Below are 72,089 nucleotides of genomic sequence, written 5' to 3'. Positions count from 1 at the left end.
GTTATTCCCTTCTTGAGCTGTGCCCAACTAACTGTATAATAATTATACGTTTCAGTAAACTATCACTACACATATCGCCTTTCTAGTTTAATTATTACCCTCAACGAACGGGGTCCGGGGGCAGCACCCCTGGCAGCGGGGTTCTAGGGGCGGCAGCCCCTAGCGGGGTCCAAGGGGCAGAGCCCCTGGCTGGGGTTAAGCTGCCAGGTCAACTTGGAAAAATTTTATTTTCATTAACTGCCTTAACACATTTTCCATTAGGGTTTTGAATCCTTAAATAATTTGCTACTTAAAGTCCAAGGGCTTATTTGTAATTAAATCGTTCTTTTCTAAGTCCAGGGACTGTTATTGTCATTCAGTTAAACTTCTAATTCGTTATTGGTTCATAGCGAATTGGATTATCCTAGCGAACTGGTTCTTATAACGAATTGAACCCTTAACGAACTGGACTCCTTAACGAATCAGTCCATATAGCGAATTGGACCTTCTAATTCGTTATTTCTTTTAACGAACTAATCATAACGAATCAAGGGTAATTCGTTACCCTTTTCCCTTAACGAATCAGAGACGAATCATAGACGAACTAGAGCTAGTTCGCTGTGCTCCCTTAAGCGAATCAACTAACGAATCACCTTCAATTCGTTAAGTCCCCATAGCGAACTAGGGTTAGGTCAGGGAATGTCAGAACATTCCCTGACATTCCTTATCCTCGTACCACTATTCCGGCGCCGCCTTTGCCGGAAAGCCGCCAGAACACGTCGGAAAAACGAGTTTTAATTCATTTTTCACCGTTTTTCGTCCCGTTCGATCCAGATCTGAGCTAGGGTGACCCCTAAGCTCATCATAGGTTCGGTTTATACCCGATTCCACCCGGATCTCGTGACTTAAACGGTTTAACGGTGTCAGCTCGTCGTTTAGGAACCATAACTAATGGATTTAAGCTCATACAACAAAATACTATCATACCTTGGGTCGGGATCCGATTCTTCTTCTATATTGCGGCTAGAGAGGCTAGAGAGAGAGAGAGCTTAAATGTGTGTGTTTGAGAGGTGTAAGGGATATGTGTAAATGAATTAAATGGAGGATTAAGGGTATATATATTTTTTTGATCATGGGCTTAAGCCCATGGTCTTTCCTTCATTCCTCCATAACCCAAGTCCATAACCCATATCCATTTACCCAACACAAGTCCATCTCGTATTCTATTCAACTAAACCGATAACGACCCGCTATAAAATAAACGAACTTTATTTTATTAATATAACCGAAAGTAGGATGTTACAAAGATACTGAAATCAATATGTTCATACACGGTCTATTATATACACATAATATTTTGAATCAAAAAGAGGAATGGATATCACATGAATAAAACATTTTGAGAAACCCTAAATCTACAAATCAAAGATAATATTTTGACTATCTATTACCTTCACAAGATTCAAGGTCGATGGAACCTATGACCCGCAGATGGTTAGACCTAAGATTGCAGAATTAATCAGATGATTATTGGAAAAGTGATTGTTATTCATAAGAAGGAAAGCTAAGAATCCGCGTCTATGATTTGAAAATGATTGGTGTCGCATCATCCGCTTCTGAATAATAGGGTAAAGGTTTAGGTGGGATTTTGATAGTGTAGATAATGGATGAGCAAAATGCTATGGGTACCGGTACCGAAATAGATACCGATTTGGTACCGTCGGTAACGAATCGGTCCAAAGTTTAAAGTATCGGGATCGGTACGTACCGGTATTTCCCGATTTTTTACTTTCGGTACTGGTATAAAACGGTACCGGTACCAAGAATTTGATATTTTCGGAATTGGTATTTTCGGTACCGGTACGGTACCATGCTCATCCCTAGTGTAGATGCTCTAATAAGGTGACATGTGGCAAGGGAAAGTTTTATTTATTAAATAGTATAGATTAGAAAACAATTAGATAGCATATATTATATTATGTTATATACAATAATTTATCAAAATTAGATTACCAAAATGGTTAGACGTCATGTAAATGTTAAAATTATAAGACCCATGTGTCAAGTGTCATATTAAGTTATGTTATAATAAAACTCTAGCGAATAAGCGTACTATAAAACTGATGTTTTATAACTCATATATCAAGTTTCCAGTTACTGTGTATTAAAATAACACCAAAATGGTTAGACGTCATGTAAATGTTAAAATTATAAGACCCAAGTGTCAAGTGTCATATTAAGTTATGTTATAATAAAACTCTAGCGAAAATGCGTACTATAAAACTGATGTTTTATAACTCATATATCAAGTTTCCAGTTACGGTGTATTACAATAACACCAAAATGGTTAGACGTCATGTAAATGTTAAAATTATAAGACCCATGTGTCAAGTGTCATATTAAGTTATGTTATAATAAAACTCTAGCGAATAAGCGTAGTATAAAACTGATGTTTTATAACTCATATATCAAGTTTCCAGTTACTGTGTATTACAATAACACCAAAATGGTTAGACGTCATGTAAATGTTAAAATTATAAGACCCAATTGTCAAGTGTCATATTAAGTTATGTTATAATAAAACTCTAGTGAATAAGCGAACTATAAAAATGATGTTTTATAACTCATATATCAAGTTTCCAGTTACGGTGTATTACAATAACACCAAAATGGTTAGACGTCTTGTAAATGTTAAAATTATAAGACCCAAGTGTCAAGTGTCATATTAAGTTGTGTTATAATAAAACTCTAGCGAATAAGCGTCCTATAAACCAGATGTTTTATGACTAAAATATCAAATGTCCTATTACGATATATTATAATAACACCACAATGGTTATGCATATTATAAAGGTTAAAGTTATATGACCATATTGTAAAATGTCCTATTAAGTTATGTTCTTATATGACTTCGACTAGAAATTGTCATATAACACCGAACATTATGACTTAACTACAAAGTGTCCTATTAAGTTATGTTATAATAAGACCTCTAGTGATAAAGTGTCTTATTACATTACCACATAATGGGACACCAACAACTGCATGTCTTATAGATTACTTTATTAGAATTTATATTTTAAGTGTCTTATTAAGTTATATGATAATACGACCCCAAAGAATCATCCATCCTATTAAATAACTTTTTAGGACACCGGTTCCGTAGCGTATATTGTAAAAGGACCCAAAATGTTCATTTGTCCTATTAAATAGATTTTAGGACCCTATTTTACAAGCGTCCCGCACAAAAGGTCCTAAAAAGTCCTTTTTGTTGTAGTGAGATTAGTGTTGGATATACGTAACAGATAATTGTTGCATATATGTAATACAACATACTATATTTTAGATATAGATCGGGTGAAAGATACAGGGAATAATGGATTGAGAGAAAAGATAATTACATGTTTAGATTTTAGCCCTCATTAAAAACCCAACCTTTTTTTTTTCCTATTTCCCCCTTCCTTATTTTCAACCATTGATCATGTAAAATCAATGGTTTTAATGGAGTTCTCTAGTTCTCTCTTTAAGATGAGTTATATATATATATAGGGGAAGGATCATGAGAGAACTCCATGTTAGGGAGAGAACTAGAGAACTCCTAATTAGAGGGTTATTTTTGTAAATATACATTCTAAATGCATCTCAAACACACATAACTTCTCTTGAGCCACATCTTCCCTAATTGGCTTCCATGTCTTCCAAGCGGCATCTGGTGAAGATGTTATCTGAACCTTAATTGTTGATTATGAGCCCTAATCAACGATAGCTATTGAAGATTGATTCTCTATGTGCGTATCATTATGCCTATATAACCGTTGAAGATCGATTCTCAATCTTCAATTTTAGTCATTGAATATGTCAATTAAAGGTATTTCAATTGATTTACTAGTAAAATTGATTTAATATTGAGATTCTAGGTTAGAAACGACTTTTACTCAAGTAAAATACCATATATGTGCTTAAATGAGTTCATCTATTTGTTTTTGCTTCATATTCTTGCAAGTCCACAGATATTCCATTTAGTTTATTGGTGTTAAGTAACTAGGTAACATTCTATTCATATATTACATATATGTAATACTCGATTTCAGTCATTGAACATGTAAATTGAAGGTATTCCAATCGTCTTACTGTAAAATTGATTTGGCATTGGCGATTATGGGTCATAAACGACTAATACTCAAGGGAAAAACTGCATTATGTTTTATTGAAGTGCTTAAATGAGTTCATTTTCTGATTTTGCTTCAAATTATGGCAATTCAACTAGTACTCGTTGCATTTTAATGGTTTTGATAAATTAGGTAACATTTTATTTATATATTACATATTTATAATATTCATTTGCGAGTACTAGGATTGCATCGACAAAAATATTAAAAAATTTTGAACATATATTACACGCATGTAATACAATTACAAACTTATATTACACATATGCAATATAAATATAATTACCTCGTTACTAAGTTATTTTCTTATATATATGCAGCAGCTTGAACATTATCATTTTTTAACATATTACAAATATGTAGTATAAATAAACAATTGCAAGAACATTAACTCTACCCATTTTCAACCTATATTAAACATATGCAATATAACTACAACTGCCTCATCATTAATTATTTTCTTTTTAATGTGTTTTTTAATTATTTTATTTTTAATGTGTTTTGTTTTGCCGTTATGTTTCTAATAGTTTATATATGTTAATACGTTTTAATATGTTATATGTTGTGTGTACGCCAACCTTGACGTGCGTGATAAATCAAATTTATGTTTGTGCATGAATTTCATGTGTATCGGCTCTAGATGCAGACATCTAACTATTCATACTCAACTCATAACCCCATTTAACCATAAATGTTTGTCATACATATATGCATTTCATGGTTTAAATACTTGTATATATTGTGTATGTGCAATGTATGTTTTACTCTTATTTTTATACATTATAACTTTTTACTTCATTCTAGGGGTGAACAGTTTGAATAGCCAGGCCTGACCTGGACAAAACCTGACAAAGTCAAAATAAAAGGACCAAGAACTGGCAATTGGTGTGTATTTTAGGCATTGTTTAGCGCCGGGCTTTTCAATTCTGCTATGAAGATTAGAGATCAATTCATCTCTTACAATCTCTTCAACAACTAAGACATCAAAGTTATTATACTGGATTTTGAATCATAACTTCGCCACACGATCACAATCATCATCTTCTTCACACATGTATTTCTTTAGTTTTACTTCGCAAGCCTTTTATTTTACCATGAATGAATAATTAATGAACATTCTTGTTGGAAATTGTGATTTTGGGGTTAATTGAACAAAGATGGATATTTTTGTATTATAATAACCGTATGCATAAAAGCTACTCGATGAAATGCATGAATATAATTGGCTGACTATCTCAATACTAACTTTTTATTTAAGCTGACTAGAAAAGCAGTAACCAGTTATGTCAAAAATTTGTCAATTGTTGATATACAACCCTAGTCAAGTAGATTTCTGTGTGTTGGGTTTAGTCGGTTTCTAGGCATTTTTCATATACATGGGTCATGATCATAACACAACAGGTAATGAATTGGGCCCAACCTTTCTTGAAGGTGATTCTATTTTTGAGATTACTTGGGTTCAGTTCTTTGTCGGGCTATCATGTGTAAAAACCCGAGACAAAACTTCCTGGAAGTTAAGAACCGAAAGCATACATCACAATATAGGGTGTCGGTCCCGTATTATCACTCAATATTAATGTCGCAACCCACACAATAATGTGTCGACAAGAGGGTTAACGACTTGCTATTTAGAGTAAGAACAAATGTATGTTCACGCCGGAATCACTAACATACAATATTGTTGCTAAAGATTGTTAAATGTAACAGAAACAAACATTAACTCAAAATATTTTCATTTATAGAAAGATTCATACAAATTCAAATCAATTAGGGTTTCTGTAAGGAATGTTTATCCATACAAATCTTAGGACAACCGTCACACTCAAATCATGAATATTCAGTAGGTCTGAAAAGTGTAAAGGATTATCCGTTGTCGTTAGGAGGAGTGCCCTAGATCATTCTATTTATAGGTCTGAGTCCTGACAGCTGTCCTGGCTTCTAGAAACCCTAATGATTGGTACATATCCATAAAACATATTACAAAAGATTCTAAGTGTAAAAACAGGTCTTACGGGTACACTTTGTGTTTTTTGTCTTCTTCGAGTAGACACGGTAACCTTGAAGTGTGCTAGTAAATAGTTCTCCGGGTAGACTTTACTTAGAGTATTTTTCCTTAGAAAATACTCACCTAGAAGACTTTAATCTTCTTGACCATAGCAAACTATGCTCGATATGGTCCTACGAGCAAACTGTTCTTCATGAATCCCTTCAACCCTTTGTTAAAAGATAACTTATTAAGCAAACACAAGTGTGCTGGTAACACTGTTTGACTTGTGCTGGTAGCACTGTAGCTTGCTCGGGGCTGAACCTTTCTAGAGAAAGTCCTTAGAATTATTTCTTGAATAACTTTCCTCAAGCATGCTCGGACTACTGTTTATTGATGAAACCTTGCTAGATCTTCCAAAATACTTGGCTTTATCAGCTTGGTTTAGTTATGGGTTTACTGGTAAGCAAACTATGCTCGACTTGAAGAACACCTTTGCTAGACAAAGTGAACCTTGCTTGGATTATCACTTAAGAAGTCTTCAAGAAGATAACCTTGCCCGAAAGGCAAAATACCTTGCTAGGACAAGTAAAACCTTGCTAGGAGATCCAAGTGTGCTCGGTTTCCATACTTAGCCATATTAGAGGAGTGTTGAGAAGATTCCAATCTCCTTTAAGTCATATCATGTCAAATCTTTGACCCAACATAGGGTCGGTCCATATATGTTGAAATCGGTCCAAGTCTTCAGCTTTTGTGAGCCGACCCTAATTCTGCTCACCCCTACTTCACTCTTAAATTTTAGTTTACATATACTACACACACCACATAAATTACATTTTACATGCGTTCCAACTGTAATATATTTGTACCATGTACATACTTTAAAATAATTTATTATATATTCAACACCGTGTATCATACAACAATTAACACCAACACGTAAAAGTACTTTAGTATTCATATTCGTGTCATCATAACACGTCTTATTCTAACAACCCATACACAAACTCGAAGGATTATTCCATCCAAATGGCATAGACTTCGAAACACAAAACACACGCATATAAGAAATAACAAAATAATTACAACTAACTAGTGTACACAAACTTCAAAAAATATATTATTTTGTACCCTAATTCTTTCGTGTCCTAAACCATGTATCATTTTTCCACCGTTGATTTTCTTTTTCTCCAGTTTCCTTTTTTTCTAGCACATTTTTTTTACTTTTTCTTTTATTTATACCTTATTTTCTTTATGATCTTCATCGCCTGTTTATAAATTAAATCCAACAATTAATATTTATGAGTAATACAGTAATACTACATATATGTAATAGATAATCACTATGTATATGTATTACATATCAACATATAAATGTAATAGATAATCAATGCGTATATGTAATACATCATACTGCATATGCATGTATAGATAGGTAATGCATATATGTAATACAATACACTGTATATGCATGTAATAGATAAGCATTGCGTATATATAATATAACAAACTGCATTTGCATTTAATGGATAAGCATTGCATATGTGTAATACAACAGTTTACATATGAATATAATATACAAGCACTCATGTAATAGACAATCATCGCACATATGTAATACATCAAACTGCGCATACATGTAATAAGTAAACAATTTAGATACGTAATACAGTAGCTGTGTGCATTAAATAGGTAAGTGTCGCATATATGTAATACATGACAATGCATGATACGATATCAATATGCGAATCGTTCTTAGCTTTCATCTACAATCTGTGTACAAATTAACATTCGTCAACACAATTTTCTTTGATTAAACATATACCAACACACACAATTGGTGTAATGTGTCTAATCTATGTTGATTGTGTGAAATTGACTAATACAACCAGCTACTTAATATTGTTCTTCTGATCTGTGCTTGATTCCGCATCGGATTGAACTTTTTTTCTAGCAAGATGTTTTTCTTGACACTAATGATTCAAGCTCTAAAGCTTTGGATAACATCTCGATGTCGTTGGTTTTTGTAATTCCTGATTTTTACTGGCACCACATTTTTTTCTTGTTACCTTCTTTGCTTTATGCGCATGCTCTTCATCCACCTGGTTAAAATTAAAGTTGAAAGTTAATTTATTTATGTAATATAATAGTAATATATATATTTAATGTAATAACATTGCATATATATGTCGTACGTAAGCAGTACATGTATGTAATGCATCAGAACTGCACATACATACAGTACATCAACATTGCATATATATGTAGGACATAAACACTACATAAATGTAAAGTATCAGCACTGCGTATATGTTATACAGGTAATATAGTTTAAGGTGTAACGATTCCAGCAAATTCAGGTATACCCTAGCCGGAATATACCATTTATGTGTTATTTAATACTGAATATATGAATTATAATATGTTTATACGAGTATATAAGATTCACAGTACGAATTATACTCGAATGTACAGCTAGTCGTATTGGAATTACTATTAACCGACGAACGGTTATTGAAACCCGAACGAATCGGGGATTACATTATAGACGAAATATATGATGTTTAGTAAGGTTTACGAAGTATTAAAGCTTCGGGATAAGTAAATTATAGCACAGAAAAAGGATTTCGATTTAATGGTACGTCGGTACGTTAAACGAAACCTTTAATATCAAACCAAGCAAGAGACGATCGATCAAGCCGAAAAAGATGCACAATTACCGACAATTTGATGTGTTACGTCAATAAATGTCATAGTTTAAGTTTTTTAAAGTTTTTAAATCGGTTTTATATAAATTTTATTTTTAAGCCGAAAAACGACCGTTTTGGCCTCGTTTTGAGCGGAATTAAACGTTTAACCGAAAAACGAACTGAACCAGATTATCCAGAACATTATCCGGATTACGCAATCCGAATGTGTGGCCAAGATTTGAGATATGGGCCCCACCCCACACCACTACATGGACCGATCGGTCCATTTCCCACACATTAACATTCCATTTTTCTTTTTTCTATCACCACACTCCCAAAATCCTCTCAACCCTTTACACATTCAACCAAAAACCTTTGATTTTTAAGAAGATCCACAAGGTATAAACATGTTGTTATGGTTTAATCTTGGTTTTTAATTCCAAAATCTTGAGAAAATGAGGTTTCAAGTGAAAAATGGGTGAAAACCCGAGATGAAACCGATTCTTGCATGATCAAGGGATGTATACAAGGGATCTTGGTCCAAGAAAGGAGTTAAAAGAGTCAAAAACGAATTTTTACGGTTAAAATCTTTGTTTTGATGTCTTAACCGAAACCATGAAAGAAATGGCTTGATTGTGGGTATAACTTGCTTGGTGTGGTGTTGTTGTGCTTGTAGGTGTTGTATCTAGTTTCTAGCAAAGGCTAGAAAGCAAGATCTTTGCGATCTAAAGCTAGAAACACAAGGTAGTTCGGTTTTTCGTATGATTTGTATGATTTGGACAGATTGTGGTAGACTTAGAGTTGGGTCATGAAATTTTACAGAGATGATCTACACATGAAAATATGAGATCTGTGAAATTTTGGTAATATTTGGATAAAGGATGAATATTTGGTGAATTTAATGCTCGGTTTTGGCTAAAAATGGTGAAAAATAGCTAAACATCATGAAAAATTCTGGAAAATTTCAGATAAGCTTTTTATAACATATAAAAGTCACACACAAAATTTCAGGTCCATTGGAGAAGTCTAAGTAGGCTTTTCGGTAAAACGAGTTCTAGGGTTTTCTAGCTCGGTTTTGGTGAAAATGGCATGAAAAATGAGATTTTGGTTCTGGAAAAATTACAGGGAACTATGTGGATGGCAGGGGTCATCCCAGAAAAATTTGGGATTTTTCTAAGGTCGTTTGGTATTTTCGACATATTTGGTGTTTAAATGACGTTTAAAAATAGATAAATAAATGTTAAATATAGAAATTAATTCTGGAAATATTTTTATAAAATTCCTTACTGTCAAAAACTGATTTGTGCAAAATTTCAAGATCCGAGACTAAACGGATAATTATTTGTGCTAAACAGAACATAAAAACAAACTTTTAAAGCTTAAAACGTGTAAACCGGCAAAGTTCGCCTAAGCGAGCTGACTGGTGTATAAAAACCCTAAAAATGGACTATTTTCATGAAACTAAGTTAATCAAGTAAAAATAAATCATCCGAAAGTAATTCGGATGATTTGGGTAATTTTACCCGATTTAGCAGTTTCCGGTATATTAAAGACGGAAACGGGCCCCGCGGCCAAACGGGGTGTCTAAACCGAGCTCTAATTTCACCACTTTAATTAAATTATCAGTAACAACTATTTTCGGGTCGTATGTGACCAAACTCATTTTTGAAAACATAAAGACAAATAACCGTGCTAGGCACGCAAAACGAGAAAAACAAACTAATGGTAGTTTTGACTAAAGAACTCTAAGTGATATCACAATCTAAGTCCTGAGAAGTGTTTCGGGGTTAACATTGTCCCCGGATCGTGTACGGTACTGGGTTAACAGTGTCCCCAGACGTACCGGTTAACACGAATTTAAGTTATATTAATAGAAATTGTGTAGTAACGACTTAGGGATCGTATTACAGATCCGGACCGGTAGCCGCGCACAGTATTACATCTTTACTCACGAAAAGGTGAGTTTCACGAGCCCCTTTTTACTGAACTGTTTTAAATATTTTCCCGGGGCGGAAAGCATGTTTTTATCAAAGTGTTTAAGTACATGCCGATCGCATGGAAATGAATGTATTTATATAATGTTTATTGTACGGGAATCGTACGGTAATGTATTAAGATGGTATTTGTCTGAGTTGTTAATATTGTAAGGCCCGAAACAGTGTTCTGGGTTAACAGTGTCCCCAGAGGTTATTAAATGTATTTCTGGGTTAATAGTGTCCCCAGAGGTTATTAAATGTATTTCTGGGTTAACAGTGTCCCCAGAGGTTATTAAATGTGTTTCTGGGTTAACAGGCCCCCAGAGGTTATTTAATGTGTTTCTGGGTTAACAGTGTCCCCAGAGGTTATTAAATGTGTTTCTGGGTTAACAGTGTCCCCAGAGGTTATTAGATGTGTTTCTGGGTTAACAGAGGTTTCACTTGTAGGCTCAGCATAATTACATCGCTAATTTATGATTATTATAATGATTTGTCATGGTTTATTTAAATTAGTGAATTTCACCAACTATTCGTAGTTGACCCGTTTTCTTTACATGCTTTCTAGGTACACCCAAATTGGAATGAGTGATACGTGCTTGATGATGTGTGCTATTTTGTGGAAGCTTAAGGGTCTATATTTTGTATTAAACATGTTAACGTACTATCGGTAAAACTTATGTGATAACGCCTAGACGGTAACGAAACTCGGAACAATGTAATACATTTAAATTAATGTAGTGGTGTTTTCTTTATAAGCAATGCTGTTGATATCAGATGTGTCTGTTGCATCCCGTTTACGTTTCCGCTGCGGTTACGGGGTGTTACAGAACTTGGTATCAGAGCCATTGGTTATAAAGAATTAGGATGTCTTTAAAAGATACCTAAAATATAACCAGTAGCTCAAGTGTTATAGGATCTGAATATCAACTAATAATTTATTGTGACAAGGTCTGGATGAACTTGGATGGACAAGTGAGTTATAATGGTCCGGAACATAATAACAGACTTGTCCGCACGAGGGAATTCAGGGAAGTCACGGGGGACTTTAATAGGTAAAATTGGCAACATATGTGCAAATATATGATAATATTGTTATGTGGTCAAGTTGTATAAGTAAGTGCATATTAATTTGATTATGATTTACACTATGGAAAGAACTATATGTTTGTTAACTTGTGTGCAGGTAAGAATGTCGAGAACTCCTAGTTTGTCGGTGGAGGAGGACCCGGAGGAAGTCAGCTCCGGGAACTCTGGGAGCCTACGCGTATCATCCAGCTCTGAGCCTAGCGAGGCTAGTCGTAGGAGCTCTGGCCAGTCCTCCCCAGTCAGGATTGTCAGATCCCCTACCCCACCCGCACCACAGGCCATCCCTGTCCCTCCCGGATTCGGACCCCGCCTCACGGCGCGGATCAGTGTCCCTCATGTCCCACCTACCTCGCCTCCACCCAGACCTGCTACCCGCAGGGGCGAGTCCTCCCGCTCCCAGCCCGAGCCTGTGACTCCACCTGTGTGGGGTCTCCCTAGGCAGGAAAGGGACGCGGCGGCATGGCTTCGAGTGCTCACCGAGCAGGTGAATGAGCACTCCGCCGCCTTGACAGTGGGAGTGCAAAGGCGGATGTATCTGGGGGACTGCATACTGGACCACCAGTATGCGATTGCGCAGCTGAAGAGGGAGTGCTCATACTCCCAGTGGATGATCGGCCGGATGGAGACGCGGATCCGGGTTATGCTGGCTGTGATGGTGGTGTTGGTGGCTGTATTGTGGGGTTGGTATACCACCGTGTTTAGTGATGTTAGGATGGTAGAAGTCATGGACCGCTTTTTGATACTCTGTGTAAGCAGTTAAGTGGTGATGCTAACATAGAGTGAATCTTGTGTAGTTATAATACAACCACTGGCCCTTAGGGGGTCTCTTTTGGGGTATATCATTATAGATACTTTTGGGTATCATTCAAGCACTGACCCATTGCGGGTTATGTCGAGATGATGCCGACATAGGCCCTATGTATGAAAACTTAACTTATGTAATGATGACAGGAAAGTATGTGAACTGACATGGATGTAATATGTACTAATGTTTGTTAATGAATGGAATGTTTGTTGTGTTTTATGATTGGAACTTGTATTAATTATATGTATTTTCTTGATGTTGTGTAGAATGGCACCAAAACGATCAGCTCAAATGTCGGAAGTAGATGTGAGCCGTTTGATTGCTCAACAGTTAGAGGCGGCGATTCCGGATATAGTATCGCGCATCGCCGCCAGTATTAACAATTCGACCAATCCAACCCCTCCGAGCAATCAAATGACCACCAATAATGACGGGGAACAAAATGTTAATCCTCCACAGAATGATAACACGATTCCGAGTAATGACGCACCGCCTAGGGTGGTCGTTACGGACAGTAATGGCCCTATACCAACTGTAGAGACGAACCGTACTGAACCGATTCCTGCATCCAGGGTATGTTCGATCAAAGACTTTATGTTGTGCAAACCTCTAGAGTTTAGCGGGTCTGAAGGACCAAATGGGTTGGTTAAGTGGATCCAGAAAATAGAATCAGTTGTGAACATCAGCAACTGCCCCGAGGACTGTGTTGTAAAGTACGCCACCTGCACATTCACGGACCATGCCTTGACATGGTGGAACACGATAGTGCAGACCCGGGGTCAGGCGGCGACAAACCGCATGACCTGGACAGAGCTTAAGGCTCTTGTACTGGAACATTTCTGCCCGAAAAACGAATTGCAGAAATTAGAAATGAATTGTGGAACCTGGAGATGCAGGGGGCAGACCATTTGGGTTATACGAACCGGTTTAATGAGTTGTCGCGATTGGTACCATGGTTGGTCACCCCAGAGTCGAAGAGGGTTGAGCGTTATATTTGGGGGCTAACTCTAGTTGTAAGGAGTATAGTCAATTCTGGGGGACACCAGACGTATGAGGGTGCGGTGACGCAAGCTGGTATCGTTACGTATGATTTCGTAAGGAGCGGGTCACTGAAGGTGGCGGGAGAATCCGCTGGGGGAAAGCGGGGTACACATGACCATAGGATCCAGGAAAAGCAGCAAGGTAAACGTGCTAGGCCCGCTGCCCAGAACTACGCCATGACTAGTTCGGGCGGAAGGCAGGAACCGCAGACAAGGACGTTTCCCAGGTGTGGGAAATGCGGTTACCAACATGGAGGCGAGTGCAGGGTGGTAGTGTGCCATCGGTGTGGCAGGGAAGGGCACTCCGCACCGAGATGTAGGACAAACCTGAACAACCTGAACCGACAACCGCAACCTATCCGTGCTTAACCATTTAGGACCCAACCAGCCCGACAACAAAACCCACAAGGAAATCAAGTGATGACCACCAGCCGTGCTTGCTTTGAATGCGGCAGCACAGAGCACTTCAAGAGAAACTGTCCGAAACTGAACCAGGGAAGAAATGGGCGGCAAACCGCGGGTCCGGCATCGTCGTCCAACCCGGCGCGAGGCCGAGCATTCGTGATGGGGGCGAACGAAGCACGCCAGGACCCCAGCGTAGTGACAGGTACATTCCTCGTCTCTGATCATTACGCTTCTGTATTATTTGATACAGGCGCCGATAGAAGTTTTGTTTCTGTTAAATTCCTATCGATTGCAAACTTTCCAATTAGTGAAACCATAGAACCTTACACCGTAGAAGTCGCTAACGGTAAAACCATGATAGTTAATCAGATAGTTCGGAATTGCCCTTTTATTCTGAACGAACAATCCTTTCTGATTGACTTGTTACCGGTAGAATTGGGTAGTTTTGACGTGATAGTGGGAATGGATTGGTTAGCACGTAACAAGGTAGAAATAAACTGTGAAAAGAAAATCGTCAAGATCCGGGTGTCAGATGACGAAGAGGTATTAGTGCAGGGTGAGAAGTCGGGCAATATGATACCGTTTATATCTCACCTCAAGGTGTTAAAGTATATACGCCAGGGATGTGTGGCGTATCTAGCGAGCTTGACGGCCACGGATCCTGAGGAAAAACGGGTGGACGATATCCAAGTGGTACGCAAATTTTCACAAGTTTTCCCAGAGGAACTTCCTGGATTACCGCCAACCCGACATGTCGAATTCAGAATCGATCTATTACCTCAAGTTGGCCCTGTTGCTAAGGCACCCACCGACTTGCACCATCAGAGATGCAAGAATTATCCAACCAGTTGCAAGAATTGTTGGATAAAGGATTTATACGTCCTAGTTATTCCCCGTGGGGTGCACCTGTACTATTCGTGAAAAAGAAGGACGGGAGCCTTAGAATGTGCATTGATTACAGGGAGTTGAACAAGTTAACAATCAAAAATAGGTATCCTCTTCCCCGAATTGATGACCTGTTCGACCAACTGCAAGGTGCGAACTACTTCTCAAAAATTGATCTTAGATCGGGATACCATCAGGTTAGAATTCAGGAGGAAGATATCCCAAAAACCGCATTCCGGACTCGCTACGGCCATTACGAGTTCTTAGTTATGCCTTTTGGGCTAACAAATGCACCACCAGTGTTCATGGATCTCATGAATCGAGTCTGTAAACCCTACCTCAATAAATTCGTCATCGTGTTTATTGACGATATTTTGATATACTCGAAGAGTAAAGAAGAGCACGAGCAACACTTAAGATTAATTTTAGAGCTTCTAAATCAGGAGAAGTTGTATGCAAAATTCTCCAAGTGTAACTTTTGGTTACAAGAAGTGCAATTCCTTGGTCACGTTATAAACCATCAAGGAATACACGTTGATCCAAGTAAGGTTGAAGCAGTTAAGAATTGGCAAGCGCCTAAATCGCCAAAGGAAATCCGCCAATTCTTAGGCTTAGCTGGATATTATCGTCGATTTATAGAGAACTTTTCCAGCATCGCCCAACCTTTAACCCTTCTGACCCAAAAGGATCGAAAGTATGAATGGGGTAAAGAGCAGGAAACGGCGTTTCAAACGCTAAAACAAAGATTGTGCCAAGCGCCGATCTTAAGTCTCCCCGACGGAGACGATGGTTTTGTCGTGTATTGTGACGCATCCCGGAGAGGGTTAGGATGCGTGTTGATGCAAAATAATAAGGTTATAGCCTATGCTTCTCGACAGTTAAAAATACACGAGAAAAATTACACTACTCATGACTTAGAACTGGGAGCAGTTATCTTCGCACTTAAAATCTAGAGACATTATCTCTACGGTACAAAGTGCACCATCTTCACCGATCATAAAAGTTTGCAACACATATTCGATCAGAAAGAACTGAATATGAGGCAACGAAGATGGGTCGAGTTGTTAAGCGACTATGACTGTGACATCCGTTATCACCCCGGCAAGGCTAACGTCGTAGCCGATGCCTTGAGTAGGAAGGATCGGGTTAAGCCAGTGCGAGTGCGAGCACTGGAAATGATAGTCCAGTCGAACCTTTCGGACCTGGTTCGAGTCGCTCAACGCGAGGCGTTGAAAGAGGAACAATTGGAAAAAGAGGGACTTTACGATAACGAGAAGAATTTCGAACAGCGCGTGGACGAAATTCTCTATTTCAAAAATCGGATTTGGATCCCGACCCTCCATGACCTTCGAGAATTAATCATGGACGAAGCGCATAAATCGAAATATTCCATACATCCGGGATCGGATAAGATGTACAAGGATGTGAAGGAATTCTACTGATGGCCGGGTATGAAAAAGGATATAGCCACATACGTCGGCAAGTGTACGACATGTGCGAGGGTTAAGGCGGAGCACCAGAAATCCTCGGGGATGTTACAACAACCGGAAATTCCCGAATGGAAATGGGAGCAAATCACGATGGATTTTGTGACACATCTCCCTAAGACGTCCCGTGGACACGATGCAATTTGGGTAATCGTGGAATGACTAACCAAGTCGGCACATTTTATTCCGATTAGAAATAATTATAACACCTAAAGACTTGCGCAGATTTATATAAATGAAATTGTGTCTCGTCATGGGATACCCATCTCAATCATCTCCGATCGAGATAGCCATTTCACCTCCAATCTTTGGCAAGCTGTACAAGAAGCGCTGGGAACGCGTATTGATCTAAGCACAGCTTACCACCCTCAGACCGACGGTCAGTCTGAGAGGACCATCCAAACACTGGAGGATTTGCTTCGTGCATGCGTACTGGATTTTAAGGGAAATTGGGATCAACATCTCCCACTCGTTGAATTTTCCTATAATAACAGTTACCATAGCAGTATAAAGGCAGCACCTTACGAAGCATTGTATGGACGGAAGTGCCGATCACCACTCTGCTGGACTGAAGTGGGCGACACACAGGTTATTAGATCAGATCTGGTCCAGGAAACGACCAGCAAAATCCTTGAAATTAAGAACAATCTGAAGGCCGCACGGGATCGGCAGAAGAGTTATGCCGATACCCGTAGAAAACCGTTATCATTTGAGAAAGGTGATAAAGTGTATTTGAAAGTATCACCTTGGAAAGGAGTAGTCAGATTTGGAAAGGCGGGGAAGTTAGCCCCTAGATACATTGGACCATTCGACATTACTGCAAAAATCGGTCATGTAGCATACCGATTAGAACTGCCTGATGAATTAAGTGCAGTTCACAACGTGTTTCACGTGTCGAACTTGAAAAGGTGTCTGTCGGATGAGACATCGGTGTTACCACTAGAGGGTGTCCAATTAAACGATAAGCTTAATTTCGTAGAGGAACCCATAGAAATAGTGGACGGGAAAATCAAGCAACTTAGACACAATAAGATCTCGTTGGTCAAAGTTAGATGGAACTCGCAACGAGGCCCAGAATATACATGGGAACGAAAGGACGAATTTCGGAAGAAATAGCCCCACCTATTTCCTCAAAAGGAAGTAGTTGACGCGTAAAATTTCGAGGACGAAATTTTTGTAACGGGGGGAGAATGTAACGATTCCGGCAAATTCAGGTATACCCTAGCCGGAATATACCATTTATGTGTTATTTAATACTGAATATATGAATTATAATATGTTTATACGAGTATATAAGATTCACAGTACGAATTATACTCGAATGTACAGCTAGTCGTATTGGAATTACGATTAACCGATGAACGGTTATTGAAACCCGAACGAATCGGGGATTACATTATAGACGAAATATATGATGTTTAGTAAGGTTTACGAAGTATTAAAGCTTCGGGATAAGTGAATTATAGCACAGAAAAAGGATTTCGATTTAATGGTACGTCGGTACGTTAAACAAAACCTTTTATATCAAACCAAGCAAGAGACGATCGATCAAGCCGAAAAAGATGCACAATTACCGACAATATGATGTGTTAAGTCAATAAATGTCATAGTTTAAGTTTTTTAAAGTTTTTAAATCGGTTTTAAATAAATTTTATTTTTAAGCCGAAAAACGACCGTTTTGGCCTCGTTTTGAGCGGAATTAAACGTTTAACCGAAAAACGAACTGAACCAGATTATCCACAACATTATCCGGATTACACAATCCGAATGTGTGGCCAAGATTTGAGATGTGGGCCCCACCCCACACCACTACATGGACCGATCGGTCCATTTCCCACACATTAACATTCCATTTTTCTTTTTTCTATCACCACACTCCCAAAATCCTCTCAACCCTTTACACATTAAACCAAAAACCTTTGATTTTTAAGAAAATCCACAAGGTATAACCATGTTGTTATGGTTTAATCTTGGTTTTTAATTCCAAAATCTTGAGAAAATGAGGTTTCAAGTGAAAAATGGGTGAAAACCCGAGATGAAACCGATTCTTGCATGATCAAGGGATGTATACAAGGGATCTTGGTCCAAGAAAGGAGTTAAAAGAGTCAAAAACGAATTTTTACGGTTAAAATCTTTGTTTTGATATCTTAACCGAAACCATGAAAGAAATGGCTTGATTGTGGGTATAACTTGCTTGGTGTGGTGTTGTTGTGCTTGTAGGTGTTGTATCTAGTTGCTAGCAAAGGCTAGAAAGCAAGATCTTTGCGATCTAAAGCTAGAAACACAAGGTAGTTCGGTTTTTCGTATGATTTGTATGATTTGGACAGATTGTGGTAGACTTAGAGTTGGGTCATGAAATTTCACAGAGATGATCTACACATGAAAATATGAGATCTGTGAAATTTTGGTAATTTTTGGATAAAGGATGAATATTTGGTGAATTTAATGCTCGGTTTTGGCTAAAAATGGTGAAAAATAGCTAAACATCATGAAAAATTCTGGAAAATTTCAGATAAGCTTTTTATAAGATATAAAAGTCACACACAAAATTTCAGGTCCATTGGAGAAGTCTAAGTAGGCTTTTCGGTAAAACGAGTTCTAGGGTTTTCTAGCTCGGTTTTGGTGAAAATGGCATGAAAAATGAGATTTTGGTTCTGTAAAAATTACAGAGAACTATGTGGATGGCAGGGGTCATCCCAGAAAAATTTGGGATTTTTCTAAGGTCGTTTGGTATTTTCGACATATTTGGTGTTTAAATGACGTTTAAAAATAGATAAATAAATGTTAAATATAGAAATTAATTCTGGAAATATTTTTATAAAATTCCTTACTGTCAAAAACTGATTTGTGCAAAATTTCAAGATCCGAGACTAAACGGATAATTATTTGTGCTAAACAGAACATAAAAACAAACTTTTAAAGCTTAAAACGTGTAAACCGGCAAAGTTCGCCTAAGCGAGCTGACTGGTGTATAAAAACCCTAAAAATGGACTATTTTCATGAAACTAAGTTAATCAAGTAAAAATAAATCATCCGAAAGTAATTCGGATGATTTGGGTAATTTTACCCGATTTAGCAGTTTCCGGTATATTAAAGACGGAAACGGGCCCCGCGGCCAAACGGGGTGTCTAAACCGAGCTCTAATTTCACCACTTTAATTAAAATATCAGTAACAACTATTTTCGGGTCGTATGTGACCAAACTCATTTTTGAAAACATAAAGACGAATAACCGTGCTAGGCACGCAAAACGAGAAAAACAAACTAATGGTAGTTTTGACTAAAGAACTCTAAGTGATATCACAATCTAAGTCCTGAGAAGTGTTTCGGGGTTAACATTGTCCCCGGATCGTGTACGGTACTGGTTAACAGTGTCCCCAGACGTACCGGTTAACACGAATTTAAGTTATATTAATAGAAATTGTGTAGTAACGACTTAGGGATCGTATTACAGATCCGGACCGGTAGCCGCGCACAGTATTACATCTTTACTCATGAAAAGGTGAGTTTCACGAGCCCCTTTTTACTGAACTGTTTTAAATATTTTCCCGGGGCGGAAAGCATGTTTTTATCAAAGTGTTTAAGTACATGCCGATCGCATGGAAATGAATGTATTTATATAATGTTTATTGTACGGGAATCGTACGATAATGTATTAAGATGGTAATTGTCTGAGTTGTTAATATTGTAAGGCCCGAAACAGTGTTCTGGGTTAACAGTGTCCCCAGAGGTTATTAAATGTATTTCTGGGTTAACAGTGTCCCCAGAGGTTATTAAATGTGTTTCTGGGTTAACAGTGTCCCCAGAGGTTATTAAATGTGTTTCTGGGTTAACAGTGTCCCCAGAGGTTATAGATGTGTTTCTGGGTTAACAGAGGTTTCACTTGTAGGCTCAGCATAATTACATCGCTAATTTATGATTATTATAATGATTTGTCATGGTTTATTTAAATTAGTGAAACTCACCAACTATTCGTAGTTGACCCGTTTTCTTTACATGCTTTCTAGGTATACCCAAATTGGAATGAGTGATACGTGCTTGATGATGTGTGCTATTTTGTGGAAGCTTAAGGGTCTATATTTTGTATTAAACATGTTAACGTACTATCGGTAAAACTTATGTGATAACGCCTAGACGGTAACGAAACTCGGAACAATGTAATACGTTTAAATTAATGTAGTGGTGTTTTCTTTATAAGCAATGCTGTTGATATCAGATGTGTCTGTTGCATCCCGTTTACGTTTCCGCTGCGGTTACGGGGTGTTACATAAGGTCATGCCATCTTCTTCCTCGTGTGACTCGTAATCTTAATTATGTGCAAAACAAGATGCTGAAAACATGATTAATGGAAAGACATACATAATCTCCCATGCTTCAATTATATTCGTTTTCTTTTAACATTATCATTAAAATATACAGTTGGTAGGTTCAATAACACATTAAAACTTGGATACATTAAATACCACATACGAAAATTACATACCACATACATGCACTATAACTAGAAATGTACAATAACTAAAAAGATGCAGTAAAATACATGTGCATACATTTACATTGTTAATTTCAAACATATTACACATATGCAATACAACTAAACATTTAGAATTACATTAACATTACTACTTTCAGCGCTACATATAAGCAACGTAATCTAAATCTGCAGTAAAATAAATACTTTATGTACTGTATTAATCTAACGCATCATTATTGCATATACGTAACACATCAACACTGCATATATATAATGCATCAGAACTGCATAAACACATAGGACATAAGCAATACACATGTATAATACTAGGAAAAAAATGTAGAATACAATAATTGATCAATTTATGCATCATTCATAGTTTTCATTTATAATCAATGTACAACTCAATGTTTGAGGACGCTATATTATTATCCGATTAGACAAAATCAGCAAAAAAAACAGAGCATATCGAAAACAGTAGCCTCCTCTTGTGCTTGATACGCCTAATAGACATCGATAATATGTGAAATTAACAACTATAATCGTTTACATGCTACTGTTCTTCGGATTCATACTTGATTTTGCAGTTGATTTGGACGATCTAGACTGCCGATTGACATGAATCGAAACCCCAGATTACTTCTGATGGTGGGTCGACGTGAGTGAGAGAGAGATAGAGAAGGGGAAAAAGAACGATTATGTTTTGGTCAATTCCAAAATTACCCTCCCACATTAAAAAAAACTAGCACTTTTATTTCTCTCATTCCTTTCTTTTTTATTAAAATCAACTATATTTGTAACAACTTAGTATTTATTAATCATAACCCGACCCACTTTTATGGTCGGGAAATGCTACCTATAAAATACCACGTTATTCGAGTTTATATTATGTTATTAGTATTTGTTATTTATATTTAATAAATATATATAAAACTACTTTGACATATATACATTTTAACGTGAAACCAAACTTTAACCTCAAAGTGATCCCAACCTTAATCTCCAAGGACCATATTCCAATTTCCGTTATTATTATTATTATTATATTACAACCCATCCTGGACCAACCCATTTACCTAAGATCCGACCTAGATCCTAACCCGTATTGAGAACCCGTTTATACATGGTGTAGCTTGGACCTCAATTCTCGCATTCATCATGGAAATTGAATCCATATACGTATTATACTTTCTTAATTCGGCCTAACTGACATAATCGATTAGGAAATTAGGATAAAACGTTATACGTATTAACAATTACACGATCCGTCATCTGCTTAACTGAAGAACACATCATAGAGATCGAAGTAACCAAATTGCATTCGTCTGCTCAATCTCTAAACCATCGCTTGCATAACGCCATCCTTAATTGAATTATCTTGATATGCAAGTAGTGATTTCAGTCTCGTCTACGCTGTCAGCTATATCTGCCATTTAAACCATCTTTCTAACTATGTATAAGGTAATTATTGTTCGTGTCTGGCTCATTTTTTATTCACAAACATAAACCCTAAGTCGATTTAACTTGAAACATAACCGGTTAATCGATTTGAATACTTAGGGTTTATCTGATTTGGGGTTTTGGGTCCCGTTATATTTAATTTTTAGTTAATGATATTCCAACATGTTAGTCACCAGCCCTAATGGCTGGTGCACCTAAGGTTAAGGCACACATATTGCTGGGGCGCGGGTTCGAGCCACCCCTACCCCTTTTGTTTTAGTTTCTATTACACCTTTTTATTAATTCATTTTAATGATTAAATATATATTAAATATTATAAAACTCATAACTAATTGGCATATTCTTAAATCGACATGTTAACTAGCATGTTTCCAAATCTTGGTTAAAACTATATATATATATATATATATATATATATATATATATATATATATATATATATATATATATGAAAATTGGTTAAAATGTTATTATTTAAAATATTTTAAAACGAAAATATATATTTATCTTGTTAATTAACGTATTAAAAGTATAAGTTTAGGTATTTTATGAAAGGTTATATTTTATATAAATATTATTATTTATTAATTATACTTTATTATTTACAATATTCATTTAACAAAAATATTTATTAATAATAAAAATACGTATGTAAAGTATTTTATTTTAAAATAAATCTCTTTATATAATTTATCAGAAATTATAAATATTATTTAATCAAGTATTATACTTATATTGATGATTTTATATATAATTAACAAACTAGTAATTTTACATATAGTATCTTTGTATATAATTATATTAATTATGATTAAAAAGGATATAATATTAACTTAATAATAATTATAATCATCGAGCTTTCTTAATCGATCTAGTTCATTAACGTATCCATATTCTATCTTCCTTTATAGGCTTTATCGGCAACGCGTGATTTTCGAGAATCGTCATTCTTATTGTTATCTATTTCCCTTGTTCGTCTATTGAGGTGAGTACCACATTCTCCTCTTTTTACTCGTTTTCTCACGTTTTGGGGGCATATGCGTAAATTGTATTACTCATATATACTTTATACACAAAACTGCAACTATTGTCTTATGTGTAACAATTTATACCTTACTTGGTTTTGTGCTTATATGCTTTACGTGAACCACATTCGGAAAGGTCCAACATAATCTCATAATAGTATGATTATATGCCAGTCGTTATAGCTTTGTGCTTCTCGACATCTCAGTTATACTTGCTCATTGGTTAATTTGTTATTCTCATATGACTTTTGCAATTACTTATATATATATATATATATATATATATATATATATATATATACTATATGTACATCTAAACTGGTGTGCTGCTCACTCAACCTTGTGTTGACAAAACTATTATATTTTTAACGCATATGCAGGTCATCGTTTGATGTGAAGTAAGAGAAGTTAGAAGATCACTTAAGGATTTATGCTAAAAGAGAATTTAACGAGACAATATTATGATTTTTGATTGTTTGATACATTATTGTTTTGTTTGGATGTTGTATGAATATTTGTTTTTATTTGAAATTATTAAATAGATATTGAAACTTATAATGTTGCATGATAGTAACTGTGAGAGCTGTGACAATCAGTTCAAGCCCCGACATTTCCACTGTAGGTTGCGGTGTGACAATATTAATAGGAGTTCTATAGTTCTCTCTTTAGTAGGAGTTCTCTCTTAATCTCACCCCTATACACACACACACACATATCTATATGGTTTTAACCAAACGTGGGCAATTAATATGCCGGTTTTTGATGAAATATCAATTAATTATTATATGTATTATATTTAAAATGTGTTTTAAATGAATTAGATTAACAATATAAAACAAAAGAATTAATTTCCAAAAATAAAACCCCAAAACGGGTCTGGAGGGGCTCGAACCTGCGCCCTCCAGCCCACAACCATGAACGCACGCACACCCTAGCCATCTAGGCTAGGGTGCTAGTTGATAATATCAATAAACTGGAACTTTATAAACACAGTTTCACAACAACCAGATTGTACATAAACCCTAGATAATCAAATCGGCCAAATCGTTCGGCATTTGGTCGATTAACTATAGGTTAATGGTACAGACCATGAAACGAACTAAAACACATAAACAATTACCTCTTATGATGCTAAATGAATGGTTAATTTGATCAAAATCAAGCCGACCAAGAAATGTGATTAAGAACAGTACAAGACAACGACAATAGCGTAATTAACCCTGGGTGTTTGAATCGCGATGTGAATCCGATCGTCCAGACGAGTTTAATTGAATTATGGTGAACAGAAAATGTCATGAGGAACAATACCCACAAATCATTCCTTGTTTAGAACGAAGATTAAGGTTCAGGCAATCAAAACGGTCATGGGTTTGGGTATACGGGTAATTGAGGTTACTGATATAATATTTCCAGATTTTGCAAATCAGTCCCTCAAGTATAGAGATGGAAATAAAACAAGATTAAAGTATAGCTTAGGATTAAAAATGTATTTAGTTCAAAGTTGTTTAATAGTTAAATAAATATTTAAACAATAATATTAAAATAATAATAATAACTCGATAAACATGATATTTTATTGACAAAGATAACCCGAATATAAAAACGGTTCGGGTAACGGATAAAATATTAAATGAGAAAAATTCGAATTGTTGCAGGATTTGAAATTCGAAATAAATTATGGAATAGTGGATTATTATTGATTGACTAATAATCTAATTAGAGGCGTGGCTCGTGAGGTACATCGACAGTCGAGGGGCCAAAGTAGCTAACCAACTAATTGGTTTTTTAACCGTATTTAAATTTTAAGATTTTATTTAATTAATATTTAGGTTTTATATGCTAATTGTGTTATTGAGCTACTTTAATTGGGTAATTTCTAGTAATATGCGTTTCTCTTTAATATAGTTTTTGGGTCAATTTACTTGGGTTTGATTATTTATATGGTTTTTAATAGATTTAGTATGAAAAATGTTAATTACTAAAATCTTTTTAACTAAAATCTCCTCAAACAACGGTTCAAATATTTTTTATTTGATAATGGGTTCACTTATTGAAAAAATGGGTTCGTTCTCTAATATAATAACTACACACGTTCTATGTAAAACCAAAATCAAATTGGATTCGGGCAAACACGAACCTTAATAAGAAGCTCCTCCACTGGTCGTCTACACATGCAATTGTGAAGCAAACTAAACCATAACATTCGTGTGCACATATAACTAAGAAGAAAATTATTGTGTCATGATCATGAAAGCATATCACATGTAATTTAACATATAAGGGGGGAGGGGTAGGGGGAGGGGTGGTGGATGTGGTGGCATCACTCATCACACACCCTACCCAATCAAATGGTGCCACATCACCAACCCTAAATTCATCACATGTGATGGTTTTTACTAGGGGTGGTGATGTGGTGTGGTGTGGTGGAATTTTTTTGTTTTTTTATGTCCGATGTCTCGTGTTTATCGTGTTTACCTTTAGCCTTCAACACTCACACACACATATACATATATACACCCACATATATATATATATATATATATATATATATATATACATATACATACACTCACCGTCACCACCTTCTACCAATTCCCCCAAATTCTCACAAACCCTCACCACCACCGCCACCAATGGCCGGATCCGAATCCGAGATCCAACCCGCCAATTCATCCTCCGGCGACGAAGCCGTAACACTCATCCGACGGATCCGAATCCGACCCACCACCTCCACCACCGCCACCACCTTCCGATCAACCCGACCCGACTCCCACCAAACCCAGATCCAAAACCCCAATTCAATCCACCAACAAACGCCCCACACCCACCTCCGACATCGATTCCTTTGATCCATCACTTCTGGTGACCCACTCCTTCTTCCCTGTTATTTTTCCGGTGACCCATCACTTCCGGCGATCCATCATTTTCGACGACGGCTCCCCCCAACGGTCATAACCACCCCCCCTACCAACGGATAGATTTCTTGGTTTCCACCCCATCTCACGCGTGATGGCCATCACGCAAACCTCCTCGATTTTGCGTGACAAGGTAGCGGCGGCGGTGTGGAAAAACCCACCACGCGTGATGGGAGCTCCATCACGCGGTGCCCCGTCCGCCCTAAGATTATAAAAGCATTTACAATGATTCCCATCTCTTTTACCCTATCCAAAATTATATATATATATATACATATATATATATTCAAATCCTTTGTAGAATAACTTGTAAATATATATATATATATATATATATATCAGTTTTTATTCCTTGTATTACGAGGTTGTTTTACATTATTTTTTTCTAATATTTATATATATTTTTTGGATTTTAATTTTATTTATTGTAAGAAAGTTAGTAATATACTTGGATTTGATAATGAGGGTCAAGTTGTTTTACAAAGAGGGAACAAAAATGAGAATGATTTATAGCCAAACACAAAAACCCTTAAAAAATTAAAAACAAATAAATAATATAATGGTAACTCAAAATTTAATAAAAAAGCGAATAAATTAAAAACACAAAAATGTTTCAACTGTCTTTCTCATTCTCATAAAAAAACAAAATGGTAGGTGAAAAAAGTCGTGTCATTTGGTTTCACATTGTGTTTTGTGTTTATTTTCGTCATTGATTTTTTCTTTTTTCCTAAACATTGTATCTTTTTTTTCCTTATATTGTGTTATATTACTTAACATTGTGCTATATTTTTTTCGGCATTATGTTATATCTTGCGATCTATTGTGTATTTTTTAGTTATAATTGTGCCTTTTGTTCATTTTCTCCATTGTTTCTTTGATCTCGGCATTGTGTCTTTTCGTCAAATTTTTTTTTGTATTTTTCTTTATTGAACGGGAATGATGGCGGAAAAATTTTTGTTTTTAAATTTTTTTCGTTTTTTTTTATATTTTAAGTTATGATTTTTTTATTAGTTTTTATGAATTTATTTTTAAGTGGTTTTATGTAGTCACAAATCCTTCTCACACTTCTCATGTTTGTCTCCTTTTGTATTTTAACTTTGCCCATGATAATGAAAGGGTTTTCATAAATAGATGAGTTGTTATAACCGGTTAAAAGCTATTTGGGTTTGGTGAGACCCCAGGACCAACTTATTTTTTTCTTTACTATAAAATTGTTTCTTAATTATAAATAATATCTTTTTTACCAAAAATTGGATACTAATTTTTAGTATATCCTTATTTTATAGGATTTTCATGTCAAATATTTGGTGAGATTAATTTTTAACTTAAAGAGATGTTATAACCCATTAAAGGGCTATCCAGGTTTAGTGAGACCTATACTCGTGAATTCGGGTCAAATACATGAGAAGCCTTCGTTTACAAAAAGCAATCTGGTAGTTTAAGAGAATGTAAAGAGCTTTCGTTTATATATATATATATATATATATACAGGGTGAGTTCAGGAACTCCAAAAAAGTTGTAAATTTACCACTGTTGCCTCCTGAAGAGTGCCACTGCTATAAATGTGATGTGATGAAAAATACATAGATTTTTACCTCATTTTTATCGTTAACAAGTATCTGTTGTTTTATGCGTAACGGTATATATTGTTGATTAATGTAGGTATCATGGTTGATGAGCCTGGAAATTGAGTCTAAATGAAGAAGAAATCAGCTCAAACGGGAATCAAATGAAGCCGGAGCGCGCATACGAAGTTTAACGATCGAAAAACAAAGAAAACGCGCTGATAGAGTTGGTCGCGCCGCGCGACCATGATGGGCATGGTAGGACGAGTAGTGTGGCATCCCTAAGCTGGCCAAGATGTTCAGATTTCAAAGACCCCATCTATTTTGTCTTATATGGGCCTTGTGGGCTTGTTTAACAAGTTTAATAATCTATTTAAAGAACCCTAAAACCCTATGAACAAGATTATTCTAGTTTCCAGCCATCTCACACCTGTTCTAGGAGAGAAACCAAGAAGGAGGAGCTTATGGTTCTATCTTTTATCATTTGGTTGTCGGTTTTGCTTGTTTTACCGTTTGTGAGTTCATTTTTGGTTTTTAATCATTCAAACCTTTTGTAACCAGATTTATATGAACATGTTTATCGCTTTTACATATATTCGCTACTATTCATTGATTATGATTGGCTAGATTGGTTAGAATTACCTATGTTTGATGTTTAACGGTTTAAATTAACTAGTTTAGGATGCTTAACTAGTTGTTGATTGTTTATCTATTGTAGAGTTCATATTTTGTGATATTATTCTGTGTTTACCTGCTTCCATAGATGTATCTCAAGTTGCAGGTGCCCCGCGTGGTTGATTATTGCATGAATTAGTTTCGTGTAGGCGTTAATTGCATGTTTCGGTTAATACCTTGTGTGTTGATTGATTGTGGTAGGCATACCATTAGGGTTTCTGTTTCTTGGATCATTAAAGTCAGTGAGTTTACCACCTTTGAGTTGGACCAAGACCTTAGGTGTCAACTTATCTTGCTAGTTAGTTGATGGGGTTAGTCATCGGGAGACCACGTGCGGTTTTCCCATTGTCGGCTAGGTTAAGTTTATAAGTTGAGTTATTTTGTCCTTAGTATTGAATTACCCCTCTTCTCTTTGGTTTGTAATAGCTCGAGCCTTAGTGTGATATGTAACTTAGGCATGGACCAAGTGATGAGTTATTAGGGTACGTAGATTAACAACCATGAATTAAAAGCTATCTAGACGCCGTTAGGGTTTTCTGGTAAAACTGGTCGTAGGGACTCATTTGCCTTGACCTCACCTATGTTAGCCCATCTTTAGAACTCTGGTTTCAACCACATGTTAGAACCCGTGCCATCTTACGACCGTTAAGTAATCTTACCTAGGTGATTCGTTTTTTTTATTATCGTTAGTTCCGTTAAGTTTTACCGTTAGTTAAGTTAAATTATTAAGTTAGTTTTAAATAAGTAAGATAAAAAAATATATTATTTAGGCAGGACATAGATTAGGGTTAATTATCTGAGCCGTTCTCACGTGTCTTTGTGTTCGATATCCGGACTTCCATTAAACTGTGCTGCTACGCGATCGGTACACTTGCCGTTTGTGTGAAGCTTATTTAAGGTTTTTTGGTTTTATAAATTTAAGACTTAGTGTTGAGTTGCGAGAATTAGTTATTATATTTATATATATATAGTTTTTCACACATCAAAATGCAACAAGTTGGGAACTGAAATGTAACTGCCTCGAGTATCTAGCCGAGCTGAGAAAGCAGAGGGTCGATGGTGAAGGTTCCTGTAAAAGTACTTCTATTTACGTTATTGAACGTTTCACTATTTCCAACAACACATGGGAATTTGATACGTATGTGGCTACCACATCAGTAATCTTTTGCAAGGACCTAAAACTAAAAGAAACTAAAACAAGGCGAGATGGAGCTCATCATTAGTGATGGGAAGAGACACCTAGTTCTTGCAACTACACATATCATTTTACGTGACCATCTAGCCTTGTAGTTACTTAAATAACTGTTTGTTTGCACTTGGTTTGATCAAAAAAATTATTTCAGTTTCTTCACTTTTTAAATAAAGATTTAAGTACGCTTTTACCAGTATTGCTATTTCCTCTTACTTGAATGATGTCTTTTATTTTGAGACCAAACCTCGTAACAGTATTTATGAGATTAATGTTCAAACAAAGATTAACGTATATAATCTTTCTAAACGTATCAGATCTGGCCACATTTTTATAGCATTTTCAACTTGGCCACATAATCAACGCGTTAAGAGACTTTAATCTGATGGGATTCTTGAATCCACAGGACCAAACTCCTTTGACGACTGCGAATCTTGCTTAGTTAACAAATTCGTCAAGGACTCTTTCACCAATATTGGTGAACCAGCTTAAGATCTATTAGGACTCATACATACTGGTGTCTTTGATCCTTTTAGAACCATGTCTATAAATCATGAACGATACTTCCTTTTGTTATTGACGATTATTGTCGATATGCTTATGTTTATCTTATGAAACACAAAAATGAAACTTTTGAAAAGTAAAAAGAGTTTCAAAATGAAGTGAAAAACCAACTCAGTAAAACGATAAAAATACTTCAATTATATCGAGTTGGAGAATATCTTAGCTCACTCCACCCGGCCCACCCCAACATAATGGCATGAGCGAGAGTAGAAATCGAACCCTGGTAAACATGGCCTGACCGATGATGTGTAGAACTAACTTGTCTCACTCCTTTTGGAGTTTTCATCTTATGGCCGCCTCCCGATTATCAATCTAGCTCCGACTAAAAAGGTAAACAAAAACTCATATGAGATATGGAATGGGTTGAACGTCCGATCAACAAGTTCTTGTTGGAGAAAATCATACACAAACACGAGCGTTCGTAGAGGAAGTAGGATTCGAAAAGAACCTCAAAAGATACCTATGAACTATAAACCTGCTCTCTTTGATCCGGAATCTGAGAAATGGCAAGAAGCCATGAAAGCCGAGATGCAATCTCTGTATGACAATCAAGTTTGGAACTTGGTTGAGTTCCCCAACCCCCCCCCTCCATCCACCCCACCCCACCCCCACACCCGGATGTCGAGAAGTAGGGAGCAAGTGGATTTCAAGAGAAAAACCAGCATGCGTGGAAACGTACAGACCTAAAAAGCACGGCTAGTCGCGAAAGGTTTTACTCAAACTCAGGGTATTGACTATGAGGAAACCTTATCGTCCGTTGCTAAATCAAGTCGATCAAGATATTGCTTGCCATTGTCGCATATTATGACTAAGATATTTGACACATGAATGTTAAAACCACTTTTATAAATGGACACGTCACTTAAGATATCTATATGGTTCACCCTGAAGGTTAGTGTGTGCAAACTGAATAAGTCTATTTATGGACTTAAACAGGAAACTCATAGCTGGAATCTTCAATTTGACAAGAAAATCAAAGAGTCTGGTTTTATTAAAAATGAAGACGAGCCTTGTATTTTTAGAAAGGCTAATGGGAGCACTGTATCATTCCTCATATTGTATGTGGATTATATACTGATAATTGGAAAAAACATCCCTATGTTTGAAGGGGTCAAGCACTGGTTGGGATCTTTCTTCACAATAAAGATCTTGGTGAAGCTACTTATATTCTAGGAATCAAGATCTACCGAGATAGATCTAAGCGGCTTCTATGGATAAGTTAAAGTACATACATTGACAAAGTAATAACACGCTTCTCCATGGATAACTTCAAGAAAGGTGGAGTTCCCATTGCCAACGGAACCTTGTTGAACAAATCACAATCTCTTTCAGCGGACATTGAAACTAAGAATATGCTATGCTATGCACTAAACCTGATGGCTCGTATGATTTAAGCATTACCAGCCGTTTTCAGCAAAGTCTTGGTGTTGCCCTTTAGAATGTAGTACATAACATTCGAAGATAATTAAAAAGAACCAAAGATATGTTTTTAGTGTTTACAGGAGTGGAAGAGGAGCTTATTGTAAGGTGCTACACTAACGCTAGCTTCTAGAGTGACCAAGAAGATTCTCATCACCAAACTCGATGTGGTTCCAAGTATTAAGAAACCAATCATGGTGTTCTATGATAAAACAGGTGCCATTGCTCAAGCCAAATAGTCTGTATCTCATCATATGGCCAAGCACATTCTGAGGAATTTCCACCTTATCCGGGAAATATTAGAATCATGAGACATCATATTAAGAAAATAAACACAGATTAAAACCAAACAGGCTTGTTTACTAAGCCGATGACTCATGATAAGCATGACCAACACAGGGATACTATCGGCCATAAATTAGCTAGCCACATGTTTTGTTTTTGTATTTGGATGTACGAGCATTTAAACAGTTATGCTTTTGACTTCACATTTGAATTAATGGTTAAATGCAAATATGGAATCCTATAACTGTGTTCGATTTTAATACGTTTAATCCATGAATCTTGTATTCTAAATTATCCGTTGAGACATAGAGAGTTAACGAGTGACGCTAGGTGATGAAAGGACCAATGGGGCAGAGTCGGTGGTCCAACGGGGGGCGGAAATCGGCTGGAAATAGCAGCAAATTGTAGCGGCAACAACTTTTGGCGCTTCCCAACAGAGCTAAGCAGTGGGCGGTGGCCTTTATAGTTTGCGACAGCTTTGGTGGTGCAAAATAATTGTCACGAGATTGGTTCTTGCCTCTTGTAATGATTGTACTCCAAGAATGATGGACTATTAGGTTGTATTTAAAATCTTGGATTGTCATCCAAGCTTTAATAATTGTTTATTGAAAACAAAGATTATCCGTATAATCCATATTTTATTAACGATATAGATTAACCAAGCCTCAAAGTCCAACTCGGTGTAACTCTCTCCTAAAACCCGCTCCATGTTTATTTATCTAGTAATAAATATTAGATATTTATTATTTAAATTTAGTATAAATCTCGTTAACTATTCGTCATTACCGGTTAATCAAGTTAAGAGGGTTTAATGCTCGTTACCCAAGATGTAACTCTTACGAGTCATAGCTCGTTGGTCGCGTTAACTTAATAAAGCTGGTCCATTATTTCCAACAGAACCAGTTTTTAACTCAATCAGAATATTATGGTTTCAATCGGTTTTTAGAGAGGACTGGGATTAACTAAGGAAGAGGAAGAAACACTGACCGAAAAAACGGTGCAAATCGTCACAACTCCGGCACCCCTTGTCACCCGCCACCAACGTTTGCAGCCATCAGCAGCAACCTAATGAATTAGTATATTAGATATCGATAAAGGTTTAGAATTCAGAGTTGTATAAATTGTGTCCTTAGACACAACTTGGTTCTTAACAATACTATATATGTTACAGATAAGGTAATTATCATTTTCATAAACTTTAGAACTTGACTATGTATATTTATAACTATTGTGGAAATAATTGTGGCGGAATATATTCCTAGTTTATTCTTAATGACAAGAGGAAGAAAGTAGGTTTAGAAAATCAATCGTAAACTAACGTTGTGTTCCTGAGTTTATTAAATGGGAGAAAGGAAAGGAAAGGAAAGTGAGGGAAACAAGAAAAATGGTGTCGAGGTCCCGATTTACTCACTTAAGCACACAATAATCAGTCTCGTAACCAACACAAACGTGTTGACAAGACGGTTACAAAATTCTGCTTTTGTAAAGAATCAATGAATATTAAAGGCGGAATCAATAATACTCAAATTGTTACTTAACAGACAGGAATGTAACAAAAACACAAAGCAACTCATAATATTGCCATTTATATTGTGAAGGATACAACGAAAATCATTTAGGGTTTCTAGGTGGAATATTTGTATTTGTGGCAGCTTTTCCGTACAAAGATATTCTTTTCAGGAAAGTGACAACCATCAAATCTCAATATTCGCTATGTGTTCATTATCATAGGCGTGCCCTAAAGTTTCCTAAAATAGGCATTGCCCTAACACCTTCTAGAAACCCTAATGAATGGTTCTTAACATATTCAAAACGTATTACAAATTAACACAAGTGTAACAGGTCTTTGAGTAAGCTTGTAAGCTTTTGTCCTTGTCGAGCAGACCTGATAACCATTAAGTGTGATTGGAACAGTTCTCCGAGTAAGCTTTACTTAGGATATTTTTCTTAGAAAATATTCTTCAACCAGACTTCAATCTTCATGATAATATTAAACTTTGCTCGATATATATCCTACGATCAAACTTGTTCTTTTTGGATCCCTTCAACCTTTCGTTACTTAACTTATTTGAACATGTTGGGCTTATATTAGTTTGGTTTGTACTTTGATTTTGGGCTTGTTTTAATCTGTTTTGGGCTTATATGTAAACCGAGATCCAAGTGATCTCGGTGGGCTTTTGACTTATGTTGGGCTAGGGTGTAGAGCCTATATATACTCATTGTATCTAGGTTTCGTGGCCGTTCATAATTGTCATTGAACAAGATCGTGTGTAATATTGTGCTTAAGCAGCAGACGTAATATACGTGTGTTTTGAAGCATTCTTCGTGTGTTCTGTACGTGTTTAACTATTTCACATGAATCATCTCGTGTTAATTTCCGCATAACATCGGGATTGTTTGATATCACATTGAAAGATCTGTTTCAAGGACTTACAATTGGTATCAGAGCCTATAGACCTATTCTAGGCTCGGTTAACGTGATATCATTGATTCAAGGGGTATTTTTTGGTTGATTTTTTCATGAAGTTCTCTGGAAATTGAAGAACAGTTTTTCATCGTGGTTTAAATTCAAATCCCCTCATTCTCGGGATTTGATTTACTTACCAAGTATACCAAGTCAATCATTTTGTTTTTCAGCCTTCTCGGACAAGTCTTGATCGTTTTCGGGCTGTCATCAAGGGTTTTCGGCATCTCTAAATTGTTCTCGACCAACATTCTGAGTTCTCGGTGAATTTTGATAGTTCTCGGTGGATTTTATTTGTTCTCGGTCAACTTTAAGACGTTTCTATTGACTTTAGCTGTTCTCGGTCAACCAAGAGTGTTCTCGGCTGACTTTATTAGTTTTCGTTCATCATTAGTTCTCAGTCACTGGAGTTTTCGGTTGGATTATATATATGGTCCTGACTATATTGGACTTTAAGTAAAATAATAAACTGTTTGAATTGTTTTCGGCTGGACTACATACTTGGGCCTGATCAGTTTGGGCCTTAGGTTAATTAAGAAAGCACTTGAACTTGGATACTGGACCAATCTTCATTTTTATTTAAAGTGGACCAAAAAACTAATGGGTCAACTAATGCTACATTGCATCAAGAACAGGACTCTATAATGGGAACTGCTACTCGTATACCCCGTCTGTTGTCTAATGAGGGGTTTAGCGAGTAGAAGTTCAGGTTTGAAAAATACGTGAAAATGAAATATGCCAATATTTGGAGAAGTATTATTAAATGGCCACAAGTTATCACGTACCAACGTGAAAACTCTGAGGAAGTTGCTATGAAACCTATTGAACTGTATGATGATGCTAATTTTGAAAAGATTGAAAAGGATGACAAGGCGTTTTCCACTTTAACCATGGCACTCTCACCTGAGAGTGCCTTGGGATTTAGAGAATTAAATTCTGGTAAGGCACTATGTGAAGCCTTGATTGAAGTGTTTAAGGGTATTGAAGATATGAGGAGAAGTCGTCAAGATCTCTTGTGACAGAAGTTCATCATGTTCAATCACATTCTGGGAGAGTCGTTGGAAACTCAACTGCATAGGTCCATAACCCTTGTGACTGAGATGAGATCTACGAATATCAATCTGACAGCCGCTGCAACAAACAATAAACTGGTGAATCCCCTGCCTTAAAGCTAGGATATGAATGTTGCGGTGATTAAGAAGACGAAAGATCTCAACAGGCTAACTCTGTCAGGAGTTATGGCAATCATAAAGGCTTGTGACATAGATGACAAGCAGCGTGCCATAAACCATGCAAACTCTTACAATGCAGCTGGCTACAGTGCTGCTTCCAACAATGCACTCATTGCGTAAGACAACTTCTCAATGCTTAAGGCTTCTCAAGGGCAGCATACTCAGCAGTATCAACCTCAGAACAATTTCTCCATGTTTAAATCCGCTCAAAGTCAATTCCCTCTAGTTCCACGTCAACCAACTCATGTGTTCTTTCCTAAACCTGCTCAACCATCTGCTGCTAGTATTAAACCTCAGACGTCTGCTGCCTCTTCCAGTCAGGGTTCTAGTCAGATTCCCTCCATTTCAAAGGAAACTCAGGAAAACATCGCCTTAATGGCGGGGTTCAGGAATTGTTACAACGCCTTTCTTGCTGGAGATCTGGTTCAACCAGTATTAGCTGTTGAGCTGGATCAAGTTCATCAAGATGATGCAGAAGAAATGGATATCTCTTGGAAAATTGCCATGGCAAATCAGAAGGTGGGATTTAACAAAAATACTCTGAGGTGCTACAACTTTCACGAGCCGGGTCACTTTGCTCGTGAATGCGCCAACCCAGCGAAGGAAGGAAACAAGGAAAGGGCGCTGGTTTCAGTGGGAAATGCTAGGGAGAAAATGGGGAAGGTACGGCTGAAGGTGAGCGAGGTTTGGTAGCTCAACAATTCTCTTGGAATGATCAGATGGCAGCCCTCAGCATAAATAATCAGACTACAAACTTTGCTCGTGTTGAGATTGCTGAAGAAGAAAATGTTGATGAGGAACAAGTTAAGGAGCTTCAATTTGCTTTCATGGCTTTCACTCCTTCCAGCTCATCCGAGGTAAGTCCCCAATTATTTTCTCAAGCTTGTATTAATAAAGTATATCTATACAAATCCCATAATAGTAACTTGCTTAGAGAAATGAAAGGAATAAACTCTGAAAATTTTAATCTTAAGAAAAATGAGAAAGCTTTCAAAGATAAAACTGAAGCACAGAAAAGGTATTTTTCTAAACATCAATATGATTTTAGTACAAAATGTTGTCACCACCTTGATGCTAAACAGAAAATTGTTGAGTTAACTGTTGAACTTGAAGCCTCTAAGCTAGAAATTATAAATTTAACTAATAGATTTGAAAGAGCTGAACTAGATTTTACTAAATTCGAAGGCTCCAGTATTGTTGTTAACTCCATGATTGAAAAACAATTATGGTGGAAAGTAAATGTCGGTGAAGGTATAGGGTACAGTGTTGTACCTCCTCCATACAATAACAACTATACTGCAGTTCCTGCTACCAAAGAAACAAGAAGAAAAGTTTGAAAACATGCAGTACGGTAAACCAGCTGAAAATTACAAAGGTGATATTGATTCTGTGAGATCCACTAAGTCAACCTCAGGGGTGAATGATACTAATGTGTTTACTTCACGTGCAGATGTAGTAATTTTTGAGGATTGGGCTGATGAGGATAACGATTTGCTTGTTTTGAATAATAAAGACTTTAATTCTCATATTCCTTTAAATTTACCTGCTTTGAATTATGTGACTTCAAAAGTTTGTGTGCTCTATTTTTAAGAGCAAAGACAATTGTGTGGTTGATTCCTTTAAAACTTTGAAATCTTGTGGGGTGTCTTTGAATAAACTTGATTAAAATAAGAATCCTCGTAATTATATATCACCTAAGTTTGTTAAAGAAGGAAGTTCAAATGATCAAAGTTGGGATACACCAAACAATAAATCAGGTGGTAAACGTCAAGTGAAGCAAACTAGCTCACACAACATGTCCAGATAAGGAGTTGACCACGATGAATTCCACATAAAATGTCAAACATGTTTTAATTGTGGCACCCCTGGTCATATTGCTAGAAATTGTCCACACCGTCCATATATCCCATATTATGGATACTACCAGAGGAATATGCCTTGTAATACATATCAAAGAAAACAAAGGTATTTTAAGGCAAATCCCTCTGGCGGTGACTGGAAGAGAAAAAAAGTTGGTAGGTTTAGTCCTCATTAGACCAAGCCTAACACGTTTCGAAAATGTGGTAGAAACTATGTTTCGGTCTCAAGAACCAACTCGGTTTCTGGACTGAAACAACTTAGAAAAAACTAATTCATCTGTCTTTCCCACTCACAAACCGGAGACTAAGCCATTCATTCATACAAACAACCGTAAATCTTCTAAAACTAGATCTGAATGGTTGCCTAAATCTCCAGTAATCAATCTATCAAATTCTATATTAGATAACCGGGAAGATATGTCATGGCAACCTGTGACAAGTCTAGATGACTCAGGTTCACCTAGTGTCACTATGGACCGGGTACCAAAAACTAGCTGATCTCGCACATTGTGCAGGAACAGCAATGGAGGAATATCATTAGACCGTGGTATGTTGATAGTGGCTGTTCCAGGCACATGACAAGACACATTTCCCAACTACACGGCATTCAAATATTTAACGGTGGATATGTTTCCGTTGCAGGAGGAGAGAAAGGGAAGATTACGCAGAAGGTTACTGTAAGTAATGGTGTTCTAAAGTTTGAGAATGTTAATTTTGTTCCTGAGTTGAAACACAGTCTGCTGAGCGTATCTCATATCTGTGATAAAGGTTTTTCAACCCATTTTACTAACAAAGAGTGTTTGATTTTAAAACCCGGTATCATCATACCAGAGGGTTCTGGTTATATCATATAGAAAAGATAATGCGTATGTGATCGACATGAACAAAAATGTTCCTGATGAAATAACCTGCTTGTTTTCAAAAGTGTCAGAACATAATGCCATGCTTTGCCATCGTCGTCTTGGTTATACAATCATTAACAGTCTAAATCGTCTAGCTAAAAACGACTTGGTGCGTGGTTTACCCGTCAAAGATTTTGTTACTATTGAAAAATGTGTGGCTTGTGCTTTGGGTAAACACAATCGTAAATCTAATAAGCCAAAACTTGTCAATGCCATTTCATCAATTTTTCAATTGCTGCATATGGATCTGTTCGGACCCGTTCATGTTTTGAGTCTTTCTCGCAGCTCTTATTGTCTTGTTATTTGATGATTACTCACGTTTTACTTGGGCGTTTTTCTTGTCAAATAAGAGTGAAACTGCAGAACTGATTAAACGCTTCGTGGTTCTTATGGAGAATCAGATCAACTTAAAGCTGAAGGTTATTCGATGTGACAATGTCACGGAATTCAAAAATCTACACTAAATTACTTTTGTGCCGAAAAGAGAGTGCTTCGACAGTACAGTTCATCTCGAACACCACAACAAAATGGTGTTGCTGAAAGGAGGAAAAAAACTCTTATTGAGGCTGCAAGAACTATGTTGTGTGATTCTAAGCTGCCATTGTTCTTCTGGGTTGAGGCTGTTAACATGGCATGTTATGTTCAAAATCGAGTGCTGATCAACATGTCTCAAATGAAGACTCCATATGAGATTGTCTATGGTCACAAGCCCATACTTGCGCACTTTAGGCGTTTGATCATCCATGTACTCTGCTGAATCTTGAATCAACTCCCAATTTTGGAGCCAAAGCTGATGATTGTTATTTTGTTGGATATGCTGGTCGTACTACCTACAGAGTCTATAACAAGTCAACTAAGCAGATAGTGGAATTGTATGACATGTGTTTGGCTAGAAGAAAATGAGACTGATGCTTGTATTGGTCCTGACTAGTTATTCGATTATAATGAACTCTTTAAGCCCTTTAATGTGTTTCCAGTTGTCAATACAGAAATTTCGGGTGTCGATGTTTCAAATTTTGTTGATAAGGAAGAACAATTACATGTTGATTCTCACATTTCTCCTGTTCTGGGTATTGATCCCTCGGAATCACTGGATACCACTCAGCCATTGTCAGACAATCAACAAGAAAAGGTTGCAGAAATTGCGTCTTCACCAACACCTACAGTCAATGCTTCATCAGTTGAGGGGGAGAATCTGATTCGTCAAATATTTGGAAGCACTCTATTCCCAGATGTCATACCTAAGGAATACATTGCTAGTACCTCGTACTCACATAGTACGGCGATATCTGGATGGAAGAATCCTATTACTGAAATCCTTGAAGATTCATCAAACTTACCTTCCACCAGTTCCGTTCCCGGGCAATCAATTCCGACAAGAATTCAACGAGATCATCCAATTGACAATGCCATAGGTCCTTTTGAAATAGGCGTGTCCACCAGAAGTCAGACCGGACATATCAGCAGCTGTTTGTTTTCTTGTTTCATCTCTTATATAGAGCTTAAGTAAGTGGAAATGGCGCTACAAGAACCAAGCTGGGTGGATGCTATTTCATGAGGAATTAAATCAGTTTGATAAGCTCAAATTTTGGAGATTGGTCAAGCTGCCTGTTGGAAAGAAAGCATTAGATACGAGATGGTTTTTCCGCAACAAGCAAGATGATACGGGGGTTATCATTTGAAATAAAGCACGGCTCGTCGTTCGTGGTTTTCGTCTGGTTGAAGGCATAGACTACCCTGAAGTGTATGCTTCTGTGGCTAGACTTGAGGCCATTCGGATTTTTCTGGAACATGCCTCCTACAGGGATTTACGGTTTATCAGATGGATGTCAAAACTGCGTTTCTGTATGGAGAAGTCAAGGGGGAGATTTATGTGGATCAGCCACCGGGGTTTGTCGACTCAAAGAAACCAACTCATGTCTACAAGTTAGATAAAACACTATATGGTCTTCATCAAGCGCCTCGGGCATGGTATGCAACTTTGATGGCTCATCTTCTAGGGCATGGCTACAAGAGAGGAACCATCGATCAAACTATGTTCCTTAAAACTGTTGGGAAAGATTTGATCTTGGTTCAGATATATGTGGATGACATATCTTTGGGTCTATAAGTACTGAATTGTGTTATGAATTTGAAGAAGTGATGAAGAAAAGATTTGAAATTAGCTCATTGGGGGAGATGACAACGTTTCTAGGATTACAGGTTCGTCAGATTTTGATAGGAATCTTGCTGCATCAAGGAAAGTATGTTGAAGACATGCTAGCAAAGTTCGAATTTCAAGATTCTAAGAGCACAGCAACTCCTATGGCGGAAAGCCCTCTTCTGTCTTCTGATCCTGAAGGGAATCCCGTAGACCGAATGTACTATCGGTCAATGATCGGATCCCTGGTGTATCTTACCGCCAGTCGCCCTGACAACATGTTTGTTGTCTGCCAATGCGCCCGTTTCTAGGCTAACCCTAAACTCTCTCATTTAATTGTCATTAAACGTATTTTTAGATATCTGAAAGAGCAACCGAAGTGTCACACCCCAACCTACGGCGGAAATGCGGGGGCGGACTGATTGCTCACAGCTTTTCAAATGTTACTATCATGCACAATATAAGTTTCATTATCTATTTAATTATTTCAAACAAATTTTCATGTACATCAAAGTTATAAATAAACAATAAACATCCAAAATTAAGTTCTTGTATCTTTCTCTAACATGCATCCTAAGTTGCTTCAAACAATCTTGATAATCACGTCACACGATAACCTGCATATGCGTTGAAAATAATATAGTTTGTCAACACAAGGTTGAGTGAGCAACACACCAGTTTAAATGATATCAAAAACATGTAGTTGCAACAAGTCATATGAGAATAACAAATTAACCAAATAAGCAAGTATAAATGAGATGTCGAGAAGCACAAAGGCTAACGAATGGCGTATGATCATACTAGACTGAGATTATGTTGGACCTTTCCGAATGCGGAAGCATACAAAGCAAATAAGCATATAAACAAGTAAGGTATAAGTTGTTAACACATAAGACAACAGTTGCAGTTTTGAGTATAAGTATATATGAGAAAGTATATTTACGCATATGTCCCTAAAACGTGAGAAAACGGTAAAATAGGGGAATGTGAAACTCATCTTAGCAATAAGCAAAAGATAAACGAATGCGGTAAGAACGATAGTGAACAAGAGTCACGCTCTTCGAAAGTTATTGACGGAAAATTCCTAAGTAACAATAAATGAGGAAAATAAATATGAATTGTATAGCAAAGCTAAAACTAGACAAAGGTTCGGAATTTGAAGATCGGGTGAGTTCTTACGAAAGCTTAATATTACTTAGATTTATTATAGATTTTTATTATCGAAGTTTATCGTAAATAATATGATTTAATTATATAAAATACTTAAAAATATTTAAATGAATATTTATAAAACTTTATAGTTTATAATAAGAGATTTGTTTTGTTTTAAATAAAAAATGCATTTAATGTATATATATATATATATATGTATGTATTACTGATAATAAATAATATTTAATAAAATAAAATGTTTTACAAAAATACTTGAATTTATATGTTTGAACATGTTTAACTAAGAAGATTATATTAACTATATTTTAGATTAAAACTCTTCTTCTTTTTTTATAATAAAACCTTTATAAAATATTAACCCTTTAACAATCTAATTTACATATAATATATGCATATATATACGTTTTTAACAAAAGTTCGGAAACGTGACAGCTACATGATGGTTTTATGAAAATACAAATTAACTATAAGTTTTATAATAGTTATAATATAATCTAATGAGTAAAAATAATGAATTAAGCTTATTAAAAATTATTACCAAAAAAATAGGGGTTGGGGGGTTCGAACCTGCGACCCCCAGCGGTTCAAGGTATTAACAACACCACCCTAGCCAACTGGGCTAGGGTGCTAAGTGGTTACAACACAGAACTAAAAATCAATAAATGATACCAGACGCGAAACACAAACTATAAACCCTAGATTTCAAATTGATTGATTTCGTTACAAATCGCTAAATCAATCATAGGGTTAACGAGGATAATCACAACGCAAAACTAACTGTAACTTTAATTACCTTCAACGACGAACGATCACGAGTTAACTAGGACGAACTGCGCCGGCCAAGAACAAGGTCAGAAACGGTTAATGGAGTCTGCGATAACCCAATTAAGTATAGGGGTTTTGTTCGCGGGTGTTATAGGATGCTTCGTGTAGGGTTAATTGAATTAACGTGATCGTTTCAATGTATATTTATAAACGGGTTTAGACGGTTTAGGCTAAATTAATCAATACGAAATATGCGATCTTATTTACCAAATAAATTAAGTCGGTTACGCCGATTGAAGGAAGAATAATGTTTATTTTGATTTAATTTCCATATTTGTTGCGAGAATTGAGGATCAAGAAAACCAATTGAATCGGGTTAGGAATTAGGGCATGGATTTGGGGATTGGATATGGGTTATCCAGATTATGAAAATGGGCTATAATAAAGTTACAGTTTAATCCCTGATGTTTAAAGATGGACACAAAAGAAGTTGAAACTATATGATTTGGGCTAAAAGTGTAAAAACAATAAAGATTTAATTATAAATAATTATATATTAATAAAATAATCAATTTTGCTCAATAAACACCAAATATATTTATTTAATTAAAATAACCCGAACATCGAACTGAGTCGGGTAAAAGTATAAGTTCGAAAACCCGAGTTGTTACAGTCTCCACTACTTTAGGGAATTTCGTCCCAAAATTAAAGAATACCATAGAAACATCGCTAAATAAAAATACAAAGTAGAACTTTATATAGTTGAAGTAACGCTCCAAATGAAAATCCGATAAGGGCACTTATTTATAGGATGTACCCGCGGAGTATCCACCATGTCCTTATCATTTTTACATTTGCAACGTTATCCCAACTACGTTCGATTCTATATTATGACACGCAACTTTACGCTTCATGATTTACATGCGAGGACTTCGATAATTATGTTCCGGACCATAATTATTGTTATCGTTGGATGGTCCACATGATTCGTTCCATATTTGTTGCGAGAATTGAGGATCAAGAAAACCAATTGAATCGGGTTAGGAATTAGGGCATGGATTTGGGGATTGGATATGGGTTATCCAGATTATGAAAATGGGCTATAATAAAGTTACAGTTTAATCCCTGATGTTTAAAGATGGACACAAAAGAAGTTGAAACTATATGATTTGGGCTAAAAGTGTAAAAACAATAAAGATTTAATTATAAATAATTATATATTAATAAAATAATCAATTTTGCTCAATAAACGCCAAATATATTTATTAAATTAAAATAACCCAAACATCGAACTGAGTCGGGTAAAAGTATAAGTTCGAAAACCAGAGTTGTTACACGAAGCTAGGTCTTTGGTATCCCAAAAACTCATATTTTGATTTGTATGCTTTTGCTGATAGCAATTATGGTAGAGATGATATTGACAGGAAATCCACAGCTGCTGGTTGTCAATTCTTGGGTGATCGACTCATTTCATGGCAATGCAAGAAACAACAAACGGTGTCCACGCCCACTGCCAGGGCCGAAAATGTTGCGTCAGCTTGCTGCTCACAGGTTATTTGGATGCAACATCAATTGCTGAATTACGGTTTGGAATTTCTTGACACCCCAATATTTTGTCATAATGATGTTGCTATTGCTTTTGTTAAAAATCCCGTTCAGCATTCAAAAACCAAGCACATCGAAATTAAAATTCATTTTATTCGTGACTGTTACGACCGTAAATTGATTCATCTTGAGCAAGTTTACACTGATAATAATGTGGCGGACTTTTTTACAAAATCGGTCGAAACATCCAGATTTAATGTGCTTTGGGGTTTCTTAAAATGCTTCGTTTTGATGATTGAGTCATTTTGAGGTTAAATTTGTACATATTTTAATCGTGCACAAATTTAGGGGGGAGATAATTAAAAAAATTCAAAAAGTGTGTGTGTGTGTTTTTTTCTTAAAAAGTTATGCACTCTCGCTTAAAATGATGTCGGTTGTTCAAGTTTGAAGGGCATATACTTGTATATGTCTGGTTCTGTCATCTACTCGCAGACATACAGATAGCCATTCACCTAAAGACTAAGAGCAACTTGGGAGATAGGGGTTTGTTTTTATTTTAATTCTTTAGCCTAAAATTATGTCGGTTACTCTAACTTTGAGGGACATGTATTTATATATATGTTTGGTCTTGTTATCTATCTATAGACATACGGGATAGCCATTTACCTGAGAGCTAAAAGTGACTGGAGCGACTAAGTTTAAAATTGTCTTCGGTAATTTGTTGGGAAGTGATATGATTATTCAGTTAAGGGTTTTTAGAAGCTTTAAATATTTTCAAATGAGAATGATCCAACCTTTGGAATATAATAGGAAAATTGATTTTATGTGCCTAACGTGTGAAGTTACTAGGCTTAAAAGGCTTTAGAACAGTCATTGATTTGCATGGTAGCTTTCCATGTTGCGTAAAAGTTGAAGTGATATAAACCAAATATGCTAAACTTTCTGTGGAGAGTCATTTTGAAGAAATGTGCATGTCTCCATATATATATATCTCTCCGAATGATAGGCAAAAAAGTAATTACCCAGTCATACACGAGCCCGTTAGTGTCTTGATCTCTAAAAAAATTATAATGTCTTTGCGTTGATAAAAAAAACAAAAATTTGTGTGAGTAGTATATATAATATTGAGTTGCAACATTTCGTTTTTTTGAAGCTTAAAGGGTCAAACTATAACTACAAGGGTGGGGCATTCAAATATGTCCTAAACACTCTTGACTGAAAGGCATGTAAGTCCAACGTTCAACCTTAAAGCTTAAAATTTTTATTAACTATTAAACCTTTTGATTAAGCACTAGGGGTTTGGAGTTAAATTTGGGTGATCTGGGGAAAGCCAAATACGCTTAGAGAAGAGACAGGAGGCATCACCGGTCCATGAATGATGTCTATCTAAGATTTATGCCAAATTAAATCTAACTCATATCACTGATGCAATGAAAATCACGCTAAATTCACGATACCTGCTACCAACTTGTCTCTTTATGTCATAATAACGTTGAACATGAATCTCTGTGAAAGCATCTTAATTAATATGATTCCATGTTCGGATTTTTTCTTTAGAGGTTGTGTTCTTATCGAAACTAAAATCTGACCCCAAAAGATTGTTAAAATTACAAGAAGACCGAGTGATTAAATTTTGTTTTATTTGTTGACTTTAATCTTTATTATTTTATTTTATTTTTACCTCTTAATTACTCGCGTCGAAACGAATGCTATAAGGAATCGTTTTTTTTTTACCATGGATCAAATCATCGTTGGGTATAAAACTGTTTCCAGCCCATGTGATCCATAAACAATGGGTTTGGATTTGATATCTTGGGCCTGATTCACAATTGGTTCTCGGCCCATCAGAGTTTTCGGCCCAACTTATATGTTTTGATATATAAGAGACTTTGTCTGCATTATTGGTGTTACACTTTTCAAATCTCAAATCCCCAAACTCTCTTCAAGCCGAAAACTCTTAGTGTTCTTGTCCTTTAAGCTATTCAGTTCAAATTGTTCAAGATAATCTCGTGATCTTTATTAATCAAGAGGTAAATGAATGAAAAGGGGAGCCTTTTCGGTCTATCGTGAAAGGTGTATGGTAGAAATTGACTGTTGATTGTCACTCCTGTGATGAGTATTGTTTAGGATAGAGGTTAAAATGGTTGTGAGTTGTGTACTTAACGTGTTATAAGTATGTGGAGTTCCAGGTTTTTATATCGATGGTGGCCTTGGTATTTTGGAGAAAATGACCTGGACTTCCAGGAGAAATACAAAGGGTTTTTCTCGGGAAGTTTGACCGAAAACATGTTGTAAAACAATGGACTCCTAGGTTCACTTGAAATTCCATGGGTTCTCGGTTGACTTGTTGATCGAGAACCTATTCTAAGTAACCGAGAACTTCTGTTCTCAGTAAATTTGGACAGAGAACTCATCCTTGGACCGAAAACTAATATTAAATTGGCATTAATTTATATTAGTGACCAATATTATTTGAATTTACATTCTTGGTCCTTGCACTTTTGAAAATTAAATATTTATCCCCATAATATTGAGTAATTGTTAAGTCAATTGAATGGTTTATTAACTTGACTCATTTGTTGCAGTAATGGCTGATCAAGCACCTTTGAAGTTTGTAGATACCCATAATATAGTCGGATGCTTACATGATCCACCCTTGGTGCAAAAAGAATTGAAATCCATGATAGTGGGGCTCAACACATGCACGATTTCTCACGCTACACGAGAATCTCCTGTTATATGAAAGAATATGGTGACAGAGTTCTGGAACAGCGCCTCTATTAATCAATGAGGTGACGGGGGAGTCGTAACAACTGACTCCAATATTCAAAAGAAGTCGGTCATCATTTCAGAGGCCATCATTCGTGAAGTATTATAATCCAGCGATCAACCAGACTATCCAACTGAATACTCAACTGATGTCGTTACTGAAGTTGCACTCAAGATGGGATATGAAGGATCCTACCCTCCAGCTATCAATAAATTGTTTCATCCTTACTGGAGGTTATTGATTCACACGTTCTTTACGTGTATGTCAGGACACAAAGGAGGCTCTGACGAGATTAGCCACATTCAGATGTCGGTTGTGGTTGCTCTGATCATGGACTGGAACTATAGCTACTCTGAGTTCGTGTTTGATGAGATGATGATCAATCTAAAGGGGGAGAAGAAAGAGATGTTTTTGATGTACCCAAGGTTTCTGCAGATAATCTTTGACTCACATTATCCTGATCTTGTCAAATCTGTAGAAACGCTCGCTCTGAAAGCCATGGGTCCCCATACCTTTGGGTTAATAAAGCAATCAAGGAAGGGATCGAAGGTTATGTACAAAGGCCTTCACGAATTGGTTAAGTTTGAAAGGTTTGCTGACACTGAGGTTGTCCCTGCCAGTGCCTCGATTGCTGATGAGCATGTGACACCTGCTCGGAGGTTCACTGCTGCGTTTGAAACCATCTCAGATGATGATGAGCCAGAAAATTCTCTAGTACAACACATGGAGATAGAGCACCAAGAACAAGGAACTGTACCTACTGCTGATCAACTAGCAGATTTTGAGAAATTTAAAGATCAGCTCCAGTCAACTGCATTGAAACCTCCTCAATCAGTCACTGCAACACAAGATGAAGAGATTCCTGAAGAACCAGCCACCGATCTTATTCCGCGAAAGCGAAGAAAGAAAGATCCAAGATCCGGTGTGCTGGTTATTGAAGCTACACCAACATGCCAACAACCAGAACATGAGTCGGAACCTGCTGAGACTCATGTTGATACGAGTACATCCAATGCTGAACCTCAGACTCAAGAACAAATTTTCGATGATGTTGCACAAGAGTTCGAGGCTGATATTCCATTCGCTGATGAGTCATCGGGATCATCTAATCCGATTGGTCAGTCAAGCTCAGGCGCTGCTGAAAAGATTGCTCACATTCTTGCTATGCAAGATAAATTTATGCAAGATAAAGGCAAAAGGATCACACTTGATGCTGAACATGTGGATGTACAGGCCTTAAAATGACGAGTCTTTGAACTCGAACAAGACTCAGTTGTGAAGGATGTACACATCCAAGAGCTTGAAGCTAGCAACACAGATAAAGATTTTAGTATCAAAGAGCTTCAAGCTAACATGGGTGGTCTTACCGCTATGTACCTGGACCTCCAACAGAAGCTTATTCAAAAGTTTGGAGATGAATTCAAAGGTGATGAAGACATTGATTCAAAGACACCTGCTTATGATCAAGGTGGCAGTTCCATTGGACGTTCGACTTAAAATGTCGATGCATCTGAACCACTGGAACAGTCTCTTTCTGCACCTTCTAGAATTTCCGAACAATCTGACAGACTTCAAAAGAAGATTTTTATCATGAAGAATTCGAATCAAAACGTGGAATCTTCTGATCATCCAGATAAGTTTATCGTTGAATTCAAGAAAGGGTTCTCATACAAGTATGGTGATATATCTGGCGTTTTGTCTTGGGGTTTCGATGTTGATAAGTCCATGTGGTGGGTGAAACGAAATTCCGGGACCACTGAGTATTATAGGAAAATGAAGGATTTTGGATCCTGGACGAAGGTAGATCTTAGAGACCTCATCAATGCTCCATTTCACAACCCCAACAATGACAAGAGGGCTATCGATTTTTTGAATTTCTTGAGAAAACAAGTTAATAAAGGATTCCAGAACATGTGCAACGCTGAGTCATTCTTGAAGAAGGCTAAGGGAGTTCGAGATCCAAAGACTGGAAAGAGAATGGTCAATGTGATGTGGCCCACAACCAACAAAGCAACTCACATTCCTCTATCTACTTCTATTCTAGAGGGGTCACTTGATGAAATGAAGTTCTGGACGTACGACAGTGAAACTGCTACAATTGTCATTCGTCTACGAAAGGGAAAGTTTCGGTTTGTCGATCCACGAGACTTGCTAAAATTCCATGAAAGAGATATCAAGACTATTAGCAATTTTTCAGATCGTGGTTGAACCCCTATTCGAGCATGCCGCTAAAGAGTATACAAAGATGGTGGGATCGATTATCACAACGGGCTTGTGGTTTGGTGGATATAGAGAAGCAGATGCGAATATTCTAGAGCATGATTGAATTTGAAGATACAAACCAAGGGGGAGATTGTTGGGCTTATATTAGTTTGGATTGTACTTTGGTTTTGGGCTCGTTTTAATCTGTTTTGGGCTTATATGTAAACCGAGATCCTAATGATCTCGGTGGGCTTTTGACTTATGTTGGGCTAGGGTTTAGTACCTATATATACTCATTGTATATAGGTTTCACGGTTGGCCATTCATAATGGTCATTGAATGAGACCGTGTGTAATATTGTGCTTAAGCACTAGACGTAATATACGTGTATTTTGAAGCATTCTTCGTGTGTTCTTTACGTGTTTAACTATTTCACTTGAATCATCTCACGTTAATTTCCACATAACATCGGGATTATTTGATATCACATTGAAAGATCCATTTCAAGGACTTACAGAACAAGTTCAAGTGTGCTAGTGACACTGTAGTTTGCTCGAGGTTGAACCATGCTCGTTAGAAGTCCTTAAGAGTAATTTCTTCAATAACTTCTTATAAGTTTTCTTGGACCACTTTTTATTAACAAACCTTGCTCGATCCACCAAAATACTTGGTTTTAGCTTGGTTCAGTCAAGGGTTTGCTCTGAAACCAATCTTTCTTAACTTGAAGAACAACCTTGTTTGATAAAGTGTAGTTTGCTCGAACTAACACTTAGAAGACTTCAATAAGATAACCTTCTCGTAAAGCAAAATACCTTGATTGAATAAGTTTAGGCTTGCTCGATGGTCTAAGTTTGATCGGTTTCCATACGTAGCCATTTTCTAAGGTCTAAGTTTAGGCTTGCTCGAAGCCATTTGCTCATCAGTCCTTTGTCATATTCTTATCACAACAATCTCCCCCTAGATTGGAACAACCTCAACTGCACTATAACATTTGTAGGTTACTTACACTTTTTTCAAAATACACATCATATTTCAAAAAGCAAAATTACATTACTTAAAGAAAAATTTACATAACAGTTTTCTGTCTCATGGACATTACATAATAGATTTAAACAGGAATAACAAAGAGCTTTCATCTTCTAGAGCTTTCAGCCTCTGATCTTCTGTCAAATTTCACTACAGCAGCCTTTTCCTTGAATAATGAGATCTCTATGTGGTGTGGATGTTGAGAGGGCAGATTCCATCTGATTATCTCCTCAAGATCCTCCACATGGTGATACACTAGGTCAGTATCATGATCTATAATGCCCAAGGCCTGTTCATCTGAGTTTCTCAAGATAAAATATTGACTAACTGTTCACAGACGATCTTTGAGATTCTTCCATATATCTGGACTTCATAGTTGGGCCTTGACATTTGTTGCCTCATGTTGATGCATTCTCTCATGTTGGCCATAGGGTTTGAGTATCTTTTTTTCTTTTTGTAAGATGCTTCAATCATCATGATATTATTCATCCTCATATGCCTCTTTGTTCGTTCAAATTGAGAGAGCTCCAGCTTCCTTTTCTTGTTGAGAAAAGGAAATCCCTTTCTAGATTGATCTTTTAGAAATTTTGAAAGTTCATTTCTTTGGAGCGGCAAATCTATGTCTTTCTTGATAATCATACAGGTTAAGTCTTGCCAATTCTTCCAGTTGCTCTTAGTTGAAATTTTGAAAGTCATCTTTAACTATAATATTCTTTAGTTCTCCGTTGGACAAAATCACTTTCAAGGTTTTTGTCCTGGAATCAAGATAAAGGTTCATTGGTAGGTTCACCTCTTAAGGTGGCCTTTGCTGTCTTTGAAGTGTTGACCTTGTTGTTGGAATGGGGACTCTTATAGTGGAGACGCTTGGAGTATATTTTCTTTTTGGTTCAGGTCTTCTCACATCCCCTTTTATTCAAATAGTCTCACAATTTGATCATTTGTCATCATAATCAGCTTTAGATAATCTCCCCTTTCTTTAGTTAAAGTTGTAATCATTTCCGTTGTTTCTCTGTCAAGTTGCTCAGTTGGGGTGGATCTTTGTGACTGAATTGGTACCCCTCTAGGTCCACATTGGAAGGATAGTAATCTTCTTTGTTCTTCTTTCAGCCTCTCCCAATGCACCTTTTCAGTATAAAATAATTCTTTCAATTGTGCTTTTCCAAGGTTATCAAAGACATTTTTAGCCATTCCTTTGCTCATCATCAGTGCTTTCAAAGTTTTGATCTTGTTCTCATCTTTGCACGACAATAAGTTTACTTTCTCACTTGCTTCAGCCAGTTCCTATTTTAACTTGAATCAATTTTGGAGGAGCCTGAGTTGGTTTAGATTGTGCTTTTAATTCCTCATTGTATTTTCTCAACTCATACTCATATAGGCTTATCTTTTGAGCAGAACTCAACATTTTCACTTTCTCCCCTTCTCCTCTTGCCATCATCAATCTTCCAAACAACTTTTCTCTCTCATCATCCCATTTCTTCTTTGACTTTTCAACCACTTTTTCTTTAACATTACTGGGATCAAATTTGAGTTTATCTGAAACTTTTTTTGAAACTTTCTTCAACTTGCTTCTTGCTCATGATCTCAACCCGCTCAATACCTACACCATGATTAATTAAGAATTTACATTTTCCTCCATACTTTATATATAACTGATCGATTCTTTGTTTTCCATCATAAACTTTCCTTCTCAACCTTTCCTTCTCTTCTTTTTCAATTCTTTATTTTGTAAATCTGTACACACCTTCAAGATCATCATAACTCATGTGGCTCAATTGTTTATCTAAGAAGTTGTGAAGCTTCAGATAAGCTAGAAATCTTTGAGAGTTTTTATTCTTTTTCTCCCTCAGTTTTCGTATCTCTTCTCTCTTCTTTTCAAACACAGAATCTAGTTCTTCATCAGTCAACATGGCTAATTTATCAAACTCAAATACATGTCCCATCAAATGAATACTCCTGGGATATGTCCTTTTTATTTCATCAAGCATAGCTTGGATATTTTCTCTATGAGTTTCTGTAAGGTCCACATGAGGAGAGTCATGTTCCTCTTCTTTATTTTTATCAGCCACTTCATCATCATCATCATCATCATCATCATCATCATCATCATCAGTTAGATCATTAAGTGCATCAATTTGTGACTCTCCTTCAAAGTCACATCAGGTTTTCAACTTGTAGAGGAATTGCATGAATAGCCCCTTTCTTTTCCTTGGGCATGGCCTCTTCAGGAATATTTCCTACCCGAAATCTCTTTTTTCCTTGTATATCTCAACAAGTCAGCATGCTAGCTCTTTTCATCCTTCTTAAATTCATCAATTAGGCTTTGATTCATCATTTCACTTACCTTTTTAGCCATTTAATCTTGTATTTTATTCCCATCAATATCAATAACCAGTTGCCTATCAATATTTTCCTTTTCAGCCTCATCAGTAGCAAGTAGGAATGATCAATTCTGGCTCAGGGGATTTAGGTTTTACCTCAGGGGTTTTAGGTTGTTGGAATTTATAAATAACGATGTCAAGAGAGTTGTCAGCATCCTCTGCTTGCTGAAACCTCAGCAACCCTTCAATCATATCCTGTTCAAGTTCCCCTTTTTCTTCATCAAGTTTCTTCTTTAACTCAAACTCATCCAACATAATCCTCTACTCCTCCAATTCTTTATCAGTTAAAAACCTGTTAATCATCTCCCTCTGCATCAACTCTCCTACAATATTATCATGTATTTTAATGGCTTCTTCAGTTGATTCATCAATAAAAAGGACCTCATCACTAGACTTTATTCTTTTGTGTTTCAAGGGTTGCAGTCGGCCTTCATGCCCAGCCACTGCCTTCCCCTTGATCCTCCTTCTTTCATCATCAATACTTTCAGGTCTGGATGAGCCTACTTCCCTCACCACTGTGTATGGAAAGTCTTCAGGGAAATTTTCAGTTTCATCAAATAACTTATCAAGTTCATCATTCACCTCTTTTTTTCCACCACAATTAAAGATTCAACATCTTCAAACTCTCCATACAGTATATCAAGATCCAAATCATCTTGATTTTTATCAATTTTATCTCCTCCATCATTCACAACCTCATCAGCAACACTTTCAAAAGTTTTATCATTGTTCATCTCTTCCTCAACCTCCATATTCTCATCACCTCCAGTTAAATTAATATCAGCCTCATCATCAATAACCTCCTTTTCAGCCTCATTCACCACACTGTTCTCAACCAACATGTCATCATTAGTTTCAGGCTCATCAACACTATAATCTTGCACTACTTCATCTGAAATGTCAGCCTCATATCCACCTTCATCCTCTTCATCATCTCTCTCCTCTTCCTCATCATTGCCATATAATTCTCCCAAATATTTTAAGATATCATCATTATCCGCATTAGCAACAGGTGAATTCTCCCCCTATTTTAGTGCAGCTGAAGTCTTATTAAACTCACTGACAAGGGTTTGAATTCTTAGCAAGGCCTGTTCCAATTGGGATTCCAAATCATAATTTTTCTTTATCAAGGCCTTGTTATCCCTTCTTAAGTCACAACTTTCAAGTAGCACATTCATGTGCCTATCAAGTAGTCTCATTCTAGCATCAGATGGAGGTGAGTTAATAGATGAGATGGGAAATGGATCAGGGATTGTAGATGACTGAGTATCATGAGATGGGCTTTCTATGATGTTTTCACTGGTGCTTGGTAAGGGATTTCTAGTTTGAATTGTGGGTGTATGTATATGTATGATTTGGCAAGTTGGTATATGTGGTTGATCAGAGGTTTGGGAATGTGTTGGTGATTGGTAAGGGGTGTTGGGTTATTTTATAAGATGGGCTGGAATATATTGTGGTGTGTATGGTTCATGTTCAGGTTGGTCTTGGGTTTGGGTTTGGGTTTGGGTTTGGGTTTGGTTTGGTGGTGAAGTTGGTGGGGATGGAATGTATTGTTCTTGGTATGGTATTGGAGTGGTGATTGGTGTTGTGGTGAAGTGAGTGGTGTAGAAACAAGGATATATCATTTGTTGTCTCCCCCTATGCTTGGGCTATTACATCATTCACAACATTTTCAACATTCACAGTCTCCTCCTCCCTTTCAATCTCTTGTTCAACAACAAGATCATCACCTTCACCATCATTATCATCATCAAACTCAGACATGTCATCATCATCCTCACTGTCACTACTCTGTTCATCACTAGTCACCCTTAGTGACTTTGGCACTTCCATAATTTCCATGTTATTGTCAATCAGCCATGGGAGAATATCATATTCAACTTGCGGATTAAAATTGCTTCTTGCACCCAGCCTGAAAATTCTTGTATAAACATTTGGGTCTTGCAGGACATGAGTGCTACCCAAAGTTGGAAGATCAGGGCAGAGAATATTAAAAATGATCTGCAAGTATCTGGGGTACATCAGAAATATGTCTTTTTCCCCTTCCTTAAATTTACCACCAGGCCATCAAAGATAACTCTTGAAAAGTTGAAAGACCTGTTATATACCACAGTAACTGTAGCTGTAGAGATTTCTCTGCTCATGAGGGTCCAGGTACCCATCCTTGGTCTAAACCCTTGTATGATGTGGTGTATCAGAAATCTGTATAAAATAGGGAGCATTCCCTTTTGAAACTGTCTTTCATTCACATTTCCTTGGTACCCCATTGTTTCTTGGAAAATCCTCAACAATCGCTGGGTAGAGAAGGATAATTGAACGTCCAGATTATCGTTCAACTGGAGACTTTTCCGGATTAGATTCTCATTAATCTCAATTTCATGACCAGTCACCGTGGCCTCAATCCGCCTTCCATTTACATCATCCTCCAACTGAGTTGTATTCCAGAAATTCAAGTGATGATTTTTGTATATTATTGGGCTTTATGTAAGAGTAAAATGAAGATTTGAATGAAGAAACCATTGAATCATTAGCTCCACTGACATGTTCTCCTCTGTGACCTGGAGAAAGGCGCACACATTGTGCTTCTTTTCAAACGGGTACTCCATATTTCACAAACACAGATAAAAATACATTCAAAGCAAAGATTAGTCATTAAAGTTCATTGCTTTACTATGTATCAAGTTAAATTTGAAGAAGAATTGAAGGATAGTCTTTAAAAAAATGTTCTTCCACAAATTAATAACCTACACAAAAAAAAAGATATATCAGTAAATATGAAATCGAAGCCCTAAACTCATACAAGAAGTGCCGGAAATCATTCAATTGAAGCTTACCAAGTCGGAATTAGACGGAAGACCAATTTAGGTTAGGAACTTTGAGCAACGATTGAGTTTCAGAGTGACGAGAAAGTGGACAATAATGCAAGAGTGAAAGAGGGAAAAGAAGAAATGAAAATTTTTCTAAGTCCCCCTTTTATTTTATATGTTGGGTCATTTGAAAGTGGGTTTTAAATTAATTTTGTCATATAGTATAAGTATACTGCTAAAAACCCAATTTTAAATATTCCAGCATAAAGTTTGCTCGATAAAGTATATTATCCACGCTTGCTCGTCCCAGAGTTTGCTCGGGTATTTAAAATAATTAGTAATAGACTAAGTAAAAAATGAAAGAAGCTTACTCGAATATACAAGATTGCTCGAGAAATTAATCACAAATTAAATAATCGAGTATAATTGATCAAATAGGCAACCTTACTCGAGATCAATAAAGATCCCAAAATAGTAACTTAGAGATATTTCTAAATGTCAACCTTACTCGAATACCTTATCAATGTTAACCTTACACGAATCTACTTAGAAAAGCAAAGAGTTTACATATGTTTAGAAATATACAACCTGATATACTCCAAAGCAAAGTTTACTCGACAATACTTTAAAAGTGCAAAGTGTGCTTGAGAAGACTTGATATATTAATTTTAATATACATGTGTGCTTAAAGCATAAAGTGTACTCGGAAAGTAAAGCTTCCTTGAAAATTTTTGAAATATGCAAGTATGCTTGGAGAACACTTGAACTATTATATTAATATACAAGTGTGCTCTAAGCAAGACGTTTGCTTGATAAACAAAGTTTACTCGAAAACACTTGCAATTTCAGACAAAGCATTCAGACACAAACAACATTCAATTAAATCAATATTAAATAAGTATGCTTGAAAATGTACCAAGTTTACTTGATAGAGATAAACAACAGGTAAATAGTCAAGATTACTAGAACAATATTCATTTTGGTCAAATTCAATCTAAAATCATGAAGTATGCTTGATAAACACAGATTTCAATTAACATCAAAGTTTACTCGAAACAAGTATTTAAAGCATATTCGGAAATTAATATCACATATTCATCAATTGGGCTTGAATGAGATGACCTTCTAAACAACCAAGTTTACTCGAAAGTGCATAATCATCAAAGTGTACTCGATAATACATGAATAATCATATTCAAGGTAAATAAGTACCAAGTATGCTCGAATGAGTTAAGCTTTAAATAAAATTACCTAAGTTTACTCGAAAGTTTAAAACATCAAAGTTTACTTAAAATAACGTACGCAGACATATTCCAAGTGAAAATGCAACAGTTTTTGACATAAACTTTACATCAAACAGTTATCTCATTAAAGTTCAAAGTTTAAGAGCAAATGGTGCATAATGAGATCAAATTTCAGTTTTATCCTTTCAAATCCTTTTCTCTTTTATGAAAAGATCTCAACATGGGAGCATATTGATTAAATCACCTTTCAATACTTCATTCTCAGCATTATTATGACATAATAGGTAGGTTAATAGCAGGTATTGACTTATCATGAATTTCATTACTTTCGTGATATGTTTAAGTTCAATTAAGTCCTAATACAAAAATGGATAACACTTATTGCATTATGATGTTCCATATCTCTTTTCAAAGCTTATTTGGCTTTCTCCAGATCACCCCAATTTGACTATAACCCCCTGATATTTGGTGAAAATAGTTTTATGACAGAACACTTAAACTTTCTTAATGAATTTTTCTTTTCAAAACATTTCAAACAATTGAGGTTGAACGTTGGACTTACTTGCCACATAGTTCAGACTTACAAGCCATCCATTCAAGGTGTTTAGGACTTATAATGATGCCCCACCTCTTTAGTTCTAGATAAACCCTCATGTTTGATTTCTTTAAAACTTTTGAACATTTATCAACTTTTTGGTTGATGTATAATTAATTTGCACAAATTATTCTTTGTCATATTCAAAAGATATTTCATTTTGAGTGCCCAAATACCAACAGGCTCGTGTATGACTGGATAATCACTTTTCTTCCTATCATTCTGAGAGATTCATCTTGAAAATGCATATTAAACAATGTATATCCACATTAAGCTTAGCATATTTATTATGTTTATATCATCTCAGTTTTTACTCATCATGAAAAGCAACCATACTTATTAATGACTGCACTAGTAGTCCTTTTTGCCTATTAAATCTATATGATTAGTGTAAATAAACAATCTACTATCATTTCCCAAAAGGTTGGATCAATTTTCAATGAAAACCTTTTAAGCTTCTATAAAGCTTGAACTGAATAATCTTATCATTTCTCAGTACCTTCAACTTGCTCATTTGACAAAAATGATTTTATATGTAAAACTTCTTTGAAAAATGTTCATTTAAGCATATATGTTTAAATTAAATCACAGTTTTAACAAAGGCAATCAGTAACATATTCAAGAATAATCAGAACATGAATATCATACACTAACACAATCAGACTAACATAATGTTCAACCAAGACTAATTATGCAGAGTCTATCCTGTACTAAGCATATCATCATATCAAATTATCCAACATATTTAAGATATCAGATAAGTATACATATTCAACATTTCAAAGCATATGTAGACACACTTATCAAGATATCATAAACAGTCACTGAAACCAAAACTAAGCATTATAGATACCTAAGTCAGATACATGTAGTCAATTAAAGCACATTTCAATTTGATCAAGTTTCACACATTCAAGAGTAATAACACAATTTCCTCATTGAAGACCTTTAATGAAATAGTCAGTTAGCACATTGAGCATACATCATCAATCAGACTTCATCAAAGTTGATCATGCCTAATGCTTTTAATAGAAAGTGAAATCTAGTTTTATCTAGTGGCTTAGTGAATAAATCTACCAAGTTGTCACTATTATCAACTCTTTTCATTTCTATTAGACCTTTTTCACTACAATCTCTAATGAAATGGTGTCTGATTTCAATGTGCTTGGTCTTTGAGTGTTGGACTGGGTTCTTAACTATGAACATAGTAGCAGTATTATCAATGTAAATAGGAGTTTTCAAGTAATTCAAACCATAGTCCAGCAGTTGATTCTGAATCCAAAGGACTTGAGCACAGCAGGCATATGCGGCAATATACTCAGCTTCAGCAGTAGAGATTGAAACAGTTGTTTGCTTCTTGCATTTCCATGACACTAGCATGTCTCCCAATAATTGACATCCACCTGGTGTAGACTTCCTACTCATGGTGCAGCCATCATAGTCACTATCAGTGTATGCAAGTAGTTAAAAGGCATTTTTTCATGATGTTTCTTCATTTTGGGAGTGATATTGGGTAGAAAAGGTATCTTTTCTTTTGAATTTTGTTCACTCCTTTTCTCTTCTTTTAAGCTTTCATGGCTAGAAACCTTATCACTTGAATCGCTCAAATCATCTTTATTCAATCGATCACAGTCTTGATCATCTAATGACACTTGTATTCCAATAGAATTATCAACTTTAGTTTCATCAGCCTTCATCACAAATTCTTTCTTGTCATCAACCTCAACCAACTTGTAATTTTCAATAAACTCATTTCTATCTTCAAATACCTCTCTGAATTGATCAAGGTAAGCATTTCTATTTTCCTTATCCACTTTCAATGAGTAATTATCATTAAAAGGTGGAGGAACAACTTTATATATATCTTCTTCCTTGATCTTCTTCAACTTACCCCAAATATTTAAAGTTGACACCAAATTCTTTAGAAAATCCACCTCATCTTGAAGTTGAGTATTCTTCAACTTCTCAAAAAGATACATTTTCTTCAACTCTTCAATTTTTGAAACATACATTGACTGAATGTTATAACTATCCGTACAATCTTGTTCCAAACTTTTGATTTGGTTCTCATATGTCACATCATTCATTTCATATACATTTATGATGCTTTGTTTCTTAAAGCATTCACTTTGCAATTTACCAACTATCTTTCTCAAAGAATCATTCATTTCAAGTAATTCAAGATTTGTGAGGTTTGAATATACCTGAGATGAAGAGGACTCAGCTTCATTTTCAATATTTGCCATAAATGTACATTTGCCTTCTCTATATCTTCAGAATGGTTACTCCAGTCAAACACACCATCTTGCTGTGGTTGAGCTAAACCAACATTTCTTTGATTTCTTGGCGGATTGGCATTGTTTCTATTCTGATTGGTGGGAGAATGTGGAGGGACTTGTTGGTTTCTCTGAAAAGGTTGTTGTTGTGGGATCACTTGTTGATGATTTTGTTGTTGAAAGTTATTGGTGTTGTTGAACTGCCTTTGTTGACCTTGATTCTGATTTTGATATTGGAACTGATTTCTTTGTTGGTTGTTGTTAATAGGAATTGCCTTGGCCGATTACATTCTCTTACAAAATATCCTGGTAATTGGCAATTGTAGCAAATAGCCTTGGATTTGTTAAATCCAATTCTACTATTTGGTCCTGAAACAATGACCTACCAGTTCTATTATACAGCCTTTTACTCCTCACAGCTAGCATTGTAGCTTGCCACTTAAGATCCATATCTTCCAAATCATCAGCATCAATCTGTTCAAGGTCTTCTTGCACTACACTTGTGTGAATCAGATTCTTGACTACAAATGCATTGTAAGACTCAGCGAACATAGAGAAGAGAGCTTGATAATCATTTCCATGATTCACATTTCCAACAACATAGGGTTCTTGCCACTAGCCATTGATGATGTATCACTATCATCTATCAATTGAACATTGAATCTTGACTGTCCACCTTGATTACTTAACTGACCAGCAACAAACACTCTTGGTGTTTAAGCACCATACTCACTTGGTTCTTAAATTATAGGGACTTGTTGTTGGTTCTTGGTTTATTGATTCCCCATAGGTGCAATAAGAGCATTTGCCACTTGGAAGCTTGGCTTATCTTCCTTAATCATATGAGTTGCAATCATTTCATGCTCAGCATCTTGCAAAAAGCAGATAACATCATCAAGCTTGAATGTTGGGAAATTAGCTTTTTCCTTGATAAACTTGCTTGCAGTGTACCATTCTCCAGACAAAGATGACAATAGCTTCTTGTTTAGATCAAAATCTGTTATTGCAAGGTCGGTGGTTCTGATTTTATTGACAATAGCAACAAACCTCTGCAAAACAGGTTTCAACCTTTCTCCTTCCTTAAACTTGAATCTATCCAGCTGTTGCTTCAATCTGTCTTTCTTGATGACTTTAAGTTCTGTGTTTCCCTCAAACATTTCCACAATGGCATCAAACATTTCCACAATGGCATCAAACATATCCTTTGCAGTAGTATGATGAGGCACACTAGTCAAAATCTCCCAAGACAGACCAAGTTTCAGCATAAACAGTGCTCTATCATCTTTCTTTTTCATTTATCTTTCCACCGTTTGATTGTTTCCGGTACCATCAGGAACATATGGTCCATTCTTAATTGAATTCCACATGTCAACATCGTTGTAGCACACAACTGCTTCGAACAACACCTTCCACTTAATATAATTTTCCTATCCTAACAATCTTAGAATCTTGTTAGTTTACACCTCTTGTTCATCCATTACTCCAGACATATTTTTGTAATTTTTCAAAAGGTTTTAGAAATGAAAAATTAATTAAAATTTGACAAACTTTTGAAAACTGACCAGATATGTGGATTAAATCCTCAAATCTGATGAATCTGGATAGATAATAAAAAGATCTAGACACAAAAGGAAAGAAATAAATGTAAATATGAGTAAAGAGCACGTTTAAACCTCAATAAAACAGTAAATCTGAGAAAATGAAAAACAAGGCAGCTGACGTCACAAATCAATGGAACAGTTGTCAGCTGACATCATTCTTCATCTTCGAAATCAGCAATATTCATCAAATAATCAGCAACGATTCTTTATAAATGCAGAGACACAAGCTCTAATACCACTTTTCGGGGTCCCGATTTACTCACTTAAGAACACAATAATCAGTCTCGTAACCAACACAAACGTGTTGACAAGACGGTTACAAAATTCTGCTTTTGTGAAGAATCAATGAATATTAAAGGCGGAATCAATAATACTCAAATTGTTGCTTAACAGACAAAAATGTAACAAACACACAAAGTAACTCAAAATATTTCCATTTATATTGTGAAGGATACAATGAAAATCATTTAGGGTTTCTAGATGGAATGTTTGTATTTGTGGCAGTTTTTCCATACAAAGATATTCTTTTCAGGAAAGAGACAGCCGTCAATTCACAATATTCGCTCTGTGTCCATTGTCATAGGTGTGCCCTAAAGTTTCCTTAAATAGGCATGCCCTGACACCTTCTAGAAACCCTAATGTTTGATTTTTAACATATTCAAAACGTATTAAAAAATAATACAAGTGTAAAAAGGTGTTCGAGTAAGCTGTAAGCTTTTATCCTTGTCGAGCAGACCTAATAACCATTAAGTGTGCTTGGATTAGTTCTCTGAGTAAGCTTTACTTAGAATATTTTCCTTAGAAAATATTCTTCACGTAGACTTCAATCTTTATGATAATATTAGACTTGTTCTTCTTGGATCCCTTCAAACGTTTGTTACTTAACTTATTTGAACAAGTTCAAGTGTGTTGGTGACACTGTAGCTTGCTCGGGGTTGAACCTTGCTCGTTAGAAGTCCTTAAGAGTAATTTCTTCAATAACTTCCTTCAAGTTTGCTTGGACCACTGTTTATTAACAAACCATGCTCGATCCACCAAAATACTTGGTTTTAGCTTGATTCAGTCAAGGGTTTGCTCTGAAACCAATCTTGCTTAACTTGAAGAACAACCTTGCTTGATGAAGTGTAGTTTTCTCGAACTAACACTTAGAATACTTCAATAAGATAACATTCTCGTAAAGCAAAATACCTTGCTTGAATACGTTTAGCCTTGCTCGAAGGTCTAAGTTTGCTCGGTTTCCATACTTAGCCATTTCTGAGGAGGTTGAGAAGATTCCAATCTTCCTTTGTCTTATTCTTATCCCAACAAATGGTGTGTTCTTGAGAGTTTTTTTTTTTTTTTTTTTTTGAATGAAAGGAAAGGAAATAATAGAAAGTGCGTTCCCTAGTTTCATTAATGGAAAGAGAAGAAAATAAATGAAAGGAAACGAAAGGAAGGAGGATTATAGAGTAAAATGGGAAGAGATTGTTTTGTTCCAAAATGGAATGAATTGAGAAGAAAGGAAAGAAAAAAAAAGATATGGAAAATGAAAAAGAAAATGACCGAAAGGATATGAATGAATGGTTTTCCTTTCATTTCCTTTCTTTCAATTAACGAACTCGGAAACTCAGCATAAGAGCAGGGGTTAAGTATTAAGTAGAGGGCATTGATATAGATTTTTCACTAAGGCCCCTCAAGTTTCCCTTCTATTTTTATATGGTCACAAAGTCGTCGTCGTCTTCATCATCATCATCATCGTACTCGGTATATCCCACCAATAGCAAAGCTATGGTCACAAAGTATTAACTCAAAACATTTCCTTATCTTGAAACCAACCCTCAACTTGCATTTTACATTCTATACATAGTTTTTCTAGACATAGTTTTGCCGAGATTCAGGGCGCTACACAAAATTTTAGGTTTAGCTCGATTTAAATAGTTTTTCTTGTCTACGTGGTTTTTAAGTGTTAGACGTCTTGCAAACATGTTCCAAATTATATGACATGACACTTGTGTCATTCTTTTGCACACAGGCTGCAATCAACGTTTTACAATAAGAGCATTTTGCCTTATTAGCATATGTAACAACACTAATGATCACACATAGATGATCTCTTATTAGCACCAATTTTCTTTTCTTCTTCACATAGTTTGCAGATCATATCAATCAATGAACTCTGATACTTTCTTCATCATCATTAATCACTGGTGTATCCCTTTTAGAGGTGGCAATCTTGACCCAAACCCTTTCAAATGATTTTATTTGAGTTGTTTTAAAAATTAAATGAGTTAGTTTGGGTCAAAGATTTTAACTAAATGGGTCAAAATGAGTCATTTGAAATTCCATCTTGTTATTTTCGGGTCAAAATGGGTCGACAAGTTCAAAGAAATGGGTCGATGAGGGTTAATGTCATAAGGAAATGTGGCAGGTTTCGGATCGGAACGGGTTTTCGTACAAGACAGGTTTCGGCACGAAACGGGTTTCAGATTGGAACGGGTTCGGTTCAGGATTCAAGCTAACACGAGTTTTCATATGGAACGGGTTGTGTTTTGGTTTCTTTTTGGTCGATTCCGGGCTCATTTTTGTCCGTTTTTTCAATTTCGTTTTTGTTCGGCTTGAATTCTTTTAGTTTCGTTTTAATTGATTTTTTCGATTTCGATTGATTTGGTTCGGTTTTGGCTTATTGTTTCATTTTCGTTGATAATTTCGTTTTTGGTTCGATTCTCAGTAGTGTTTTTTTATATATATGAAACGAGGGCAACGAAGAAAACATTTTAGTGTTTTTACTTTTTTTGTTCATGATTTATATTTTGTATTATGATTTTTTTATTATTATTTTTGAATATTTTTTGAGGGTTTTTGATATTAATAGAAAACTCCTCAAAAAAATTCAAAAAAATCAGACTGTAGGATCGTGGCCAACTCACTAACAAGTTCAAGCGCAGTTTTCAACCGACTTTACACGGAAAAATAATACAAAAATAATAGCTCAAATTATTAATAAAAAACAAAATATCTTAAAAACTTAAATGTTTTCGCCGTTATTCTCGTTCACAAAAAATATAATAAAATAACAAATCCCAGAACTCGTTCCGACCCTTACCTATTCCGACCTAAACCAAAACAACATTTTTTTAATTGACCCGTTCTGACCCAAACTCATTCTAACCCAAAATCGTTTTGACCTATGACTCGTTTCAACCCATGACCCGTTCGACCCAACCCAACCCAACTCATTTGTCACCTCTAATCCCTTTTATTCATACTCCTTGTCTAGCCACTTGGTTGTTTTTATCAAGCTTATCAAGCATGATGTATAATTCTACAATACAAGTTAAATAATATTGTGATTATTGATTCCCTTATCAAGATTCAATAAAGATAAGTACAAAAAAACTTAACTTGAAGTACGAAAATGGAACAACATGTTGATGCAATCATAAAGACACATACCATCTTTGACATAGAATCATCATAGACACGAAGGTAAGAATAGAATATTCTTAATAGAATGACATAACATTGAAGGATTATTTACTCGATGCACTTACAAAAAATAACCTAATTATATTAAGTCTAAGCTTGCAACCTTAAAAAAATCTTAAATGTATCATAGTGATCTCTTATTAGCGTCATTCTTCTTTTCTTGTTCAATACTGTGCGAATTAGTATCAATCAATGACCTGTTGACATTTTCTTCATCGATGTCAGTCACCGGCGTGTAAATTCATTTCTCTCAGTCTCACAACCTGTTGTTTACATCAAGCATAACAAGCATGATATATATACAAATCAATTTAGAAAATATAATGATTAAAAATTACCTTATAGAGATTCAACGTGAAGTATGAAAATGAAACAACATACTGATTCAATCACAAAGAAACATACCACCTTTGACATAGAATCATCACTGACATGGAATTATAAAATCTTATGCAGATTCGTTGCTTTGCTTTCGATTTTTTTTAAATGAAAGGAATCTTGATCATTATATAAAAGTATAAGTTCCATCGAATTTATGTGGTGTGGTTTGGTCCGTTTTATACTTCTTATAGACTTTTTTGGTTTATGAATATTATGATAACATGCTTGTTTTGCTATAAGATTACAACAAAACCGTAACTAAAATCAAACATTAAAATTCAGTTATTAGATAATTGGTTAATTAAACTATAGTTTGTTGTTCAGTTTAGCACTTTAGCTTGTTAGGTTAATTTGATTACAGTTCATCTATTTGGTTTTTTCTAGCTCATTCGTGTATGAACAAACTGTTGGGTTTCAACGGTGGTTAAAGAACGGTTTAACGGTTTAAACCCGATTTTAATATTCATTTCATATTTATTAATCGTATTAACATATAAACGAGCACAGCGGAATAACAAGTAACCATCATAACGAAACCAAAACAAGGATCCGGTTATAAACAATACGAGTACGAGATCTAAACAACCATAAACGTAAAATAGCCGTATTTAAATTTACCTCGGTTACGAATAACCAGTTCAGACACCGAGGAGTACCAAACAGAACTAGGAGACAACAAGATCCGCCGGCGGCGGTCCGACAAAGCAGCGGCGGCGGTCCGGTGTTCCGAAAGTGGCGGCAGCTCCGGCATAGCAGCAGTAGCCCGACGGCAGTAGCAGCTGGGGAACGGAAGCGGCGGCCGGAGGGTGGCAAAACAGCAGCGGCGGCCGGAGGGTGGCGGCGGCTTGGTGGTGGTGGCTAGGGTTTATTTGTGGAGCAAGTGTCTTAGCATATTATAATAATATGTTGGTATTTATGACTAGTAGATTATAGTTAATCTACTAGTAAACCCAATGGGCTTCGAGCCCAAACACCACATTAAAAGCCTTATCCCCCGTCTAACCTTGTTTAATTTTCTCTGGCCAGGTTAACTAATTTAAGCAGGCTTGATGTTCGTTATCCCCGGTGTAACTCTCACGGGACATTACCGGGTCGGTCCGCGTTGACTTGACCCGAACCGTTCCATATTTCCAACAGTCTCCCACTTGGACCGTTTTGGATCAAGTAGCACAACGCTGACAGCTAGAGGTGCTCTAGCTACACATAGTTATCCCCAACTGATTATGACATTTTTAAATTCATTAACCAAAATATCTTGGAATATATTATTGCAAGATAATGAACTTATAGTAATCGTTGTCATCTATCCTTTACGTATGAGACATCAATTGAACAACGGGACATGGATCATATCAATCTCATATAGTGTTTAATTATTGTAGTTCTCGATATTGAGTCAAGGTGGTCTAATCAAACATACAGTAAGTTTGGGTGAGGCCTCACACTTTACCAGTTTGAATCAACGAGAGCGCCAAGATGTCTAGCTGTTACATTTCATGTAAGAGTAAAGAATCTCATCTTGATTGCATATAACTCCCACTGAACTCTAGAATATTCCCAATCAATGCCTTTATGGCTGGCAGTTACGCGACAGCGGTTAACATGATCAAAGAACACTATTCGGTAAACGAAAGTTCTAATATGTATCTCAGGTCTAAGGATACCAAATGAGTATACCATTATCAAAACATCTTATGATCAAGATTCATGAAGATTATTTGATGCGATTTACATCCAACGTCATTCATAATGAGGTTTGTGAGTTTGGAAGTCAACACCTTGAGTCCAAAGTCAAAATAGTCTTAATTCAGAATCGTTCCCACGAATTGACCGACAATGGATAATTTAGAATATAATATTCACGGATTAAACGTATTAAAAGAACACAGTTGTATCATTCAACGTTTGCATTAAACCATTAAATCAAAGGTGAACTGAAAAGTACAACTGCTTAAATGTTCATACATCCAAATACTAAATCAAAATAAATCACTAGAAAATCTAAGCCCGATAGCATCTATATGCTGATCATGCTTGTTAGAGTCATTGGCTTAGTGAATGGGTCTGCTAGGTTTTGATTTGTGTCTACTTTGCTTATTATGATATCACCTCATTCCAATATTTCTCGAATAAGGTGGAACTTCCTTAGGATGTGCTTGGCTCTGTGATGAGACCTGGGCTCTTTTTGGCCTGAGCAATAGCACCTGTGTTATCACAGATTACGTCGATCATTTTCCTGAACTTCGAACCAGATCGAGGTTGGCTATGAATTTCTTCATCCAAGCAGATTATGATCGAGAAACATCTCGATTAATCTGGAAGTTAGCATCAGTGTAACACCCTACAGTGAGCTCATTTTCCACACCTCCAAACACTAAGAACATATCTTTGGTCCTTTTCAGGTACCTTAGAATGTTCTTCACTGCAGTCCAATGGGCAACGCCAAGACTTTGCTGAAAACGGCTAGTCTTGCTTAAAGCATACGAGACGTCAGGTCTAGTGCATAACATAGCGTACATGATAGAGCCAATCGCTGAAGCATATGGAATTGCTTGCATGTGCTTTGTCTCAATGTCCGTTGCTGGAGATTGCGATTTGCTTAACACGGTTCCTTAGCAATGGGAACAACTCCTTCTTGGAGTTATCCATTGAGAAGCGTGCCATGACATTGTCTATGTATGTACTTTTACTTAGCCCTAGAAGCCGCTTAGACCTATCTCGGTAGATCTTGATTCCCAGAATATAAGCAACTTCACCAAGATCTTTCATTGCGAAACAAGATCTCAACCAGTGCTTAACTTCCTTAATCATAGGAATGTTGTTTCCAATAATCAGTATATCATCCACATACAAGATGAGGAATTATATAGTGCTACCACTAGCCTTTCTGTAAACACAAGGCTCATCTTCATTTTGATAAAACCAAACACTTTGATTTTCTCATCAAAGTGAAGATTCCAGCTGCGAGATGCTTGTTTAAGTCCATAAATGGACTTATTCAATTTGCACACCCAATTAGGATATTTGGGATCAACAAAACCTTCAAGCTGAACCATATAGACATCTTCAAAGGTTTCCAAAAAGCGGTTTTGACATCCATTCGCCATATTTCGTAGTCATAGTACGCGGCTATAGCAAGCAATTTCCTTATTGACTTAGTCACAGCAACAGGCGAAAAGGTCTCATCATAGTCAACACCTTGAGTTTGAGTAAAACCTTTCGCGACTAGCCGTGCTTTATAGGTTTGTACATTTCCATGCATATCGGTTTTTCTTTTAAAAATCCATTTGCTCCCTACTTCCTGACCATTGGGGGTAGCTCAACCAAGTTCCAAACTTGTTTATCATGCATAAACTGCATCTCGGCGTTCATGGCATCTTGTCATTCCTCAGATTCCAGATCCAAGATAGCAGATTTGTAGTTAGTAGGTTCGTCATTTGACTCGGCTACTAATAAGACTTAGGGGCCATCTAAATGTCATAAGTATCTAGAATTTTGTACGGGATTCCTACTACTTCTACGAACGCTCATGTTCATGTCTGATGTATCAGCAACAACAACTTGTTGATCAGACGCTCCAACTTCCTCAGTGGTTGTTTGTGGTTCTTGAATTTCTTGAAGATCAACAGTGTTATCTCCAGTTCCTCGATCGAGAAATTCTTTCTCGGGGAAGTAGCCTTTCCTGTTGATAGATACCAAGTTTGTATCAGGATGAAAGAAGTAATAACCGCTTTGGTTATAGTATCCGGCGAAAACAACTTTTACGCCGCGGGGATCTAGTTTGTCATCAGATTCACTTGTGACATATGCATCGCATCCCCATACTCTGAGGAAAGACAAATTTGGCTTTCGCCCATGCCATATCTCATATGGGGTTTTGTCTACCTTCTTATTTAGAGCCAGATTGACAATGCAGGCAGCGGCCATAAGGGCGAAACTCCAAAAGGAGTGAGGCAAGTTAGTTCTACATATCATCGATCGAACCATGTTTAGCAAAGTTCGATTCCTTCTCTCGCTCATGCCATTATGTTGGGGTTGTTGGAATCGATCTGCCCAAGACACATATTAGAGTTGATGTGGCTAGTACGTATTGATCCAAGTCGGGTCATACCCAATAACAAGCTAGACAAACGCCACGATATTTATTATTAGATATGATCTAGTTAATAAATATCAACACTTATAATATTTGGAAAATGGTTTTCTAAATATTTGCATTTGTGTGTTAAATAAATTATAGGGATAATTTATATTTTGAGAGATGTTATTTAAATTGGTTAAATAACATATTGCATATTACTTATGATATGTTTTATAACATAAATATTATAAGTAAATAATTGTAAGTAATTAAAAGGTGATTTGAAATTTGGGTGGGAAAATTCCTCCCTCTTCTCTCTCCTCCTTTTATTTCTTTCAAGACATGCAAGAGATTTCATTGGAAGATCATTATTCTTGGTTGAATAATAATTTACACCTTCTCTCACACACACATCTCTCTCTCTCTCTCTTTTCTCCCTTTGAGGCCGAGAACAAGAAGAAGAAAAGGAACAAAGGTTGTTCGTGCATCAAGTATTAGGACCCTAGCAACCAAGGTGTTTGTTGGAACTCGTTGGGTAAACAAGCTTGAGGTTTCCTCCATTGGAAGCTAGCCATTCATATCTTTCATCCTCTTTATCTTTCGGACTTGAAGGTATGATTCATGCAACACCCTATGGTTGTTTTGATAGCATGTATTTTGTATATGGATCCGGGCATTAGGTTTTATATAAAACGGGTTTTATATGTATTGGTAAACAATATTTAAAACTAATTATTTCCGCTACGTTTTTCTATATAATGGGTTATATGAACTTTGATAATCTTGTTAAAACCCAACAGGGGTGTGCCAGGTGGAGTGAGCTGTGAAACAATTTCACGCTCTTTTAGATGACTGATGAACTATGAGCTAAGATACTCTCCACCTCGATCTGGTCAAAGTATCTTAATGGTTTTCCCAAGTTGGTTTTCCACTACGTTTTGAAACTTTTTGAACTTTTCAAAAGTTTCATGCTTGTGTTTCATGAGATACACATAAGCGTATCGTCTATAATCGTCGATAAAAGAAACGAAGTATCTTTCATGGTTTCTAGACATGGTTCTGAAAGGTCCACACACATCAGTATGTATGAGTCCTAACAGATCTTTTGCTCGTTCACTTTTATAACTGAATGAGTCCTATGCGAGTTTGCCAGCTAAGCAAGATTCACAGTTGTCAAAAGAGTCTGGTCCTGTGGATTCAAGAATCCCTTCGGATTGGAGTCTTTTAACTCATGCCTTGATTATGTGACCAAGTCGGCAATGCCATTGAAATGTATCATTGATGCCAGATCTGATACATTTTGGAAGATTATATATGTTATTATTAATTTGAACATCGATTTCATAAATACCATTTCGAGGTTTAGCCTTAAAATAAAATATATCATTTAAGTAATTAGAAATAGCCATGCCATTAAAAACATACTAAAAACCTTGTTCAAACAGTAAAGAAACTGAACCGATGTTTCTGGTCAAACCAAGAGCATACAAACAATTGTTCAAAGGAAAAACAAGGCCAGATGGACAAGTAAAATGTAATACTACAGTTTCCATAATTGGTACTCTCTTCCCATCACCAATGATGAGTTCCATGCTGCCTTTATTTGTGACAATCGTCAATTTCAGGTTAACCTCGTTAACTCAACTCCGTCAATTCAAACTTTAAGATCGTTGAATCTTTAACGCACACTTCATTACATTTAAACTAGGGTTTAAATGACGCTTAACACTTACTACATGTGTAGTCTTTCGGGATTTGCACCGAAACGCAAACGAGTTAACGCAAACGATTGACAAATAAACGACAAACGTCAAGACACTAATTATATGATTAATATGTGTTAGGATTATGTGCTATGTGATAATGGTATGGTCATGTTATCTTATTGTTCAAGTATGATGGAATATTCTAGAGAAAAACAACAATTGGAAGTTTAGGGACTAGAATGTAACTTGTTTGCTTATAAATATAACTTAAACTCTAAACCCTAACTATTATTATTATTATTAACCCTACGATCGGCTCTCCCCTTGCTCCCCTATCCACGGCTGCCGTCCACATAGATCACACACACACACATCAATTCAAGTCCTTGATCCAAGAACTAGGTGCTAGGAAGGTATACTTGATCACCTCTTACCTCCTTGTTGTGTAATTTTTATGTTTAATGGGTTATGTGAAAACCCTAAGTCAGCCGATTCTTGCATGTATATGATTGTGATGATTCTTGTTAATTGGATGATAGATTGATAACTAGTTTGATAGTATTGCATGTTAATTGTTGTGTCCTTGATTGAGAGTGTAAATAAAACCCTAAGCTTGCATGTATGTGGGATTGATATGCATGGATAGTAGTTATAGGGTCTAGGGGGTTATATGGATGCATGATAGTTCATAGGTTGTGATTATGTTGAGTTTTGATGTGAACAGATTCTGGACAGAATGTATATACGATGTTTAACTGACTGTAACGAAGTGTAAACGTGGAAATTGATTGAGATTGTGGGTACTGCAGTAAACTAGGTTGAGTCTAGTTTCTATGAAGTATAAATTCGTAATTTTTGGATAAGTGGAAGTATACTTTTATGATTTTACAAAAACGTGATGCAAAGCTGAGCTGTTAGACCTGCTGTTAGGTTATGTTGTAAATGTTATATCTCATGAACCACGAGACCAATTGGGTTGGTTCCACTTCTGGAAGTTGACTCACTGAGTTAGGAACCAAACCCAAGTGGTCTTGCATTTATTGGATTTTTCGTTTAACGGGAATTGCAAATAACATTCTGATGTGCATGAATCTGGCTGATAAAAGTTAGCTGTAATGTTTTGATCATTGTGAACAATCTATATGGAATAAAAATAAGATAAAATATGTTCTGGAAACCTAAGACATGTATGTTTCTGTGGTAATTTTTGGTGAATTAATTGGGACGTTATAATCGGTGAACTAGTACAATCTTTCGAGTAGAAATTCTGTCATAACGAAACTAGCTGCTGAGTTGTATAGGAATGCATGAAATATGATAGTTTCTATATAATTGTTGTAATTTTGACCAAAATACCCTTGCGGGGAAATAGTTGCTAGTTGATTGCCATGAATTGACCA

This window comes from Bidens hawaiensis, unplaced genomic scaffold (assembly GCF_021521415.1).
Source record: "Bidens hawaiensis isolate Kalapana, Puna unplaced genomic scaffold, B.hawaiensis_p1.1 tig00027390_1, whole genome shotgun sequence".
Lineage (NCBI taxonomy): Eukaryota > Viridiplantae > Streptophyta > Magnoliopsida > Asterales > Asteraceae > Bidens > Bidens hawaiensis.
This window is presented reverse-complemented; position numbering follows the sequence as displayed.